The 72,089-nt window shown below is 38.1% G+C and overlaps 1 protein-coding gene and 1 long non-coding RNA gene across 3 annotated transcripts; one reads left to right on the top strand and one right to left on the bottom strand.

The window, feature by feature from the left end:
- Positions 1–26,963: 26,963 nt before the first annotated feature.
- HDAC2 (histone deacetylase 2) lies at positions 26,964–57,270 on the bottom strand. Of its 2 annotated transcripts, none has more exons than XM_032338781.1 (14): positions 56,912–57,270; positions 47,323–47,435; positions 46,091–46,208; positions 43,945–44,019; positions 43,194–43,332; positions 41,025–41,166; positions 37,798–37,890; positions 37,607–37,715; positions 33,378–33,518; positions 33,049–33,157; positions 32,314–32,444; positions 31,093–31,248; positions 28,492–28,549; positions 26,964–27,851 (listed from the first exon to the last, which is right to left on the bottom strand). In XM_032338781.1, exons 1-14 carry the CDS (start codon positions 56,961–56,963, stop codon positions 27,821–27,823), a joined length of 1,467 nt encoding a protein of 488 aa, XP_032194672.1. In that variant the 5' UTR covers positions 56,964–57,270; the 3' UTR covers positions 26,964–27,820. The 2 variants fall into 2 exon arrangements, with proteins under 2 accessions (XP_032194672.1, XP_032194673.1); XM_032338782.1 differs by lacking the exon at positions 56,912–57,270 and adding an exon at positions 55,814–56,344.
- A 51-nt stretch (positions 57,271–57,321) lies between these two features.
- LOC116588089 lies at positions 57,322–71,612 on the top strand. Its single transcript, XR_004284774.1, has 4 exons — positions 57,322–57,704; positions 61,379–61,446; positions 70,608–71,324; positions 71,435–71,612. It is a non-coding gene; the product is annotated as an uncharacterized LOC116588089 (long non-coding RNA).
- Positions 71,613–72,089: the final 477 nt, after the last annotated feature.

Raw genomic sequence — 72,089 nt, 5'->3', positions numbered from 1 at the left:
CTGGAGTCAGAACGGGCGTTCGTTCAGGTTGGCTGACACCTAGAGCGTGGGTGAATGATTACTCTCCCATTTTCCACATGACCTATTTGACACTCTGAGATGGTAATTAAGAATCCTGCCAAGACAAAAGTGGGCCCCCCGTGATTGCATCGCTGCCTGCTGTTCACCTCGACCTTTCTTACTGAGGGGAAATGACAGCCGGATCAAGGCAAGTGGCAGGAGGTGCTGATGCAGAAATAAGTGATCACGGCCCACCTCTGAACATGCCTCCATCTTTGAAGCTAAGAATGGCCAGAGTTATTTGTTTCCAGCAAAAGGAGACACCAGAGGTGGTTTGGTAGCCACTTATGATGAAAATAAAGAGTTAGCTTTGGGAGTTCAAAGAGGGGTGGCTCTTCCCCTCAAAGGCTGTCCAGCCTCAGGTGGGGACCATAAGTTCTAACTCAACCACCTCACTCGGACACAGTGGCCCACACGGCCGCGTCTGGTAGCCAGCTAAGACCTGAAGTGAGCAGGAGAGCTAAAAACTGAGTGTAGTCAAAATTACCCTTGAAACTCCCTTAAGTTATCCATAAAATGGTCCATGTAAATGAAGATCTGTACGTTCACCCAGTACCACGAATCCTAGAAAACCTGACATGTAAAAACGACTCAGCTAGACTATGAAGAACACAGAATTAGTGTCTGTATGCAGATGTGTGGGTACTGGATCCCTTCTGCCTTTAAGATAGCTGTCAAATCCCAGTGAATGGGGCAATCAGGGGGAAATTCCAAATATTCCTGCTTGCCTGTGTGGCTTATTTCATTCTGTATTAACACAACTTCTCTTCAACTTCGTAAATTACTGTACTCATTGTTCTGAGCTCCTTCAGTTTAGAGCAGAGGCATGCTGCTGTTGTAATGATCAAACCAGAGGTCACAGAGGAGTGTTACTTGCACGTCGCTAACTATCAGATCCTAGGTGCTCAATAATGTCTGCTGGATTTAAGTCTGAATTTTTTTCCCCCTTAGGTCCATATTCACATATTCATTGTGAAGTTGGAGAAAAGAATTTGGCCACCTTCTTCCTGTCTTCCTGGTTGGCATTTCACGGATGGTTCTCTCGCCTATCGGTCAACTCCATCAATGAAGGCATTCGTTGTCCATCTTCCTGAGTACAGTTGGACCTCCTTGGGTTTCTAAAGTCAGCTTCAAGTGATCCAAACAGGTGATGGACTTCAGTTACAGCTCCCTTTCTTTGAATTTACAGGACGATTATTTAGTGTTATTGTTTAATGTTGATAATGTTAATAAGCATTATCAGACGCTGTAAGAGAAAGGGCAGGGAGTTTCACTCTCTAGTCAAGCCTTTGCCCTGTCTTTTCTAAAGTAACTACAAATACCATGGCACATCAGAATTCTATCCAACAAACTTTCTATGTCTCGAGCGCTTCCAGAAGCACAACAGGGGACAAAGAAATGAAGAATAGATGGTTCTCTGACCCTAAAGAGAATATTTCTTTCTTTTTCTCCTTTTCAAACATAAAAGCAGTTATTTTGGGGGCGCCTGAGTGGCTCAGGTGGTTAAGCGTCTGCCTTTGGCTCACGTCATGATCCCAGGGTCCTGGGATCCCTTCTTCTGCCTCTGCCTCTCTGTCTCTCTGTCTCTCATGAATAAATAAATAAAACCTTTTTTTAAAGGAAGCACTTATTTTTGGTAATATGCACTCACCACAGTCTGCTTCTCTCTGCTCCTTAAATTAAATTAATAATTAATCATAAAATTAAGTATTGCTTATTAAATTAATTAACATTTCTATAACAATTCTTCAGAATTTAATGACTAGATTAAAAATATTTTTTCAGTATTTTAGCTTCATGATTGTTAATATTATTAATAAAAGGTAATATAATTTAATTTATCCAATATTCTAATTTATCTGTTCCAATTAAGAACATCTGGCAACTTACTAATAAGGAAATCAGATTATAGTCATATTTATGTAAACACTTCTATCATCTCAGTACATTGTTATCATTATTTCGGGGTGGAAATAAGAATCTATTTTTATTGAATATAAAAATATTTTTAAAAATTTTTTCTCTTTATACAAATCAGAAAAAGAATGATAAAGTATGTACTTTTACAATTTTCTCCAGTCAGATAGGTGTTTAATCATATGGTTGTAATTTGTGATTCTCAGGCTATTTAGAGATTTTGATATCTATTATGTATTTATCAACCATTTGATTTCTTCTTTTTTTAAAGAGCCTGTTCAGTTCTTCTGGCCATTTTGCTTTTTGATTTGTACTAGTATTTAACATTCCAGATACCAGGCTTTTTGTTGTTGTTCTTTGTATTCTAAATACTTTCTCCATTCTGTTTCTGTCTGTTAGTTTTTAAATAGACATTATTTTTTTTTTTTTAATTTAGTGTCTGAAGAAAGTATTTAGCTTTTGTTTCAAAAGGTATCTTTGCTGGGTATAGAATTCGAGGTAGACAGTTTTTCTTTCCATGTTTTAAAGATGTTGCTTCATTCTCTCCTGGCTTGCATTGTTTCTAGCGAGATGTCTACTGTCATTCTCATCTTTGTTTCCCTGTAAATAATGTGCCTTCTTTCTGTAGCTGTTTTAAGATTTTTACCTTTTTTTTTTAAGATTTTATTTATTTATTTGACACAGAGAGAGAGAGAGAGATCACAAGCAGGCAGAGAGAGAGGGAGAAGCAGGCTCCCTGCTGAGCAGAGAGCCTGATGTGGGTGAGGCTCAATCCCAGAACCGTGAGATCACTACCCGAGCCAAAGGCAGAGGCTTAACCCTCTGAGCCACCCAGGCTCCCCAAGATTTTTATCTTTATCACTGGTTGTAATCAATCTGTTTTTTTTTTTTTTTTTTTAAGATTTTATTTATTTATTTGACACAGAGAGAGAGAGAGAGATCACAAGCAGGCAGAGAGAGAGGGAGAAGCAGGCTCCCTGCTGAGCAGAGAGCCCGATGCGGGACTCGATCCCAGGACCCTGAGATCATGACCTGAGCCGAAGGCAGCGGCTTAACCCACTGAGCCACCCAGGCGCCCCAATCAATCTGTTTATTATATTCCTTGGTGAATTCCTTTTCCTCATGTTTCTTTCCCTAGAGATTTATTGAACTTCTTGGATATGTGGGCTTATGGTTTTTCACAAATTAAATTCATTATAGTCACTATTTTATTAATTATTGTTTCTACTCTCACTCTGCTCCTTCAGAGACTATCATTATGGGTCTATTAGACCACTTAACACAGTCCTACAGTACAGTAAAATTCTCATTTTTTTCCATTCTTCCTCTATATTTCATTTTGAATAGCTTCTATTGCTTGTCTCATTTACTAATGTTTTCATCCGCGTGTTTAATCTGATCTTACTCCCACCCAGTATTTTTTCAACTAAGACATTATATTTTTTTTCATCTCTAGAAGTTCTACTTGCATCTTTTTCATATCTTTGATGTCCTCACAAAACATGTCCAATCCTGTTTCTACCACTGTAGACATGTGGAACATGGTTATAATAATGGTTTTAATCTCTTGTCTATACATCTAGTTTTCTTATCTGTATAGTTTATGGGTGTGTCTCCATGATTAATTTTTATTTTCATTTTGTGTCTTACTATTTTAATTTTATTTTCTTGCTTGCCAGACATTATGAACTGTACCTCGTTAGAGACTAGATTTTTGTGTTCCAATAAACAATCTTAAGCTTTGCTCTGAGACGTAGTTTATGGAAAAAACTTGACCTTTTCAAGGTTTGTTTTCAACTTTGTTAGATGACACCAAGCAGCTAGTAGTCTGGGGTTGATTTTGGCCGTTACTGTGGTGATGCCCTTCTGAGGACTTTACCTGATGCTGCGTGAATTACGTGGTTTTCTAGTCTGGCTGAAAGAAACACAAACTACTTCTGCCCCTGTCTCAGCTCCAAGCATTATTCTCTCTACTTCTATTGGACAGTTCTTTCTCTGATCTCAGGTATTTTCTCACAAGCATATGCTGATCTGTACGTAGCTGAAAACTTGGTGCAGCTCTCTGAGGCTTTCTCTTTGTACACATATAAGTGTATATATATGCTCTGTTCTCTGAACTCTAGTCACCTGACATCCTGTTACTGCCAGCTCCATCTTTTCAACTCAGGGAGATGGCTGAACTCCACTTGTGTTTGCCCTTTCCTGAGATGTGGCTTAAAAACTCCCTCTAGGAAGTAAGTAGGGGCAATTATGGTTATATTAATTTGCTTGCTGCCTTAACAAAATGCCACAGATTGGGTGGCTTCAACAGCTGAAATTTATTTTCTCATAATTCAGGAGGCTAGAAGTCCAAATCGAGGTGCTGATAGGTTTTTCTTTAGGCATCTCTTCTTGGCTTACAGATAGTTGCCTTCTTGTTGTGTCCTCACAAAGTCTTTTTTCTTTATTGTGTGTATGCACAACCCTGGTGTCTCTTGGTAAGTCCCAATTTTATCTTCTTATAAGGACAAGTCATATTAAATTAGGGCCTATGCTACTTGCTTCATTTTAATCTAATACCCCCTTTAAATAAAGGCCCTAACTTCAAATACAGTCATATTCAGAGAGTCCTAGAGATTTGGACTTCAACATATGAATTTGTGGGGGTGGAGGACACAATTTAGCCAGAGCAACGTTTGCTTTCTGTCTCTCATGGATCGCTCTACTGTCTGATATCTGGAAACTATTATTTCATATGTTTCACCCAATATTTAAGTTTTTTTCAGGAGAGAGCTTAAATCTGGTACCTGCTACATTGTCTTGGCTAGAAAAAAATTCTGAAACTATTAATTTTATTTATTTTTTTATTTCTTAAGAAACTATTAATTTTTTTAGAGATTTTATTTATTTGGGAGGGAGAAGCAGACTCCCTCCTGAGCAGGGAGCCCAATCAGAACTCAATCTCAGGACACTGGGATCATGACCTGAGCTGAAGGCAGACTCTTAACTGACTGAGCCACCCAGGTGCCACAAGAAACTATTAATTTTAAAGTAGTAAAATTTGTTAATTTGTTTCTTGCTTACTCCAACTTGTGAAGATAACTCTTCATGTCATTTTCTAAAAGGTTTATGTCATGACCTCCCCTCTTTAAGTTTTTAAGTCTCTAAATCTACCTGGAATTCATTTTTGTTTATGGTGTGAACTTAGAGTCCAATTGCATTTTCCCCCCATGAGGATATCTAATTGTGCCAGCCTTATTTACTATAAAAGCCCATTCTATATTCCCCCTTGCTATGAAGTACATTGTCATAATAAATCATGTGCTAATATATGTGAGAACTTGTTTCGGAGCCCTCTTTTCTGGTTCATTGGTATAATTTTTATTCCTGTACCAATCCTATATGCTCCTAATTACAACAAGTAAAAGTCTGATACTATTAATTGTTGATGAGGATGCACAGGAAAAGAAATACTCATAAATGCTATTGAGAATAGGATCAGTACAATCACTGTTTTCGTTTCCTAGAGATGCTGTATCAAATTATCACATTGGAGTGGTTTAAAATAACATTATTTTCTCATTGTTCTCAAGGCTAGAAGTCCAAGATCAAGGTGCAACAGGGCCAGGCTCCTCCTGAAGGCTCTAGAGAGGAATCCTTCTATGTCTTTTCTAGTTTCTTGTGGTTGCCAGCAATGTAGCTGCGTCTCTCCAACTTCTGCCTGTCGACTTTGCTGACTTCCCTCTGGGTGTGTCTGCTTGTCTCTACATCACTTTCTCCTTGTAAGGACACTAAACAATGGCTTTAGCATCCACCCTCATCCACTATGACCTTGTCTTCACTTGGTCACATCTGTAAAGACCCAATTTTGAAATAAGGTTACATTCACAAGTACCAGGAATTAGCACTTCAACATATCTCTTTGGGGGACATAATTCACCCACAAAAATTACTTTAAAAATATGACATTTATTGGGACCTGGGTGGCTCGGTCGTTGAGCATCTGCCTTCGGCTCAGGTCATGATCCCAGCATCCTGGGATCAAGCCCTACACTGGGCTCCCTGCTCATCAGGAAGCCTACTCCTCCCTCTTCCACTCTCTCTGCTTGAGTTCCCTCTCTCTCTGTGTCTCTGTCAAATAAATAAATAAAAACTTTTAAAAAAGTAATATTTATTAATATAGTTGAATACATACATAAGCTATGACTAGCAGCAGTTCCATTCCTAAATACACATCCTAAAGACACAATCACTATGTGCACCAGACTATACGAATATATTTAGTAATGTCACTTACACGTTACATAAAGGTGATAAGGATAAGCACATTGTGGCATATTTGTGTAGTGGAGTACTGTGATACAATGAAAATGTACTGAATGAATGAATGACTTGAATGAACTTGAATGAATCTTATAAGCATACTGTTAGGTAAAAAATACTAGTCACAAAAGAATACCTATCTTGTAATCCTACTAAAATGAGCAATTCGTGCCTATATTTCAGGTCATGAGCTTCTACATGTAAGCTAAAGAAACTCATGCAAGAATTTTGACAAGAAGGTGTAAGTATAAATTCTCTATTAATTCAAGCTATTTTGAGGAGAAGAAAGTTTTTGATTTTCCAAAGAGCCTGACAGGCTGGTTCATCCAAAGTAGAGTAGAAGTCAGTGAACTTTGTAAAAAAAAAAAACACAGATAGTAGAAGCAGCCATAGAAACTACTAAGAGAATGAGCATGGCTTATTCCAATGTAACGTTACTGACAATGTAAACGTTACTGACAAGAGGCAGTGGGCTGCCTTTGGTCCACAGACTGTAATTAGCTGCCGCCTGATCAAAAGCACAAATCAAGTTATGTTCCCAACAACTCACGACACCCTTTTTGCTACTGCTCAAAAACCTTTATTTTATGTGTTTATTCTTTTTGCCAAATTAAGTCCAATCTCCTTCCCTTCCATTCACAACGTTGCAGGATCTGGGGCCCCAGCCTATGTCTCCAATCTCATCTTTCTCCTCTGCTCCTCAGTCACACAATTTCAATTTGAACAAGTTGGGGTCTTAGGTACTCCCTTAACAGTCCCCCATGCTCCTGTTCCACGCGGACACTGTTCCCATCACACGGACTATTCCCATAAAAACAATACCATGTCTACACTCGGCTCCTCCTTCCAGAGTCAGCTCACATATGCCACAACTTTTTAAGTCATTGAGCCAATTTTCCCTTCTCAATTTCCATAAGGCTTATTTCTCTCATACCTGCTGTGAGGCTCTTTTGTCCCTCTCCTTAAAATTCACCTATTTTAAGTACAGGGTTAATGAATTTTTTTAAGATTTTATTTATTTATTTGACAGACAGAGATCACAAGTAGGCAGAGAGACAGGCAGAGAGAGCTCCCCCCGCTGAGCAAAGAGCCCGATGTGGGGCTCGATCCCAGGACCCTGAGATCATGACCTGAGCCAAAGGCAGCAGCTTAACCTACTGAGCCACCCAGGTGCCCTCATAGTTGATGAATTTTGACAGATGCATACAACTGTATAATCACCATCACAGTCAAGATAGAAAACATTTCTATTATTCCCCCCAATTTTTTTTTTTTGTGCCCCTTGGAAGTCAACCCGATCCTCCAAACTCTGGCCAAAGGCAGGCTCTGGTCTTCTTGTGGTTATAGTTTTGCCTGTATTAGAATTTCATCTAAGTGGAATCATAGAGTATGTCTTTTTATATGGCTTTCAATTAGGATCAAGTTTCTGAGGTTCATCCATGCTGTTTGTATCAGCATTTTGTTCCCTTTTAAAAAGCTGTATCACAAAATGTGCTAGAAGACAGACATCTGAATGGCTTCTGCTTTTAAGTCCTATGAATAGTGCTGCTGCGAACATTTGCATACAATTGTGTGTGTGGACCTGTGTGTTCGCTTTTCTTTGGTAAATATCTAGGAGTGGGATTGCTGGGTCGTATGAAAATGCCAGACTGTTTCCCGCCATCGCCGCGTGAGGGTTCCTGTTGCTCACATGCTACTAGCTGTTGGTCATCTTTAATGTTAGCCACACCAGTGGGTGTGGTGGTATGTCACTGCAGTCTTCATTTGCATGTCCCTTGTGACGTGCAAAAAAGTGGGCTACTTTTCATCGTGTCTGTTAGCCATCTGTAGAGCTTCCTTCCTGAAATGCCTATGTGCTTGGCCCATCTTTAAAGTTGGGTTGTTCATCTTATTCAGTTGTAAGAGTTCTTTACTTTTATTTATTTTATTTATTTAGTTTTTTTTTTTTTTAAGATTTTATTTATTTATTTGACAGAGAGAAATCACAAGTAGATGGAGAGGCAGGCAGAGAGAGAGAGAGAGGGAAGCAGGCTCCCTGCTGAGCAGAGAGCCCGATGCGGGACTCGATCCCAGGACCCTGAGATCATGACCCGAGCTGAAGGCAGCGGCTTAACCCACTGAGCCACCCAGGCGCCCTATTTAGTTTTTTTTTTTTTTTTTAAAGAAAACCAATGAAGCAGCATTGGACTTCTTAATTTAATTTAATTTTTTATTTATTTGACAGAGAGAGACAAAGTGAGAGAGGAAACACAAGCAGGGGGAGTGGGAGAGGGAGAAGCAGGCTTCCCGCCCAAGCAGGGAGCCCAGTGCGGCGCTCGATCCCAGGACCCCAGAACATGACCTGAACCCAAGGCAGACACTTAACAACTGGGCCACCCAGGAACCCTGTAAGGGTTCTTTATAAATTCTGGGTAGAAGTCCTTTGTCAGATATGCTTTGCAGATATTTTCTCCTACTCTGTGGCTTGCCTTTTTGATGCCTTAGCTGTTTTTTCTCCATGAAAAAAAATTAAATGTAATGAAGTCCATCCTCCCTGTTATTAGCAAACTCCATAAGGGTAAGGATCTCGAGTGCGTAGCACATCACAGGTACCTGTAAATGTAGGATAAGAAGACTGGCAACTAATTATGTGGTGGGCACTATGTTTGGTGTTTTTATGTTTCTTTGCATTTAATTGCCATGCAACTGCAGGTGGACATTCTTCTCCTCATTTTGATGCTGAGGAAATGAAGGCACAAAGAGGTTTAGTAAGTTCATCAGTTAAATGACTTGAAAGTGAAGGGGCTAGAATTCAAACCTGGGTCTGTCTGATGTTACAGTCCATGTCCTTAGACACATTATGATGCCTCCCTTCGTTGGATGACTAGGCCAATGAGTGGGGGAATGTTGCCTTATTTGTTCTTAAAGATTAAGTGCGTGTGTTCATGTGTATTAGTGATTGCCTTTCTATGCACGAAAATCTCTGCAGTAATACAAAGGAATGAAAAGAATGGTTAGCCATGATCCTAAGGGAAAGCTGGGCAACCAAAGTAGGAGAGAGAGTTCATGTGTTTGTATCTTTTATTTCTGAACCGGGTGAACGTATTATGTACTACATCAAAGTATTAAGTAAAAAGAAAAATGAAGCCCCCTATTTAGGACAATGGTATATATTAGAAATCAGTAGAAAAATAGTTTACCCACTTATGAAGGAAATGGTTATTAACGGTTCTTCAAAAGAGAGAGAAAAAGGAATCATCTGGGTCTCCAGAGGATTCCTCTTACAACATTTTAAAATTCAAAACCTTTGCATGTGACTATAGACACGTGAGTAAATCTAGGCCAGGGGCGAGAGGCCATGACTTTAGAATTCCTTCTTCATTTACTATATTAATTCTAATGTCCAGTAGCCAAGCCCATCGGCTCGTGCATTTTTGGCCCTCGACAGGGGAAGAGTCGATTACTACTGAAAGCTTTGGGTTACGAACATAGAATTTGTACCTGTGGTTGATTGCTGCCCGGATGCACAGAGGGACAAATGATAATGAATTTTGAAAGACTCCTCTGCAGTTAATGAAAACACAAGGTATAACAGACCTTACTGGCCCTAATGAGAAGGTCTGAGATCGCTTTAATTACTGGGCCAGGCAATGCCTACCCGAGATGCTCCGTCAGTTTCACAACTTGTAGGAACCAGCGAGGATTTGGTTGAGTGTGGACACGGCCTCGGTAAGACATGTTGAAGCTATTCATCATTCTGAAGTTTTGTTACAGCTGTGACAGACACCGTACACTCCCTCATGACCGGTGAGCGATCTCGCTGAGCTCCTAAGAAGGCAGCTTCCTGTGAGAGCAGGTGAAACAGGGGCAGGGTGTCTCGTCTCTTCTCCTTCCGGCTTCCTGGCGGCCTGGATCACAGCACGCATCATCGGGGGAGCAAAGGTAAGACTCTTAATCCAGAAGGCTGGATGCGAAGGTGGATGAGGCCACAGGCGGCACCAGGCACATTTGTAGAGTGAGCCAGGTCGAGATGAGCTAGGGAGGAAAGGGAGATTTAGGAGTAGGCGTAGGAAAAACAGTGGTGGGCATATTTATGTATAAGGGTCATTATACATAAGTCATTATTAATGATTCTGAGAAGCAGACAGAGAGAAAGATAGGGCACTACAAGCACCCCCGCACTGCCAGGCCTTAACCCTAATCCTAAATCTAAGCCTAAGCCTAAGCCTAACCCTAACCTATGCCATAGAGAGAGAGAGCAGACTCTGCACATACAGTACACTTTGTCATAGGAAACTCTGTGTAAAAGTCCCGAAGCGATTCCTTAAAAGTCCTCTCTCATCATGAGTTTAGAAAGATCTGGACATGGAAATGTGGCAGTGGCCGTAATGGGTGTAATAAAGCTCATTGGCAGGCCTGGGTTTGAACTCCCTGCAGTGGTGGTCCTCTTCAAATAAGAAGCCCTGAATAGCCTTGTCCCTCCTTAAGTGTTTATAGAATTATCTTATTATAAAGTAATAATAGCTTGCACCAGTGCTAAAAAGAACAGTGAAAGATAAGGGCCCACAAGCAGAGTGGGGCAGTAATTAAGAGTCCAGGATCTGGGAAAAGAAATCTCAGCTCTGTCACTTTCTACCCTTAAAGAGATGGAAGCCAAGTTATCACTTTGCACCCCAATCATCTCATCTCAAAAATAGACTGATAATGGTAAGAATAGTATTTACCTTGGGGCACCTGGGTGGCTCAGTGGGTTAAAGCCTCTGCCTTCGGCTCAGGTCATGATCCCAGGGTCCTGGGATCGAGCCCCGCATCGGGCTCTCTGCTCTGCGGGGAGCCTGCTTCCTCCCTCTCTCTCTGCCTGCCTTTCTGTCTACTTGTGATCTCTGTCTGCCAAATAAATAAATAAAATCTTAAAAAAAAAAGAATAGTATTTGCCTTGATAATGTTGTTGGGGAGAGAAACAAGTAAGCATATAGTGTGTTTAGCATGATCCTGGGAAATAGGAAGCTTCCAATAAACTCTAGCTGTCGTCGTGATTACCATCGTTATTATTAATATTATTATGACTCTAGTTTATCTTCCACTTCCCATATTTAGTCTCTTAACAAATCACACAGCACAAAATCTGATGGCCAGCTTGGCTCAGATTTTTGTGATCTTGAATGAAAATACATATGCCTGTTGGTCCCCAGTCGCGTTCTTCTGCATCTCGGAACTTGGACCAGGTGTATATCCGGAGGTAAAGAAGGATATGGCCAATACACTTGTCATTTACATTATCTGACAGTGTGAGTATTTGTTTCCTAGGAGCCTGATATTGAAAACACATATATGGCTAAAAGCATCAAATAAGAGTTGATATAGTTAGACTAATCTGTGCTTTCTAAATTTACTGATGGAGGTGAAGAAAATAAGTTGGCATGGATTTTATACAATTTCTGGATCACACTAACCTAAATGCAAACAGTGCATTCAGATAAAAATATTGTTTCCTCCCATGAGGTTCCCAGTTTTGCAGACAAAAATGCCTCTGTGAAGTACATTACTTGAGACTGTGAGTGGTCTTGCATGCTGGAGGAGAAATTACACAAGAACGTCACCACTACATTTTCCAGAAATAAAGATTCTCTGGCATCGAGTCAAAACCGACATGGGGTCCCCGGAAGGACAGAACAGATGGCACCGGTGAAGCCAGCCTCGGGAGAGTGGACAGTAGAGGGTGTCCTTGCATGGTCAATGTGGACTTCCTGTTTGTGGTCTGGCCCACTGAGATGGGGGTGACAGAAGGCAGGAAAGAAACCAGACCCACAGTTGGCAGATCGGCCAAAGCTCCGGGGAGAAAATAACCACCTCAGAAACTTCACAGAAAATATTTGCCCCGGAGGCTCTTCCTTAGAATGATGCTGAGGGTTGTTAAATGTATCCTGATGTTGGGAAAATGAGAATTTTACTTTTTCTTATACAGAAAGAAACACCAAGAAGAAAAGCATTGCCCTTAAGAACAATTTATTCATTATAAAAGTAGAAACCTCTTTCTTGCCAAGACTTATATTGAAGTTCCTTCATCATCCCATATGCAACCTTGTGGATTAAAGGTTGGATTGATTTTTTTTAAGTTCTTAGGATCACCTGTACACATCCTTGTGTGCTCCCTCTGTTCAACAGGAAGACATTTGAAACCACATGTGTGTCTGCTCCCTTTCTGTAGTGTGTAGGCTAGTGTCAACACACTTTGTAGGCAACTCAGTAGACACTGAAGGAATTAGCGTTTCAAAATGAAACCCTCATCTCCACTGTTACCATTATCCTTACTTAGTTCAATTCACCAACCTTTATACTGAGTCCAAATACATTATCATCTTTACACTTTGTTAGAGCCATCTATGCAAAACTGGCAGAAAAACCTACAGTAAACTAGAGTTAGTAATCATCTCCACATGTATTTTATTTTTTTAACCCCAAATCTCACAGCATTTTAGAAAGAAACATTACTGCATTTTTTTAATGGAAAAAATAAAGTAATCATAAAAATGAATGCAATCTAAATCATAGCCAATAAAAAGTTAGTAAATTATGGTAATTGATAAAATGGTATACTAGGTAGTCATTAAAATTATGGTATAGCTCTACATTAACAGAACACTTTCCTTGGAAAATTTTTTATTTAAAAAAATAAAAGACATTTAAAATATATAAAATACGATATCTTTATCGTAAGAATATGTTTTGGTGTGTGTGTGTTTGTCGATAGGAAAGTAATTAAAAGGTATTTAATGTTTGTTTTCTACCATGCATGGGGAAAGGGGACAGACACATTACAACTGATTCTTGTTTTTGTATTTTATATATTACCACATTTTCTTATATATTTCTTATATATTACCACATGTTTTTATAACAAGGGAGAATTATCATTTTACACACAGAAAAAAAGGTATAGCCAATTTAAAAGAATATGTAGCAATAAAGTTAAAGAATTTTTTTTATTATTCAAAACCTCATCACCAACAATTGTTTAAAATTTTTTTCATGCTAGCTGTAATGTTTTAGTAACAAAGCACGACAAAATTGACTGCCTTAAAATGCTATGATACCTAATGAATCTCTTTGACATTTAAGGATTCCCTAATTTGGCTGAGTTTGGTTAACGTTATGGGCTGAATTGCATCCCCTCAAAATTCGTATGTTGAAGTTCTAACCCCTAGTACCTCAGAATATGACTGCATTTAGAGAAAGGCTCTTGAAAGAAGTAATTAAGTTAAAATTGGGTCATTATGGTGGGCCTAATCCAGTGTGATTGGTGTCCTTACAAGAAGAGGAAATTTGGACACAGACATGCCTATGGAGAGAATGCTATGTGAACATGAAGATAACCAACCTACAAGCCAAGAAGCCTCAGAAGAAGCCAAATCTGTCAACCCATCTTGATCTCAGACTTCTAGACTCCAGAAACTGTGAAAAAATAAATGTCTCTTGTTTAAGCCCCGTCGTCCGTGGCATTGAGTTAGGCAGCTTTGGCAAACTAATAGAGCTGACAGGAGTCAGTCTCCAGCTGTAGGTTGGCTGGGAGCGCTTGCCCTAGGGCGAGTTTGGCTAGGTTGCTTTAACAGGGGCAGCTCATCTCCACATGTCCAAATTCCTTTTTCAAGCACCTGGTTAGCCCTGGGCTCATCTTTTTCATGGATGGCAGGAACCCAAGGGGGTAAGTGGAAATACGTAAAATTTCCTAAGGCTTCATTCTGGAGCTAACACACTATCACTTCCGCCTTATTCTATTGGCCAAGGCAATTCACGTGACTCAGCCAAAGGTAGAGATCAAACACAATGTAAATTAGAGTCCCTAAGAAGTATGTCTACTGTGGGAGAGCATTGCAAAGTAGCACCACACAAAGTATGGATATGCCAACAAGAAAGGGGGGTGGAGGGAATTGGGGCAAATAGTGTAATCTATCATGTTTTAGATGTTCACATATGTTTATATGATCTGAAATTGCCTACTCTATCTATATATTTCCAATGTCATTTAATGTTTACTCTTATTCCACATTTTTAACGGGATTAATAATTTTCAATTTCATTGGCTGTATAATACACCACATTAAACCCACTCTTTTCATTAATCAGGACTACACAGGTACAGAATCAATTGTAGAGTAGGTTAGTGAGGAACTAGAATAAAAGCAAATTTTCAATTTGCTTTTAACCATCAGTCTATGAAATTAACACATAAATTAACCACCATACAAGTTTAATTCAAATGGGAAGTTCATAATAACACAGTATAATGTTTTGTACATAGTGAGCATTCAATATATATTTGTTGAGTAGATTCTTTGTAAATTTATTTTGAATGTGAGAACTGTTGCTAAAACAACACATTAAAAAATGTGAGAAATCTCATTTGTTAAACAAAGGAAAACAAAAAAACATACAAAATACTAATGACAGTATTAACTGCATAATATTAAAATTTGGTATCCACCATCAACCTTCTGCTTAGAAATACATGGAAGCATTTTACGGAACTGCTAAAACTTTTTATTCACTTCAGTGGAAGACTGACTAAAATTTAGCAATCTTGATAGCAATTATTTTTAACTGTGATATTATTTTGCCCTCCAAAAACAGTCCTACATTTATGCAAAAGAATGCAAGAAATTATCGAGAATTTTGTTTTCTGAAGACTAATAAGCCTCATTTTTCTAAAAGGATCAAAGAATGACAAAACTTCACTGAAGTTTCCTTTCTAAGAGAAAGTAAGTCTTGGTTCCAAGTTCATTTTCCAAATCAGGAAGCAGATTTTTTTTAGGAAAATATTGAACCTGAGAGGTAGAAAAAAACTTTTTTCCACTGTTTAATTATTTTTATAATTTGGTTTTAAAACATTACCACTATATATATTCCTAAAAAAGATTTTAGTGTCTTATGTAATCAGTAATGCAGTCACTGGAAAAGCATGTGGAAATTGCTGAGCTAAATAGCAGACATATACTTATTACATTTGGTACATGCCCGTGCTCTAGGGATAACTAAATGTGTGTCTGTACTACTCCTTTGTCTCCTCTTAGAAACCCCTCTAGAGCTCTGTTATGAATTATATTGTTTAAATATGTCCACACTCAGTTTCAGGAGAGTTATTCCCAAGTCACTTTCAAACTGAACACATGTTGCATCTGTTTTCTGTTTGGGAACACTGAATGCTTGGCACTTTAATTGGGATATTTTCCTTTGGAATGAAATAATTTCAAATATTTGCTTAATCAAAACATCAGTTTCCTTTTCCAGTTTCCACCATGGATTGTTGGTAGGTTTCCCAGATTCAGTCTCCTCTGCGTTGGAGAAGGACCCACCTCTCCTTGTGTGTAGGGGACAACAGAGGGAGGAAATCAGGCGAGAGCTGGGCCCTTAGCTCATCCGTTCTCCATACTCTGCCCCTCTCCAGATAACTCTTGAAGTTAGAACTATCTCACCTTTTTTCGATAATTTATAACCTTCTTTTTTTCCTTGACACTTTTAAGGGCAGCAGAAAAAGTTTTCGCACAGGTGAATTCTGTGACGTCACTGAACACTCACAGCTCCCTCCCCTGCCAAGTTCTTGGGGCCCTTGATCTTTGGGATACAAGTGTGTGAGAGAAATTAGCCCGGAAGCAGGGACAGGACAGGGCTGGGAGGATCAAAAGAGACTGGAGGGAAGGAAGACACACTGTTGCTGTTGTCCATGGGGAAAAGGAGAAAGGTCACTGAAGTGGAACTGAAACGTGCTTGTGGGTAAAGCTGGTGCTTCAAGGACTTGAAGCAAAACTCAGTCCCTTAGGAGCCCCTGGACCCAATCTCTCTACACCTCCGTTTCTCCACTTAGAAAACAGATGTGAAATTAGCATTTGTAATTGTTTTAAGAACTTAATTATAAAGCTCTTTAAATGCTTAGTATTTTTTAAATTAACATATAATGTATTATTTGTTTCAGAGGTACAGGTCTATGATTCATCAGTCTTATGTAATACACAGTGCTCACCATATTAAATGCCTAGTATTTTTTTTTAAGATTTTATTTATTTATTTGACAGAAAGAGAGAGAGAGATTGCAAGTAGGCAGAGAGGCAGAGAGAGAGGCAGGGGGCGGGGGAAGCAGGCTCCCCACTGAGCAGAGAGCCCAATGCAGGGCTCGGTCCCAGGACCCCGAGATCATGACTTGAGCTGAAGGCAGAGGCTTTAACCCACTGAAGCACCCAGGTGCCCCAAAATGCTCATATTTAATAGAAGCTCAATGTTAGTATATGATTTTAAATGGACACATTTGAAAAAGACTGTGAAGGGAGAAACAAATGAATGTTAGTGGATTGAATACAGGAAATGAAGAAGAAAGATTTACATGAGAAGCTATCAAGCCCACTGACACATATTTCTCTACTTTATTGACCACAGGACACTTTTTTTTCCCCCACAAGGAATCTCAGAGGGCACTGACTGGTAAAAGACCTGTGAACATGATACCTGTTCAGAGATCACCAAGCACAACTTCGCCTTCCATACTCTGTGCAGGAGCTCCTGAAAATAAATTTGTCGACATTTAAAGGCTTCCCCAAACTGTTGGAGCGTGGGGCATTTTTCTTGTTTTATCAAGTGCCAAGATGCCATGGAACTAGAGTGTGCAGAACCGACTAAGAGAGACACGCGCTTAAATGTGGATCCTGGGCTTTGTTACGGATTTTCAACTTGTCTAAATGAAATTCAGATCAGCTAACTGGAGGGCACCCCTGGAGTCTGGTCTGCAGCCTCCCCAAAGCGCAGGTCCCTTTGTTCTGTGGCAAGCCTTCACCACGCTGGCTCAACAACAGGTTCGGGCTTTCGTACATGTTCTTTTGTTATTTCTTAAGATTCTAGTTGAAGGGGTGCCTGGGTGGCTCAGTGGGTTAAGCCTCTGCCTTCAGCTCAAGTCATGATCTCAGGGTCCTGGGATCAAACCCCGCATCAGGCTCCCCCCTGACCCCTGCCTCCTTGTGATCTTTCTCTCTGTCAAATAAATAAATAAAATCTTTAAAAAAAAAAAAAAGGTTCTACTGAAAACAAAACAAAGTGAATCTCAAAGTTTGCTTCTCTGTGGGGATTTTTTTTACCTCTAGCTTTCCCCCCATTATCTGAAAGCTAGAAAATGTTAACAATATTTCAGTGATAGAAAGTGAAATTAATCACATTTTGTGGTCAGTGAGTTGTTTTAAGAAACTATTTTATCAAACTAATATATATTTTCATTGTAGATAAGTTCAAAAATAGAAATAAACAGAAGAAATTAAAAATCACATTATGGACATTGGGGAGGGTATGTGCTATGGTGAGTGCTGTGAAGTGTGTAAACCTGGCGATTCACAGACCTGTACCCCTGAGGCTAATAATACATTATATGTTAATAAAAAAATAAAAAAAAATTTTTAAAAATCACATTAATCCCATCATACAAAAACAACCACTGTTAATATTTTGACTTTTGTCCTCTGTACCTGTGTATTTATCACTTGAACAAAAATGTAGTGACATTATGTATTTGTTATGTAACCTGCTTCCCCACTCACTAATTAATATCTCTAAACATATTTCCATGTCAAGAATACAGGTTTAGATCATCATTTTGATGAGATAATAAGTATTCCAGTGAATTAATAAACTATAGTTTCTTACAGAAATTTACAAGAATGACTATTTAGGTTGTATTATAAACCACTCCAATGAACATCTTGGAAGTAATTTTATCATGTTTGCCAACAGTTTTTTAAAATCAGGCTTAAAACCACATGAAAATTTACAGTTTCACACGTTCTTCATATTTACAAGCACCATCCTCTCTCGGAGAGCATGACACAAGAAGATTCGTTAGTCTTCGTGCTTCTGATCAAAGAAGGAAAAGGGACGAGGCTTTTCCTTCTCCTCAGCTGTGTTTTCCCTGTATATTTAAGGCACCCGGGAGCCAGTATCTCTGGGGACCATGATACAGAACAGTCAAAATGTTGTCATCAAAACCTTGCAACTTGCTTTCAAAGTCTCTTCATATCTGGGGCACCTCGGTGGCTCAGGTCACCATCTCAGGGTCCTGGGATCGAGCCCCATATTGGGCTTTCCGCTCAGCAGGGAGTCTGCTTCCCCCCTCTCTCTCTGCCTACTTGTGATCTCTCTCTCTGTCAAATAAATAAATAAAATCTTAAAAAAAAAAAAAAGACCTTCATATCTCCATTCACTAACTCTTGTCTTCAAATCCCACGTATAGTTTTGTTATTTATTTTTGTACCTGGAAAGTGTTTGGAGACAAGGTTATTTTAGCCTATGACAAGAAGTGCGAGTTTCCAAATCAGGATATATTTAATTTTTAAAAGTATATTCTAGCAACAATGAATCTCTACATTGGTATACTATTGAAAAACTAAGTGAATCCAGAAATCACAGATTAACCTTAATTGCCAAATTTTGTTCTGATCTATAGGATAGAATTTAAGTATTAATAATAAGTAATGTGAAAATGGGGCACGTGGGCCCCTCAGTCAGTTAAGCATCTACCTTCAGCTCAGGTCATGATCTCAGGGTCCTGGGATTGAGCCTTGAGCTGGGGAGTTGGCTACTTCTTCTCCCTCTGCTCTTCCTAACCCCCACGCCCACCCTGCTCCTGCTCTAGGTCTCTCTCTCTCAAATAAATAAATAAAATCTTAAAAAAAAAAAAAGAAGAATTGACCTGTTCTGAATATTTTATATAAATGCAGTCATAAAACAGGTGACTTTTTGTCTCTGGCTTCTTTAACATAGTGTAATGTTTTCAAGGTTTGTCTGTGCTGTAGTATGTATCAGTATTTCATTCTTTTTATGTCTGAGTAAGGTGTCATATTTACATAAGAGAAGCTGGTCTATAGTTTTTTCCTTGGGGCATCTTCATCTGGCTTTGGTATCAGGAAAAGATTGGCCTCATCAAATGATTTAGGAAGTGTTCTTTCCTCACCTACAATTTTGGAAGAGTTTGAGGATTGGCGTTAACCCTTTAAATAATGGATAGAATTCACCAGGGACGCCATCTGGTCCTGGACTTTTCTTTGTTGGAAGGTTTTATTAAAGAACTTCAATTGTTCTAGGTCTATTGAGACTTTTCTGTTTCTTTTTGAGTCATTTGGCAATTTGTGTATTTCTAAGAATTTCTCCATTTCATCTAGCTTCTCTAATTGCTGGCCCACAATTCTTCATGTCGTCTCTTATATCGCTTTATTTCTGTAAGGTTGGTAGTAATATCTCCACTTCCACTGCTGATGTTAGTTATTTGCATGTCCTTTCTTTTTCTTAGCTTAGGTAAAAGTCTGTCCGTTTTATTAATCTCTCCAAATAATTCCCAAATTTGATGAATATATGAATCTACAAACCCGTGAAGCTCAATGAACTCCAGAATTATGACTTCATGGGGCACCTGGCTGGCTCAGTCAGTGAAGTACAGGACACCTGATCTCAGTGTTGTGGGTTCAAGACCCACACTGAGTGTAGAGATTACTTAAAAATAAAATCTTAAAAAAATAATTATGAGTCCTCAAAGAGATTTGTACTCAGTAGGGTCTCAGTTTGGTATGAAGGCTTTCATTTTCTCAATATGTCACCTCACCTCCTGTGTTTCTGAGCCCAGAACCAATCTGGTTCAATTTCTGTGGAGGGCAAACCTCTGCTAATTGGGGTGGGGGAGGGGTGCCTGCCAGGCTTCTCAGGGCAGAGAAAGGTAATCTAGGGATCTAATCACTTCTCTTAAAGACATCAACCAATCTTCCCATTTTCACCTCTAATCCGCACTGCAGCGTTCATGATGCCTCCCATTCTAAGCCTTTTGGAAGTTCTGGCAGGGAACTGACTGCTTCCTGGCTTTCACCCTTGCAAGAGAAGGTTTCAGTTACTACTCTTCTGTAACTTTCCAAAAATGATCATTTCTCTTCTCTGCTATAGTATCCTCTTACATTCCCCTTCTGGATTTATTTTTGTTCCTTTTTGATATACTAGGAAAGCTTTGGGAAGGACCACAGATAGAGTCATATCTCGTTTAATCTTTATATCCATCTGAAATTGATATTATACCCATTTTATAGAGGAGGAAACTGAGGCTCAGAGAGTTTAGAAAACTTGTCCAAAGTCACAAAGATAGTAAACGATGGATCCCAGTTTCAGTGGGAACCTTTATACTACCTTATCTAGTTTCATCAAGCTTAAGTAGACACAATCTGCTCCAGTGTCATCTGATTCCAGCAAGTGTCTAAAACAAGTGTTGTTCTAGAGTTCCCAATGTTCTCTAAGTTAAGTTCAACAAGTTTATCCTCCTAGTGCTCATAACCCCAAGACTAGACAGTTTCATTATTTTAACCTTCACTCATACTCAAATACTGCTAGACACAGGAATCCTATTAGGCAATGGCCAGCAACGGTTCAAAAGGCAGCAAAGAGGAAACCAAGTGGGGGTGAGAGTGGCTGAAAGATGCTTGGTAGTCGTGCAGGGAAAAAATCCAAAAAACAAAAAAAGAAATGGATTTACTTCTAAGGAATGGAGGGCAAGGCCAAAGTGACTCGTTGGGCAACCTGAGTCCACAAATAACGGTTGATGATTTCCTACTCCACGGCACACAACAGCTAACACCAAAGAGTCCTCTGGAAAGAGGAACAGGCAGTTATCAGCGTATTTGCCTCTCAGCTCCAAACATACGGATGCACTGCAGTGTGAGAATTCAATCTTTTTAGATATTTCTCTTCTGCCACTTGGCGCAATACTAAACTCTGTCAGTAGAGGGCGCCAGAGGGTGCCGTGGCTTTTCTGGTTCTGATGCGCTCTTAGCGGGTCTTTGCAGGTGCAGGGCTTCTCCAGCACCTCACGGCCAGAGCCTGGGCAACTCTTCTAGCTCTTGGCTCCTGAATCACCAGTCAGCTCTCTAGCACTTGGCCCCCGTAGTGTATGATCAGCAGCACCCAGCAGCTAGTCGTTTCACCTGTATCTAGCTAGGCAGCTCGAGCAGTTTTATGGCTGAGTGCCCTCCACAAGACAACTTTCTATGAGTAGTTTTCGCTCCCACTTACAGGGAGGATTTCTGGCAAGCGTCGGAGGGCGGATTTCCGGGAAGCCCCACTACGCAGTACCCCAGTGACTTCTCTGCCATCCGGTGAGCCATCAATGTACCCTCTTCAGAGTCTTGAGTAGGGGAGGTGGCTCTTCTATGGGTTCTCTCAGTGGTAGGGGTAGTGGCTGCTCCTTACATCTGCTAGTCCTGTATTTTTTTTTAAACGTTCTCTTCTTTTTTTTTTTTTTTTTACTAGGCAATCCCTCCTTACTTTAATCATGTTATAATTAATGGGAGAAGGATGGTAGAATGGGCATTCAGAAAGCCCAATGCCTTACCATTTACTTAAAGATTTATGTTAATTTGATTTTCAAACAGATCTTAAAAGGGTATTCACCACTGACGTGAATAGCACAAAAATCACACCTAAGTCTATTGCATGTCAATATTAAACTATACAAACAAATGTGCCTGGACATATCACCTTCCTCTTTTACTTCACCAGAAAGAAGTTTTATTTGCATTGGATGGATAGGGAGGAGAGGAGCTAATAATGGTTTGGACTATGGATTGTAGAGAAAGCCTTTTCCAGGAAAAATACTGTATTTCCACTTGAGGCAAGTCCTATGGTGATCTGAGGAGTTAGCAGTTAGAGGTTAGAAGAGGCTGACTCCGGAAATACTCGGAGAACGCTCCCATTCTTGCATCTAGAGGGCTGCTGGCCACCACTGGAGCACACAGCAGTATCTGTGAGCGTCTCAACCTCTCTTGCAACCTAGTCAAAGGCAAGAAAGTTTGAATTTTCCTGCTATCCTGCAGAATGGGATTTTTGAAGTCTTTCCTACCTAAAACACAGCATAAGTACAGTTTAAAAAGGCAAAGGGATAAATTCTTGTCTCTTTAAATCATTCAGTTTATTGTTTACCAGGCCATCGTGACATTTCGCTGGTATCTGTTAAGCCCAAGGAATTCTGACGTTTCCTCTTTTAACTTGAGAATGCCTATCTATACTTGCCTATACATCAGCCAATAATAAGTATAGACCACCCGATTGGAGGTGTATAAGTATAGACCACCTGATTGGAGGTCACCCTTGAAATGTTGATTTCCACCAGAATTTGTTAATGATCCTAATCATAACTCTGTAAAGTACCAAAGATCAAAGACGTTAGGTACACAGTTTAGAGCAGAAGTTGTAGAACAAGAATCCAGTGCCCCGTCCCCTGCGTATTTCCTTCACTGTACTAGGCTACATTTCCTACAAATAAATTTCAATTCTCCTTTTCTATTGTGTATATTAAATGATTAAACCCCCATGAAAAATAGAAAATTCTTCTTCTTCTAATATTCATTTCTGTCCTCGTTTTTACGAGAGAAGTCATGATTTACTACCAAATACATTCTTTTGTGTGTTATGGACAGAAAGTTCAGGAATTAGTGTTATAATTGTTTTACTTAAAGAAAAGTCCAAATGACTACACCAAATTGTAGCTTAATTCAAATAATATTGACTCCAATACTGCATACAAAAGTCTGTTAATATGTGTTACTTTGCTTGTTAAATGGACCAAGTGATTACAGGAGAAAATGCACAAAGAGAAGAGCGTTTGAACAATGGAAATGTGCCATCTTGTGGTGAGGTGAGGAAATGCAGCAATTGTCCCGCAGTTTTAAATACTGTGACTCTCCAGAGCATCATCTCTTCACATCAACATTGCTACTCATGTGAAGAGCCAATAACAACGTAAGTCCTATTTTTGTCTATAACCCATTCACAGCAATTGTGCTTGACATATTATCCTTAAGTAAATTGCAGGGGCATTAAAATCTTCCTAATTTTGCCAAATCTTACTATCTTTCTTGCTAAAATCAGTTCTCAAAAGATTCTCTATTTACCATGACCTAGGAGGTTTAAAAAGCATCAGACTGCACCAAAAGGCTCAAAGGCAACCCATGTGATGTTTAAAGACTACCTGAAGGGCAGCTGGGTGGCTCGGTTGGTTGGGTGTCTGCCTTTCAGCTCAGTCCTGGGATGGAGTCCTGCATCTGGCTCCCTGCTCAGCTAGGAGACTGCTTCTCCTTCTCTCTCTCTGCCCCCCCCCCCCCAATCTCTCTGAAATAAATAAAATCTTTTTAAAATAAATGAATAAATAAATAAATACCTGAAGATCTAACACTCTCCTGAATCTTTTCGGCCCCATCTATCACTCTTTACCTGACATGGTAACAATAGCAGCTAACATTTATTGATTCCCGTATTTCTTTAATCTTTACATCCAACATGGGGCTCGAACTCATGACCTGAAACCAAATCACATGCTCTATGGACTGAGCTAGCCAGGCTTTCTTAACAGCAGCAGACAACACTTGTTGAACATTAAGTATGTATCAACTCAATCCTTGCAATAACCCTATGACATAAGAATGCCTATCATCCTCCTCATTTAAATTAATTAGGAATGGAGGCACAGAGAGGTTAGTCAACTCAATGTTATGGTGAAGAAAAAGAGATCGTACACTTTGAAATGCACTACTCGTGATAGCACACAAATCAAAGTTTTTATCTGAAACCTTGAAAACCTATGTCATTTATATCACCATATAAGTTAAGAAATGTTATGAATCCCAGAGAACAGAGAAGCTTCAGGAAGATTTTTACTGAAGGCACTGGAACCAGAAGTTGCAGATAAATTACTTCAATGCAAGAACTTCAAAAACTCTCCTCTATTGACAGAATGCTAGTGGCTTTAGTAGAAGGACAAAGATTAATTATATTATAGTACTTATTAGTACTTAAACAGTACCAATGCTGACTTGGAACAGGCACTCACCTATGTCATGAGGAAATGTGAAAAATTAAGAACAAAGCAACATCGTCATTAAATTAAAGGACCGTTTTTGTCTTGTTTTTCCCTGAGTTGAAGTCTTGGTTTTCAAAGTGCATATTTTAAAAAAGAAATGCTAGTGATAGTTGATAGCTACTCCACCCTGATCAGGAACATGATTCTCCCAGATGGTTTATATAACCTCATCTTGGGCTCAATGCCTTAGGCTCGATGGCTTTTAGCCACATGGCACACCTTCCTTCTTCAAAGAAATTAAACTAAGATGGTCCTTACTGTCCCCGCAACTGAACTGTATGAATCTGCAAGTCATTACAAAAGATGATTTGAGACAGGAAAAGGAAGCTGTAAGGTTGTGTAAAAATTTCTATCCTTTTGCCTAGAAAGTACCTGCTTGTGTTTTTTAATCATTTTTGTGTAATGTTCACTTGGTGCAACGTTCAAATCGTCATGGAAGCAGCCAATGCTCTGGGGCTCCATTTCAGATCATCTTTGCTAGATATTACCATCAATTTTATCTTTTTCTTTTTACACTCAAAAAAGATAGTATGGCACGTATTCCACCTCCTCCTTCTTTCTTCTAATGGTCGATTTTTGAGATCTTTCCATAGTAGTGTGTACTTCTTATACTTGCTATGGCTGTATTCTTTTGTAACTTATCCCTCAACTCCTCCTCTACATTTAAGTCCTTTAAATCTTTTTATTTCAAACAATGTTGCATAATGACTTCTGAAAGTCAGTTGCACCAGTGTATTTCTCGAAATGGAATTTTGAATCAGATTTTTAATTTTTTAAAAAAATGTATGCATGAGCAAGAGCAGGGGGAAAGGCAGAGCACAGGGCTCCGTCTCACAACCCTGAGATCATGACCTGAGCCAAAACCTAGAGTCAGTCACTTAACTGACTGTGCCACCCAGGGCACTCCAGATTTACTTGTAATTTTGATAAAGGATGTTAAATTAAGTCATTCTAGCTTATAGTGACTCTCTCTCTACTACAGTGTATGAGAATTTCCTCATCCTCTCGCCAACATTTTTCAAATTTACAATAGGTTCAAAAAAAAGAAAAGGTCAAAAAATTTCCTTCATAGATTTTAATTTGCATTTCTTAAGTGGTTTAAGCTCTTTCTGTATTTAAAGATTTTATTTGAGACAGAGATCACAAGTAGGCAGAGGAGGAAGCAGGCTCCCTGCTGAGCAGAGCCAGACACGTGGCTCAATCCCAGGACCCTGGGATCATGACCTGAGCTGGAAGCAGAGGCTTACGGCACTGCGCCACCCAGGCGCCCCAGGATCTTTCTGTATATAATAACTGTTTATTTTTTCTTTCCCAGTACTCACATCCTTCATGCACTTTTCCCGTCTTTCTCTACTAGTTTCAGATATTAGCCTTTTCAACGGTGGCCAAGTTGTAATTCTGCACACTGCCACCTGCCATGTCATTTCGCTCAACTTGAGTTATTTTGTTAGCCTCAATTTTTTTGTCAAATGTATTGCTTCTCCCGTAGTTTGGAGTCAGATTTTCTCTACTCCAATTCCTCTTTTAAGTCTCTTAAACAGTTTCTAGTACTTAGGGTCTCATTTTCTTTCCAATTTCTATTTTTCTAGTGGAAGGTAGGAAACTTTTCCCATTGGACTAACCATCATCCCAACACTCCTTTAGGAATAACCCCCTTTTCTTCTCTCCCCAATCTGAAGTATTTATCCATTAATTTCCAAATGTACAGATATTTACCTAGTTATTCTGACTTTTCTCATTAAACACCAGAACTTCTCCACACTTTCATTTCTAGAAATTGTTACTGCTATTGTAAACAGAGCCTTTGGTCTTTCCACAGTTGTTTGGAGGTTGTACCAAGTCACTTTGGCTGAATGTGCATGTTTCACAATTCTCTTAAAGCTTCAGTTATATATAATGCTGTTTGTAAATAGGAAAACAAAAAGGTAAACATGCCCAAGGAGGTTCATTACAGGAAACAGATGTTTGATGTGTCTTTACAATAGAACAGTAATACACAGCAGCTAAAATGAACTACCATTTGCTCAATGGTGTAGATCACAATATAAGAACCAAGTTACAGAAGTGTATGTATGTGATACTTTCTGTGTTTCAGGAACACTAAACACATTACCTTAGTCCCTTAATAAAGGACTGAGTTAATACCTAATGTCATCAAGGCTCAGATGCTGGATTTGCAGCAAGAGTAAAAGCATGGATAAAATATCCACGAACTTCAGAGAAAGTTACTTCTGCAAAGTGGGAAAGGGGAGTTAAGTGGCAAAGTGTATCAAGATGTTTCATACTGGTATATATTTAAAGGAAAAAAAAAAACAACACTTGAAGATATTATGGCAAAAGTGAAGAAAAGTGTTAAATCTGAATTGGTCCATGGCTGTCCATTACCTAAACTGGGTGCTTCTGTGAATGTCTAAAGTATTTCTCAACACAGGGGCTTACAGAGAAACATATTCCAACATCGTCTTCTAGAATTTTATGATTTTTATTTCAAAACAATCACTTTAGGTCTGGCAAAAAGGTAATTTCACTCATTTTGACGAGTTCCTAAAACGTTATTTTTTCTGTTGCATATCGTAGAGTAAGTATAAATTACCCACTTGTCTGCTCCCTACCCCAAGGATGCAGGCTGTGGCTGCAGGCGTTCTTTCATTACCTTCAGTTGGATATCCAAGGCATTAAAATGAACAAATACTCAATAAACGGAAAAATAAACTGCTTATTTCCTTGGTTTGGAAACTTGTGTGCAATAGTGGAACCTGAATGCTATGCAAAATGCAGTAAAAGGACCAGGTTTTGTCTAAATAGGTTTTATTTTAGACAGAGTTAATACGAATACAGGAAAATTCTGGTCAAACACAACCATACAATTCCTTTTCTACTTCGTACATAGTGAGGATGGCAACGAAGTCACATATTGCTCAGTATGGAAGACCGTTTCCCTCTCCGATTAGGATTTCTTCTTTCAATTCAGAATTTTCATTTCCAGTTTTTGGGAATCTTTGGTTCAGCTCAAATATAATTCCTGATTTCAATCGCATAGCTAATATTATTAATTTAGAGATAAATTACTATAAAGAGGTGCCAATCTTCACTGGTGACTGGCCAAACTATAAAAACCAAGACAGCAGAACTTCTATTGCATTAAGAAATAAGTACTGTAAAATACTTTTTCCTGAACAGTAAATGGATAACCTTGAAGTTGTAATCAGTTATCTTTCACTCCTAATGTATTCTAATTGTACAGAAAGTCATGGTATTAGCCCCCCAAAAAGGATTTCATGTTGTAATAAACAGACAAAAGACAATCCAAGTACAATTTTTTAATAAAGATAATTACAAAAGATGGAAAAAATCAGCTCAGAAAGGCCAATTACTTCTTTAATAGATCAGTTTTTGACATAATAACTCACATCAATTTTAAATACTATCACATAAAGCATGGTGGAGAAAAGAAATTTTGCTTCATAATTAGAAAACTCACAATAAAACTTGCCAAGAAAAACAAAAACAAAAACAAAGCCATTTTGAAAATAAATACAGTCCATGCCAAAGTAGTATAAAATGAAGCCGGAAGTCTTCAAAAAGAAAAAATTTTTCTTCCCAATATTTTCTCTTTTATGGTTTCTGAAATTGGTGAGACACTCAAATTCAAGGGTTGCTGAGCTGTTCTGATTTGGCTCTGTTAAAAGAGGCAACATAGAATATTAGGGTTCTATAGGGTCATGCCCAGAAACACATGATAATGCCTTGTTTTTGGGGTACTGACTCCCTTAATCTTTCCAGTGATTTTTAGAATCGATTCCAAGTTATCCTATAAAGGCTGGCACAAAATTATACGTGGTCAAGTATTTCTATGCTTTATGATTATAAAAAACTCAATTATGATTTTGCTAAACATAACTGCATTATGAATTGTGTTATGCTAGCCCCATGTTTAAATTTATCTACCTCCCAACACTAAAAAAATTCATATATGGAAATTAAAAGAACCATGAAAAGATCACATGAAGTTACTAGCAAAAGGTCTCAAATACTTTACGTACAGGAGTACAAACTAATTTATGTTGAGTTATACAGTATTATTATAGTCTTTATCGTTTTTTAAGGCAAACTACGTAAGTAATAGATGAACAAATAAACTGGATGGTTAAGATGGCATATATTACCTTACCCACAAATATGGACGAAAATTTAGAGCGCCACATACAACTTACTGATGCTCTCAAGCAAGTTCAGTCCAGCACTTCCCAAAATATACACCCAAAGTAAATGTATTATTTTTATAGTATATAAAAATCACTATAAGGAATATAATTTACCCTTTGGTATCTGTTTTTTCACCACTACTGTCCTTAGATTTATCTTCTTCCTTAACATCTAAAAACAAAAATTGGGAAGAGTTTAAAGCCTATTTTAAAATACAAAATATATACATTTTAAAAATATACTTTCCTTACAATATAAAAAGCTGTCATATATAAACAGTATTCATGAATTCAGTAACTACAGAAGCTTTGCTAGGTTCAAGGGTCAATGTAACAACCGAGGTCCTGCCCTTTTGAAATTCTGTTTCACTCAGACTGCAGTATTACAGCTGGGCTTGTGTTGTGGGGAAGTTCAGCCTACAGACATAGGCACAGCACGGAGGGAGGCTGGGAAAGGCTATTACGGAGAGAGACATCTGAGAGGTGTCCTAAAAATGAAGAGCTTTTGGGTGGGAAAAGGGATTAAGCATCCTGAACAGAAAAGGAAAACTTAAAAGGACTTTGAGGCAAGACTGAATTTTTTTTAAAGATTTTATTTACTTATTCATGAGAGAGAAAGAGAGAGGGAGAGAGGCAGGGGAGATCCTGGAATCATGACCTAAGCCAAAGGCAGACGCTCAACAGAGACTGGACCAGCCAGGCACCCCAAGACAGAACTAACAGATTAGGAGGAAGAGCTGAAAGCCACTGGGAATGCCGTGCCGTGAGGAGACAGGAGAAGTAGGGAAGATGAGCTCAGAGGCACAGTAGAGGCTAAATCCCACTGCTTCCACCATTCACTTCTAACCCTCACTTATGTCCTGAAACTTTTAATTCTAATAAAAATCAATAAAATAGTAATATGAACACTACAAACTCAAGACTATTAAAACAAATTAGCCCACGTGTGCTGAATTTCTTCAAAGCAGCATATGAACCAAAGTTCTAAAGCAATGACCTGACAATAAAGATACTTGATTATAAAACACTGTTATTACACATGCTACACAGACATTTCAGGGGACTGCTCTGACAATACAAACGTGTGTGACAATAAGGATACTATGACTTTTTTTGGACTACTGCCTTAACTTGGGATATGTAAACTTAGTAATTCAAAGTACCAAAATGGAACTGAGAAATGGAGGAAGAAAAAAGAAACAGCCCCAATAGGTTTTGATTTACAGATTTTAAAAGTTTTCTGTAGTAATATTTCTTTATGTAAGACAAGGCAATTTAAAACAAATGGAAGACCTTATAAGAAGCACCCCATCATAAAACAAATTTTTAAAAATTATCATTATCAGCAGTAAAAGTTACTAAGAGATTAATCCACTACAAGGTCATTAAGCCAAATCAAAAGAAGCGCTAGAAGCGCAATGAAGACAAGAAGCACCCTAGTGAAGGTGCTTTCCCATTTGAGGGGAAAAAAGCACAAAAAAGCTAAAAATTTTTAAAATGAGAAGAAACTTCACAAATGACAACAGTATGTACTGATGGTGAAAGATTGAAAAATACTAGAAAAACAATACAGCTAAAGCTAAGCCCTCCTTACCTCAAACGTAAGTGGAATTTCTGGATGTCAGTCGGTACGTTAAGAGCAGACTGGAGCCATCATTGTGATACATTCAAAGTTAGAGTTTTAAAAGTTAGAGAATGGTAGGTAGCCTACAGAGGAGTGAATCACGAGTAAAAGAACCGAACTGCAAGTGTCAGATGTGCTGGGGAATCTAACCTCTCTAGTAAAAAAAAAAAAGAACATGACAGCCAGCTTACTCATGAAACTTCAGTGTTGACAGATATAAGGAAAAGAATGCTGGCCTATCAGTTTTCCACATGCAACAGGGTCAAAATTAACAGTCAACTAAAACTCAAGTTTATCACCATTACTTGTATACAGGTATCAGGTATCTGGTATCCATTCCGTCAAGGAACGCACCAATATTAAGAACATATTTAAGTTACTGTGTTCCCTAACCACGAGCCGCTCAACCTAGCATGGAAGTACATAAGATCCTATTTTGAGGCATTATAATATATGTTAAATAAAATGACCAAGGTATGTGTAAGTACTCTGGGAACTGAGATAAGAGATTCTGGTAGTAAATTTACTGCCTAAGGCATCATTTCGTCAAAAGATAAGCTACCAACATTTTTAAGTTATGGCATCAAAGTATTATACCCCCCCCCCAACCCAGCTTCCATCCTCCTGTCTTTCCTCAGAGTTTTTATGTTTTCATCAAAACTTCTGAGCAAAGCCTACTCTCTCTCAGCTTTTTCACCATGTTGAAACTGGTCTAAGGATAACTCTTTTCTTATGTCTTATTCCTGTCAAATAAACGTTAGGTAGTTACAAACTATCTTAGAATTTCTGCTCTGCTCAGACTACAAATGGATGTGTAACCACTTTGTCTTTACCCAATCTGTACCACAGTGTGACGTCTGCTGTTCTATGCCTGTGTCAGCAAGAGCCAGTAAGTTTTCTATACTGTAAGAGCAAATGTGACTAGTAACATTAACAGAGCAGGTAAGGTAAGCCCCTTTACCACATGGAAAAAAGTCATAATCACCCTTTAATACTTGCACAACTGACTCCAGGATTTCATTAAAAAATTGCAGTGAAGCTCATTTTAAAAACTTACAATTAAAATACTTTTACAGAAAAATAAATCTGACCTGCTTTTTTGTCCTCTGTTTCTTTCTTGTCTTCTTCAATTCGAGCTTTCTTTGCTCCCTTCTTATGATCAGCCACATTTCTACGGCCTCCTTCTCCTTCGTCCTCAGAGTCTGAGAACTCTTCATCACAAGCTATTCGTTTGTCGGACGCTCTAACTGATTATATAGAAATGTTAATGAAAGTTGACAAGGCAGTCAGTCACAGGTTCTGTAATTGCTGGAACACATTCATATACAAATGTACCAACCAATTTCCACATCTAAAAGTACAGGGTAACAGATGCTTAATAATCCTAAGATTAGAACTGAATGCATGGTTTGTTCAATAAACGAAAATTTAGATTTGATCTAGGAAGAAGTAATTCAAAGAAACAGGAAAAGCACTTGGGGAGCTCACCAAAAAAAATTTGGAGGGAAAAACTATGTTTTACTAATAGGAGGGGGGGGGATACTATCTTTATATAAAGAATGACCATTTATTTCAGAGCTAAAAGGAGATGTAGACAGTAACATTAAAAATATCATTAATACCAAGTATGTTAGAAGGTCTACACCACAACATATACCATATTATGCTACAACTCTAGCAACCAATATTAAGTGGAATGAGAGACAAGAGAATCAAACAGAAGGTGCTTAATGTTACTGAACTCATTCTCATTGGATAAATGGCATAATTTTCCAATTCATTCCCGAATACCAGTGCAGGGTCTAATGCGGGGCTCGATCTCATGACCCGGTAATCATGACCTGAGCCATTATCAAGAGTCAGACGCTTAACCAACTGAGGAACCTAGGTGCTCCTTGATTGTATATATAGAGTCACATGAACTAAAAACACTGACACTCAAATGAGGCTTTAAGATACAAGAGGGGTGCCTGGGTGGCTCAGTGGGTTAAGTGTCCGTCTCTGGATCAGGTCATGATACCAGGGTCCTGGGACTGAACCCCGCATTAGGCTCCCTGCTCTGTGAGGAGTCTGCTTCTCCCTCTTCCTCTGCCTACAGCTCCCCCTGCTTGTGCTCTCTCTCTTAACAAAAAAACAAAACAAAAAAAAGTCAAATTATGTAAGATTAAAAATGGGAAAAAAGGACAACAATAATAGTGTCCTCATGGAACACGACCCATAGTGAAGTTCTTGGACCAACAAAACCTTAATTTGTAGTGCCATTTTTAACAAATCAGAAGAATGTAACAGTACACATCAAGGCATTATCTTACTAGAAATTCTCTTGTCTGGATCCTCTCCATCTTCATCTCCACTGTCTTCATGAACAGCATCTTCTGGAATAGCTTGCATCTGGACGCCAGGTGCATGAGGTAACATGCGTAAATTTTCAAATAAACGCTGTCTAAATTACATATGCAAATTTGTTAGACAAAATTCATTTTTCAAGTTTCTCTTAAACGTAAGAGGAAACATTAAGCAAAAATTTCATCGTTTATCTGACTTAACCTTTGAGTTAAAATAATAACATAAAGGCAAGATACTTCACAGACTATCATTAACTCACCTAATACTCAAAATTTTCAACATAGGTACTATTTCATCCCTCATTTCAATGATGAGAAAATATAAGCCTAACGGCAAATTAACCTACAAATATCACAGACCTAGTTGTGTCACAGAGAGAGGACACAAACTTGGTGTGTACAATAGCCCTCTAAACACTTTGCTCTTGGAGATAAAGTTTACCAAATGTTTTGAAAAGGAAAATTTCACTTTCAAGTAAGGCAAGAAAGTATACAATTTACAGTGCCCTTTGAAATTTAAAAATCCATTTTAAAAGAAAATGGAAGTATTTTTGAGCTATGAAGCACATACATTTTCATTATCTCAGAAAAAAATAACCAGTGATCTTACGGTTTCAAATGCTTTTGAAAAAGACAAAGGAAATATCTGATATGTAAAAATAAAAATAAAAAGTTTATCAAATCAATTCAATGATCTCTTACTTTATCTTTTCCATATATTCTGGAGTGTTCTGGTTTGTCATGTTTGAAGGACTAATATGCAGTTTGAAGTCCGGGCCAAAATACTCAAAGTAATCATTATATGGCAATTCTATTAAAAACAATGAAATAAAGCAACATATTAAAAGCTCAATTTCACACAAACCCACGCACAAAATCCAGATTCAAGCTGTGAAACAGTCCCTAAGAAAACTTTCAAGAGTGACAGCTCTCCTACTTACATAGTTTGGAATCTACTCTAATCATTCACCTGTCCATTTGTATACACTGACAGTTTCGTACCATACAGACAGCACAATATGACTACTTACCATTCGGAATCTCACAATCAAGGGCAACTGCAGTCTCGTAAGTCCAACACCGAGCAACATTACGAATTGTGTATCCACCTCCCCCAAGCATCAGTAATGGTAAATTAAAAGTTTTCACAACTTCTACACATTTAGCATGACCTGAGACGAAAAAAGGATTTGGGTAACAACAAATCTAAATATTCTGACAGTTTGACAAGTAAGTTTTAAAAAGATAATGGATGCAAACAACAAGTTTTACTCAACCAAAATGGCTTTTCTAAGTATTTAAAGAGTATGTAAAAATTTCAAGAAATTTCTAGTCTATTATTTTTATTTAAATATCTTTCACACAATGATATATAGAACGCAGTAAGATATAAGTGGCTATTTTAACAAGTGTCCCTAACAGAAAAGTGAATTATACAACTAAATTGAAATAAAAAATATGAACAGAACACCTATTTTTATTAACATAGGAAGACATTATGTGGTATGAAGATTCTATGTTGATGTGACATTACATGGGGGAAAAAAAGGTTACAATGAAACATGAACAATCATAGGGTGCCTGGGCGGCTGAATTGTCAAGTGTCTGCCTTCGGCTCACGTCATGATCCCAGGGTCCTGGGATCGAGCTCAGCATCAGCTCCCTGTTCATCGGGAAGCCTGGTTCTCCCTCTCCCACTCCTCCTGCTTGTGTTCCCTCTCTCTGTCTCTCTCTCTCTGTCAAGTAAATAAATAAAATTTTTAAAGAACCATGAACAGGGTGCCTGGATGGCTCAGTGGGTTAAACCTCTGCCTTCGGCTCGAGTCATGGTCTCAGGATCCTGGGATCGAGTCCCGCATCATTGGGCTCTCTGCTCAGCAGGGAGCCTGCTTCCCTTCCTCTCTCTCTGCCTGCCTCTCTGCCTGCTTGTGATCTCTCTCTGTCAAATAAATAAAATCCTTACCAAAAAAACCCCATGAACAATCTAAATTTTACCACTTTTCCATATAAACATAATGCAGACAAATCATGAAAAGCTATACAACAAAGTTTAACTGTAAGTTATCTTCAGGTAGCAGTACTATGAATAATTTTCTTAACTTATTTAAGATTATAAAATTACTCTCTATTGCTATTAAAAAATACTTCAACAAATATCTATGTGTAGAAATTTAAATGGAAAGTAAACCTAATATAAAAACAAAATACTTTCTTTGGATAAATGTAATTGTTTAATAATTAGTTTTAAGTTAGTCACCAGTATTAATGATGTATCTATCATTCAGGCATACAAATCAATCTTTAAAGAAAAACACCCTTCAATTATAGAAGAAATCCATGCTTCCTGAAGAGTATTTGGAAAAAATCAAAAAAGTACAAAGATGAAACTGTTTAAAACTCCATTATCCAAAGACAATTTTTTTAAAGTATTTCATTGCAATTCCTTCTGATTTAGTAAGATTTAATGATTTTTTTCATGTAATTGTGTATTTGTGAGCATTTCCATTGAGAATTCAACGGTTGCAATATAAAATTCATAACCCAATTTCTATTACTGCTACTAGAAAAACACGAGCTTTTTATAATAGATTAAAAAAACCACTTTAGTATTTTTATTTTTATTTTAAGATTTTTTAAAAAATTTATTTGACAGGAAGAGAGACTCAAGCAGGGAGAGTTGGAAAGGGAGGAGAAGCAGGCTTCCTGCCGAGTGGAGAGCCCGATGTGGGGCTCAATCTCAGGGCCCTGGGATCATGACCTGAGCCAAAGGCTCAGATGCTTAACGACTGAGCTACCCAGGTGCCCCACACTTTCGTATTTTTAAAGACAAAATAAAAAGTTAACTCATAGACTTCTGAGTAAAGACGGCTAGCTGGCTAAACAAAAACACTTTTCCTTCTTCTTAAAACCTGATAAAAATGACTAACGGTATTTTTTTTTTTTTAAAGATTTTATTTATTTATTTGACAGACAGAGATCACAAGTAGGCAGAGAGGCAGGTAGAAAGAGAGAGGAAGAAGCAGGCTCTCCGCGGAGCGGACAGCCTGATGCGGGGCTCGATCCCAGGACCCTGGGATCATGACCTGAGCCGAAGGCAGAGGCTTTAACCCACTGAGCTACCCAGGCGCCCCGACTAACGGTATGTTTTAAGGGATAAAACCAAAACCTATAAAAAATGAAGAATGGCAGAGAACACACAGTAACAACATAAAGTAAGGTAGAAAAGAAATGGACAAGAGGTTAACGGACTTCAAAAGACCTGAGAAATCTAAATTGAAGCTGGCAATGGAGAAAACTTAGAATCAAGCTTAAGATTTGGGATTGGTGAAAATATCCTTAGCGCTTTATATAACTGAAATTCTAACAGCAGAAATGTAAATTACTGTAAAAGTAAAACACTACAGTTTATGATTATGAATGTTAAAACTTTTAAGTATGAAAACAACGCATTTTTGAAGTACTAGGACATGAAAACGGACTGTTAATACCCTTTTTGTACATTAGGAAGATCATATCCATTTTGAAGTGAACAGATGGTTAACAACACATTAAGTTCAACAATATGAAACTGCTATTTGACCACTATTGACCTACCAAGAAAGGGGGCAATCAAGTTAGTATGGTTCAGCCTAATAAAAGTAGAACAGATTGCACCATTAATTCTAAAGCTAACTGGTATAGAAGCAATCATAACATTAAATAAAATACTTTAATATCTAGATTTAGGTATTTAATTCCACTTAAGCCTAGTCATTTTTAAAAAGTTCTATTTGAGAATTCTTCACATCTTAAGAGGCAATTCAATGCAAGAACATTCCTTTGTCAACTGAAGATTCAGAAGAAAAATAACTACAAAATCATGTATAATATTCATCATTACTGATCCCCATAGAATAAATTTTAAGAACTTATTAAATAAAATTTAGGATTTATTCTTACACCCTAGAAGTTCATTACATGATGGTGAACTTTCACTTTGGTCTGAACTTAAGTCTCATGTTAATTTCAACAATGGATCAAATTTAAGTTTTGGTGCTATCCTCCTAATCCCCCACACATCTTTTCTCAGAAAGCTACCTGAGAATGTGCTCTAACAAAATAAGACAAAAATTTAGAGGAAGACAGAGGAAAGAGCAATTGGGGAGGGGAAGCATATAAAAGAGAAACGAAGAGCGCTTTCCCCACCAAGTCTATAGGAGATCCTTGTTCAAACAGTAACACCTCAGAAGGTTATTCTTCAAAAAGGTAAAAATGATGGAATACTTGATGCAACTGAACATTTGAAGCTATGTAGATACTGGTGATTTAATAATGAGTAAAGAGAAAACTAGAAATGAGACAAGAAAAACAACTTATACAATAAAAGATCTGATAAGCTGAAAAGTGCTTTAATGTTGATGACACTGTAAACACTGAATGCCACACCAAAATTCTAGTATAATTACCAGATTTAAGCTATAAAAATGAAGATACTGGAAGGGTGTATATAAGTACTGGGGACAAAGTGGTGAAAAAGAGCTAAATCCCTCTTCTTCCATGATAGGAACTGAACATACAATGCGAAAACTGAAAGTAACAAAGTTTGAGACACCTGGTTGGCTCAGTTGAAAAAGCATGCAACTTTTTTTTTTTCAAGATTTTATTTATTTATTTGAGAGAGAACATGAACTGGGGGAGGGGAGAGAATCTCAAGCAGACTCCGTGCTGAGTATAGAGCCCAGCGCAGGGCTCTACCTCAGGACTGAGCAGGGCTCTATCCCAGGGCTGAGATCATGACCTGAGCTGAAATCGAGAGTCGCATGCTCAGCCTCCTGAGCCAGACAGACGCCCTGAGAAACATGCAACTCTTGATCTCGGGGTTTTGAGTTTGAGCCCTATATGTTGGGAGCAGAGATTAAAAATAAAATAAAAACAAAAACAAAAATAAAACAAAGTTAGTTTGCAAGCTATTTGGAGAAAGATAAACACCAAAATGAGCAACAAAAAACAATGAAAATGGCTGCCTTGGCTGGGATTGCAGAAGCTTTATAAAGCTATTCACGTATGAATTCAACAACAAAATAAAAAACCTAATTAACTGAAACAGCATTCCAAATGCATATATATACATCCGACAAAAACCAATGAAAAATACAGAATGTGTGATTCTGTGTTAATATAGTAGAGGTAAAAAATTATAATTAACTGTAATGGGAAGTGCTCAGAGAGAAAAAAAAAAAGAAAACATGTTCCTGGGACTATCACCCATTAAACCACTTACCTTTCACTGTCAGATTGAAGCAACCAAGCCTATCACCAGAGAGTGAGTCTGCACCACACTGTAGCACCACAGCACTAGGCTGATACATCTCCATCACCTTTGAGATAATCTATGTACAAGACAACAAATGTTAATACCTGTAAAATTACTTCACAAAACTCCATTTTGATTTTAAAAATAAAAATACTTACAGGCTTAAATATCTGCCCATAGGACTCATCATCTATACCATCTCTCATTGGAAAATTGACAGCATAGTATTTGCCTTTTCCTGCACCAATATCCTAAAATACACAATTAAACAGCTCTTAGAGACTATTTCATAGTAAAAATGCCTGAATGCTTATTAAGGAATTTTTTACAAGATTAAAAAACTAGGTAACAATATCCAATTCTGAATTCTTCTTTTAATTTAAATATAGGAGCAAGTGTAAATTCCATTATTAATGGATTGTTTTATTAAGCTGAACAGAACCAATTCCAATTAATCTGTAACAGCTATTTTGGGGAGAAAGAAATTTAACAATTAAAGGCAGTATTACACATGACCAAGAAATAAATCATGAACAGAATATGTAAGACAACGTTATGAGTAAAACTGCAGAAAATAAATACTCTGAGCAAAAGAATCATGCAGGGTAATTGTCTCTATAATGCAGAATCCTTCTTGTGGCTCATGCTCTGGTGTAAGTTTATTTATGATGAAAGAAAAGCTCCAACTTCCCTCAAGTTTTGACAACTGCAGTCTAAAGCACCAAAATCTGCTCTTTAATTGGGCTTGAAATAAATTTTGTTTCTACTTGTTGAATTAAAACCACTCTAGGCATTAACACTTCCCAAAGCAACAAAAGAAACTGAGAGCTGGGTTCAGCAAGATATACACTTAAAAAATATATATACACCCACACACTATATATACTATTTGTATTATTTATTATGCATGTGCAGATGGATGTGTGTAAATGTACCTGAGTGCACACACACATAATTCCTAGAAGAAATGGTATAGCACAAAAACTGAGACAAAATAGTACTTTTAACTGTAACACCAAAGAACTGGTGGTAATAATGTGTTTTACATTATGTCTCAGTAAACATGGAATCTTTAGGACTACTACTGCTTTTACGTCTCCCCTTAACTCTCATATAACGATCTGAGTTTGATTCATTTTAAAAAAGCAGTTTATCCTTCAATATTGGAGTTTCCATGATCCAACTTCCAATGAAGAAAAAGTGGAATTAACTTCTCTCCCCCAACAATTTTTCCTGAAGTAATCTAAATGCTTATATATACCTAAATAAAAAAACATTCAGATGTGGGTAAACTAAAGCACGGTGAATCCCTAAAATCCTGCTCTAAAAACTAAATGTGGAATATACTTTGACATTAAGATTTCAGAATACAGAAAGCTGATCAGCACCTCTCAACTCCAGCCAAAAGCTGGCCCCTCAGCTGTTGCTTGTTGCACTCAGATTTATCCCTTCTAGTTCTTACTCTTAACTGCTACTTTTATCATACGCTTTTTTCCCTTAGACTCTTGCTCTAATAAAGCCAAGCAGTTTTAACAATGACCTAAACTCGAAGTAGCTTTCTTTTCTAATTTCGAATGAACTGGCAGGCAGAAAAGGGAATGTTTAGGGGCGCCTGGGTGGCTCAGTGGGTTAAGTCTCTGCCTTCAGCTCAGGTCGTGATCCCAGGGTCCTGGGATCAAGCCCCGCATCAGGCTCTCTGCTCTGAGGGGAGCCTGCTTCCTCCCCTCTCTCTCTGCCTGCCTCACTGCCTACTTGTGATCTCTGTCAAATAAGTAAGTAAAATCTAAAAAAAAAAAAAAAAAAAAAAAAAAAGGAATGTTTATTAAGTTAACATCAAAGATACACAAAAGTTTTATGAAATTCCAAATATAACTCCATGCATAATGACTGACGTTGATTTCCTTACAAAATTTTGGGGACACCTTTATAATAACCAAAGGGAAATTACTATGATGACATTTCACACAGTAAGTATAAAATCTTTAGTGAGTAAAAGAGAAATTCAACGTCATTCTGAAATCTTTAAAAAACACCTATTCTCCAATACTTTCTAACAACTTCAATCAATCCTAAGAATATTGTCAGAAATGAAAACAGAGGCCACGTTTTACTAATTCTGACATTAATTAGGATTATACTGAAAAGAGACCTTCTTTAAGCTTAAAACTAGGAAGAGCCTTCGCTGAATTTCCACCGAATACAATGGCTGTAGACCAAGGAATTCTACCGGTTTAGAGTAGTGGTTCTCAAACGTTAGTGTGCAGAATCAATTTCAGAGGCCTGACAGGATATTCCCAGTGAAACTGCTAGTTTGAAAGTCATACACTAAGAATCACTGTATGTAAAGTTAAGACCAAGAGGCAAAGGCACTGAAGGAGCTAACAGGCATGGAACCAAAAATATATATTTGCAATTTTAAAAGCCACATAATTTAAACTCAAATAAAACAACTGACCTTCCATCCATTTATAAGTAAAAAAAAGATTTCACCATCACAACTCTTATTGAAAGAGCACCATCTTGTGGTCAAATAAAAAAAACTCACATATAATAAGGCCACTTTTTCCATTTGGTTGTCCTACAGCTCGAACTACATAGCACAGATACAAAAAAGAACCTTAACAAAATAACTTAGAATACTGAATGCCATGATAAGAGAAATTCCAGGCTGAATTTAAGACGACTATTTAAATTTATGATTAAATTTCAACATGTAAGTAGTTTGGTTTAAGAAAAACCAGCAAAGCAAAAAGCTTCAGAACTTTGTACAAACAAGATTTGACCAGTGGTTTTCACATTCATAAGATTAAAAAAAGCACTAAACTGAAGAAGATAACAGAAGTATAAAAGAAATAAATGCACTTAATGTAACAGGCAGGCAGGATAAGTTACGGTATTCTCTCTCTCTCCAAATGATATAGACTACAAATTTCAGAAGCCTAAGGAAAAAGAGATTAAAATTAGGCCTATTAAATGAAGACTCATCACAGAAGGAGGGCAAGAACCTAAATAAAGAGTTATTTTCTTCCCCCAATTTTTACCATCAACAGCAATGCTGGCTACTATCAAGTAGGTCTTAAAGATGCAAATAAACATCAAGAAAACTTCTTCGTACTTCAGGGATGTTCAAAAATAATTACTCAACCAAAGAAATTATTTATGGCTGAGCAAGAGAAAGTTCTCTCAGTTCTCACTAAATTTTTGCTTATAGTCAACAAACGTGAATTCTAACAAATGTTACACAGCATATAAAATGACTCCATTCTGCATACAAGTTTCAAATGAATGACTGAAGAACAGTATTAGTTTAGATATGATTATTAGCTTCCTCCATTCTCCTAATTTTTATATCACAATACTTATTCAGACAGAAATTCAGTCTTACCCTTAAGTCTCCTGTTCCGGGAAAGTATTCCCCATATTTATGGAATGATACCGTCATTACACGATCTGTTGTATAAAAAGCTTCTTCAACACCATCACCATGATGGATATCAATGTCAATATATAAGACTCTCTGATGATACCTGAAAACAATGCCATCAGTTAAGTTTCTAAAAGTTTTTAAAAGATGAAAGAACCACCATGGGTTCAGAAAACCCATTTTTGAGCTCTTGCATTTCAAAACGTTTATCCCCTTTCTTTATTTCCAGCCTAAGAGATCATTCAAATATCTAAAGTTAGAAGTTTGGCCCTTAGCTCTTTAAGTCCTTCCTTCAGCCCCACTCTAGGTAAGAAAATGTATTTACTCTCCCTGTGAAATCTGTCCAATTCTCCAAGTTTTAAAAACATACTACATGTTTCTATATATTAACAACTAAAGATTATACTGTACTTAGAGAATTATTACTTTAAAACATGTCTCTAGTAAATTTTCAGTGTTACAAAACAATGGTTGGTGATCTATTTTACAGCCCAAATCTGACCAACAAAGTCTTTTTAGTAAAGCCTTAAGCTAAGAATAGTTTTTACACTTTTAAACCACTGAAAAGTAAAATTAAAACAAGAATATTTCATATGTGACAAGGGAATGCAAATTCCAGTGTCCATAAAGTGTTACTGAAACATGGCCATGTTTATTTGTTTACAAATTATCCATGGCTTCTTTTGTGCTCTCAACTGCAAGGTAGAGTAGTTGTGACAGAAACCACATCTGGTACTCTCATCATTTCCTAGTATTGCCTGGAGCACTACAAATTGTTGTGATACCGTTATAGCTCAAATGTGTTTTAGGAATCCTGTATATCACTAGACTGTGACATTTTTTTTTACCAGTACATACCCATGTCAAAGCAGAGAAAATGAAATGAACTCTGAATGTCATACTTTCATGGCATGGTGAACTGAGGATTATTTTGTTACTAAATTAAATGGCAGAGCTTTGTGTGTTTTTTATATAATAATACCACCACTACGTTAAAAGAAAATAATATAATCTGACATTATCAAACTAAGCACTCATTAGAATATTCTCAACTCACAGGAAAGCAACATTCAGCAAAGTTATGGGGAAAAAAGACTGTCTCATTATAGTAGATTTTCTTCTCAAAATAATTTAAAAAGCTCAAAAATAATTTAAAAAGCTTTAGTCAACCAAGTGGTTTGTTTTTAAGTGGCTTATCAACAGTCAATTAAATTGTTAAAGGAATCTGTCTATACAAATTAAATTAAAACCTGTTTAAGGCTATAAGCATGTGAGCAAAACCACTGCCCATAGATGAAGACACAAGAACCAAAATCAACAGGGAATTAAAAACCATTTCAAGTGGTTTCCTTGACTCTGAATGAGTTAACTGAAACATTTTAGTTCTTTATCTGAGGAGTGAATACCAAATTTTAAATGACTGAAAAAGCAGCCTCTATAAACCGTGTTCATGGAATTACTACAGGCAAGAACATTTTGATACTGAGAAAAAACTAATTCACTATAATCTGAAGTGGCATCTGCTAAGACATGTTACAACTGATCGTGGTTAAAAAAAAAACAAAGAAAAACAAAAAAAAAAAACCCTGTAAATTTCCGAATTTTTAAGTCCCTCTACGGAGATCTCTCAAACTGCAGTCAAGGATAACTTTACCTCTAATTCCTTTAGTTATTTAGAGACAATTATATCTATTAGTAGAGAACAAAGCCTCATTCCATGTGGAAACTAGGCAATTAGCTAGACTCATTCCATGAACAAATTTCCTTTAACACAAGGTTTCAAATTTTTGCCTTCAAAAGTTAACTTATAAAATGTTAGGACATAAACTTTCAGGGTCCTGTCATCTTTCATTAGTTGAAACTGTAACTCAAAATCTAAATCTCCAAACTATTTTTGGTCTTTTTTAAAAGGATATTAATGGGAGTTTTAAACATGTATATGCATTTCTCTTTATTAATCCAAGGAATGGGAAAATGTCCTGTATTTCTACAATGGTTTGTAATGAAGAAGGCTCATCTCTGAACTATTTTAACCTACAATGTTGCCTTGATATTTTTTAGAAGTTACAGATTTCTATGGTTTTAATTAAAACTTTTTCATAAGAAAAATATCAACATAAATTAACTTACTTTAGTAATTCAAGGATGGCAAGTACAATATCATTAACGTAACAGAATCCGGATGCTTCTGACTTCTTCGCATGATGTAACCCTCCAGCCCAGTTAACAGCCATATCAGTTTGCTGTCGATTTAACTTCACGGCCCCAGCTAAAAGACAAGACAGGGTAGACTCGAAGTTTAAAATAAAAAGTTAATATAACTAGACAAAAGCCCTATAGGAAAGAGAATGCCATGTACGAGTAAAAGAGTTTAAAATTACAAAAAGATAAGGCTCATCATCTGGACACCGACAACAGTTTTTTTCTTAAATGTATTCCTATAGCTGTGTTCTGATTTCAGTAAGAGAGTATATATAGAAACTAGTAGCTAGAAGAGATATCGAGAGAAATCTCTACGTGAAAATACAACAGAAATAAGAAACAAAAAGTTCAAGTCATTATGATCATAAAGCATGGGGTTTATTTATTTTTAAAGAAAGAAGGTAACTACTTTTATTTATTATTTTTTTTTAAAAAGTGCGCTCCACGCCCAGCGTGAGGTTTGACCTCACAACTCCCAGATCAAGTCACGTTCTCTACCAGCTGAGCCTGTGACGTGCCCCAAACGTGGATTTTTAAAGACAACTGTACTACTATAAACACACAGGCTACTTTTTGTTTCCAAAATCCACTGCCACTAGAAAGCTCTGCTTTAAACAAATAACCCAAAAGTTATATACCAAATTTAAATCAACTTTTAGAACTGAATTAGGACACTTACCAACTGAACCACCAGTTGAGAGCTGACAAAACTCAAAGAGTCCATCAAATACTGGACAATCCTCTCCAACATTAACTGTGAAAGACGGATTTCAGTTAGAATCCACTCTATCAATTACAGGTTTCCTTCCAAAAACTACTTCTTACGAACACTTTTTACATTTGATACAACCACTGAACACACATCATAGAAGAAATCTAAATTTTGGTATTTAAAAATAATTTGTCATTTTACCCAAGGTAATTAAAGTGTTACGTATGAAACACCACCACCAAATCTTACCAGGATTATTTGTAAAACATCTTTGCTCTATTACTAAAAAAATTAATAGCCATCAAAATATAAAAGGCATTTATTTAATTAAAACATACACTTACATTTTAGGCATTTCTCCTTAAATATACAATAAATTAATCAGGATTCTAAAAAATTTAAGCAAGTTTAATCCCTTTATGATTTACTTTCTCAAAAATCTTTAAGTGCACAGAACATCCATTAACTTTGAAATGTATTTTAATGAGTACTAAAAAAAATAAAGCAGCTGATTGCCTACCCAATCTTAAAGGACGGTAAGAATTAACTAGGTTCGTTAACAGCCAAGACATAGAAGGAAGGGGTATATAAAGCACAATGAAACAATACATACAGATCCCTGACACATGGCAATATATTTAGTTCCTTAGTACTGACAGGATAAAAGGGACTTATTATATACATGACCCATTCTCAGCCTCTTCCCACCCCCAATTATAACCTTTTTAAAAATAAGGGTAATTATTTTACATAGCATTTTATACTCATAATTTATTAGCATATAACAAATGCATTTGAGTTTCTTACTGCTCAGATATAATCATAATCTTAATATAGTTATGTAGTAAATCAATCCTGTTAATTCATTTGCCCAATCTACCTATAACTTTTAATTTAAGCCTGATTCTCCATCAAAAAACCAGGGACAAATAATATGCTCTATTTACATTATAGCATTTTACTGAGTAAATGAAATAATCTATAGTAGAAATGCATACAAAGTTCTATAAATGTTAACAATGTCTAGCAACTACACTTTAGTATTATTAAAATTGTTCTTTTTAAAAAAATCATCACTGAAGACTATAGAAGTTTACTCTACAGAACAGAAACATGATGAGAATGAACTTTAGTATCCAGCTTTCAAAAAACTCTGTTCCAAACATTTTAGGATGACACTTTGCATTCCACTTTCAAGCCAACCACTGCTAATAATAAAATACTTTTTATCTATATAAAAGAGAATACTATATAGAAGAAAATCAAAAGCTTCACTCACAAAGGGAAGGAACAGATTATATATTACAATCCACATTAACTAAAGCACACAAACAAATAGAAGATGAGAAATATATATACAGGCTAAGGCCAATCGAAGTATAATTACTTTAAAAAAAAAAAAAAAAAAAAGCAGGTGAGTAAGGTCTCCCCACCAATATCCATTATCCCAAAGTTAAAAAGGGACAAAAACAAAGAATAGAGGAACATCCAAATAGCTTTGTGGCAGTTTGGCAGACCAATAGGCTTCAGGTAGATTTTGTTTTTTAAAGATTTTATTTCTTTATTTATTTGAGGGAAAGAGAAAATCTCAAGTTGACTCTGTGCTGAGTACAGAGCCTGATGCAGGGCTCTATCTCAAGACCCTGAGGATCATGACCTGAGGTGAAATCAAGAGTCAGACGCTTAACCAACTGAGCAGCACAAGCACCCCCCTTTTTCTGTTATTTAAAATAGCTCTGAGGGGCACACCTAGGTATAGGTAGCTCAGTTGGTTAAGCGTCTGCCTTCAGCTCAGGTCATGATCTCAGGGTCCTGGGATCGAACCCTGCATCAAGGCTTCCTGCTCAACAGGAACTGCCTGCTGCTCCCTTTGCTTGTACTCTCTCTTATATGTCAAATAAATAAATAAAATCTTTAAAAAAATTTTTTTAAAAGATAAAGTAGCTTTAATATTTTTACACTGACTTTTCAAACCAACAACTAATTTAAAAAAGTATTTTAGATCAGGCAGAATACCTAGATACCTAGATTTGGATAACTCTAATTATATGCTTCTAAAAATACTCATTTATACTTATAAATACTAATATATACTTTTAACACAGAAACGTACATCTCTGCATCTGCTTACTATACTCAGACATGTTATCTGGTCTTATTGAACGTAGAAATTTGATGTACTCATCACTGTGGTATTTTGTCATTTCTTCAGCAGTGGCTTTATGGGGCCTCTGTGAAGAAAAACATATGTCAGAATTGTGGAACTATAACTGGTTATATCAGAGTTACCAACACAAAGTACACGATTTCCCCTAACAGTCCTCTCAAAAGAACTAGGTCTGCCAGAACAAAATAAATTCCAAAGCTAATCCAAATTTATACAAGTGTTTTAGAAAACAGTAATCAATTCCAAAGCTAATTCCTACTCCTTTAAAAGCATTACACAGGTCTGACTCCAACTATCTATTACTCCTACTATTTTAGTAGAAACTGGTCAACACTTACAAAGTTCAATCTGTGTTCAGAAACTACTTTCACTTTTCCCATCATAAACCTGTTCTATGTCCAGTGAGAATAAAATTCATTCTCAATTATAAGTCTTTGTCCACAGTCACTCTTCCTTTCCTTTGTCTATTCTAATTATTCTTGTTCCCAAGAGTTCAATTTCATTTATGACATACTTCTCCCAGATTTGCAGGAAGATTTATCCAACTCCTCTTCTGTAAATGTTTATATTTGAAAGAAAGTAACTCATTGACACCCAGTATTGCTAACTGCTTCAAGTCCTTTCTCTTGTTGTGTTTTAAAAAACAAACAAAAAAACAAAACAGGGAAGGTTAAGGTCTCCCCACCAATATCCATTATCCACCCCAAAGTTAATATATAATTCCATCAGTGCAAAAACATTTAAGGCAGTTGTATCCTAAATGTTAGCTATACAGTGCATGATCACTAACACACTGTTCTATATGCCCATAAGTATTTGTAGAATTTTCTACATAGTTCTTTCTCGTAATCACTACCCAGGTCAACTCTTCAGCAGCACGGCCAGATCAACCACTACTTTAACAAAGATATTTTAGTATGCTAAACTGAGCTGGTTCTCTAGAATGTGAAAAGATGGGGTATGAGAAACTTTTAAAAAAATGGTTGAGGAAGAGGGACAGAGAGATCATAGCTCCCACACTCTGTTTCCTCTGAAGAGTAAAACAAAAAGAGGATTTTCTGTTTTCTTCTAGAAAACATCGTGTGCTACATGCCCTTCAAAAGGAATAACAAACAAGTTTCAAAGCAGATTAAGGAAAAAAAAAACACTGCTATGTATTTATCAAAAGATATACTCACATATATTTCCATTTTTCTATATAAGCCATAATTTAGCAGCAAGTTATGGGTCATGCGGATTCTATGAGGTTTCATGGGATGACCCTGTCCATAATAATAATTTCCAATATCACCTAAAATAGAAAAAATAAAAACTGAACAATACAGTTAAGAAATCTTCACAGCAATCTAAATTTATGTATACCCATCATTAGAAGGCCCTTACCATCTAAGATTTAAAACCTTAAATGATTTTAGAATTTTCAACCTCCAAACTGTATTAGAAAACCAAAATTACTATGTACACATTTACATGTAATAACTCCATTAATGTATGTTTATTTATAAATTAAAGCAAGCAAGCTTTTCTGATTTTCAGTTTACCAAAATTTCGTATGAACCCTAATAAAATACTCTATAGACACTTACAAAAGTAGTTTTAGTTACTTAAGTTGATAAATTTTTCCATATTTATGAGCAAATTCAGATGCCTAAAGTAAATTCTGAGTTTCACTGTTGCTATTTAAAAATTTTAGAGCAAATATTGTTTCTTGAACATTTACTGGCATCCCAGAAATTCTTTATAGTTGGAATTATGGGGGTTAAAACGTTCTACACATCCATCACGGTCTATAAGAGGAAATTTTTGGCAAATGAAACTTAGATCCTAAATAAAGTTTTGCTCTGGTAAGACACACTCATGACATTTAAGATAGTAAGGATAATCTGTCTCATTCTTCATGATTAAAAGTTGTAACTGCCAGCCTATCTTTCTGTGACATCTTATATACTAGTGTTTTAAACCAAATTTTCATCTATCGAATTTCAAGAAATCAATACTTTTAGGTAAAGACCCTGTGTTTTTATAAAATAATATTAAGGAAACCCTTAAAAATATACTGTTTTTTAAACGTAACAAGTACTTTTTGCAACAACCTGTATTAAATTAGAAATCACCATTGTTATTAATTCTAGTCTTTAAAATAAGTAATTCCAAGATTTTATTAGGTCAACCCGATTTTAACGGCTTGATATTAATCATTTCAACATAAGTTGATATAAAAGCGAGGTATAAAGAATGTCATCTCCCGGGGTCTGGGGCGCATGGGTGGTTCAGTGGGTTAAAGCCTCTGCCTTCGGCTCAGGTCATGATCTCAGGATCCTGGGATCAAGCCCCACATCGGGCACTTGCTGGGCAGGGAACCTGCTCCCCCCCCGCCCCAGCCTGCCTCTCTGCCTACTTGTGATCTCTCTCTGTCTCTGTCAAATAAGTAAATAAATTAAAAAAAAAAAAAAAAAAAAAAAAAAAAGAATGTCATCTGCCCACCATCAGGATAAGAAAAAAATCTTTCAAAATCCTGCCTAATTACACACTTTTTTTTTTGTTTAATAGAAACTGAGAACTCAAAAACTGTTTCTCTCTCTTCCATATATTTGATAATAATCCAGGATAAACATTCCTATTGCATAACCTACCTATTTTTACCATCACTGCTTAAGTTTGTTGGTTTACCACTAATTTACTTAATTCTTCATTTCCAACACAAATTCTCCTCTGAAAACAATACATACAGTCATTTTAAGGGAAAGCCACCTTTCTCAAAACAAGAGACAATGACAAGACTAGGACAATGCAGACAAGTAGCTAAGCAGGGCTAAGGGAAGGGGCAACATTCCTCCGCATTTAGGACAGTCCAGAGGCTATGGGTGAAACAAGCGACCTGTAAGAGCTTCGGCTGCAAAGCTCCTCTCTACATGGCTGGCACTACACATAGTTCCTTGAAAGCAGCTGGGTTTCAAATTCTTAAGGTATGGAAAGCCCACTAGAATTACAAGGCATCATGTACCCAAGTTAATGCCAGGGAGATATTTCTAAGTTACCATCACTACCAGAAGAAATCCCAAGAGTTGGAATAAAGAAACTGTCTTCACAGAACTTCCAAATACCTCTGTGTAAGATAGGGAATGTCTCTATCTATTACATTTTAAGACCAAATTTCTAGTTATAGACATACTGAGAATCCAGTGGGAAGCCACAAATAATAAAATATGAAAGATGATAACCTACAGAAGGGAGACTACAGTTGGAATTTCTCTGCAAGACTGTTAAAAAAAAAAAAAAGAACGACAACCGCAGTAGTTAACATTTACTGAGTGTTCACTAGAAGATTCTATTCCAAGCACTTTACATGTATTATCTATTTATCTTCTCAGTTAACCCTATGATGTAGGTATTATTACTATTGTTCCTGTAGTGAAGAAAGGTGAGGTATAGCTGAGTCAGGGAACACTGCCGAAGTAACCTAACTCGCAAGCCAGAAGAGCTAGATTCAAACACACGCAGCACAATGAAGATAATCGTAAGCAGTAGATACTAGGAAAGCAATGGCATTTTCAGTCACTAAAAAGAAAGGGAAAGCCTGGCAAGAAAAGGATGCAATATGTAATACAAATATTTTAATCAAGGTTTAGGATCCTTGTTATTTTAGAGAAAATGAATATAAGAAAATTACCTATTCAATTCATGAAAGTAACTCACATTTTTTTAAAACCAACTGAGTCTTCAAATTTTGTATGAAAATATATAGTTTTCAACAAGTATCTCTGCCATAATTAAGGGTCCCAGGCCCATCAAAAATATGTGCATTTCCTAAATGACACATGTCCAAGCCAAAGATAAGTGCTATTTCATTTATCAAGAATTCCCTCAAAATTTAAGGGGGTTATAAAAGAAACCTCTCCCAACATTTTCTGGCTTAATCCCATATCTCAAAATTCTCTACAAGCTGCTTTGTAGCTATCCACTTCTTATTAAATATAAAATTTCTTTTCTTAGTGTAAGAACTTACACATTCCATTCATGATTTAAATGGTTAGTAACATAAGTTGGGCATTTTAAATGTTATCTTGATTTTTATCAAAATACACAAGAATGCATTACCAAGGAAGCAAATACATCCCGAAAAATTTGCACAAGGTGGTTCCTTGAATATAACAAACTTTAACTCTCAATGTGAAGAAGTTACCATAGAGAATTAGGTACCTGCAAAATTTTAGAAATTGCTCACTCTTCAAAAGAAGCTATCAGAATGAAATGGCTACTAAGGTCTATACTCTCTTATCCAAAGTACTTGGGACTAGATGTAGTTTATTTAGGTTTTTTTCCCCAGGTTTTATAAATGTAGTATGTTACATCTGTGGCATCCTGGGGTCTGCACAGGGTTCTATAATCAAACATTAATGTTTTTGCAGCAAAAGTGTGTGAATATTCACAGTCAGCAGAATAAAGACTATAAATATTAATTCAGATTAAGCTTTTGATTCCAAATGAGTTAGATTTTTCTTGCCATTTTCAGATAATTCTGAATTTTAAGATTGTAAAATGTGACTTTCCCCTGAAAAGATAAGCGGGCTACAAAAATTATCCAGGGGGGAAAAAAAACAAAACAAACAACAATAAAAAAAAAAAAGGAAGCAATAAAAAGCTATAGTATTATTTTTACCTTCCACACACTACTTACTTAGTCCACTACTAGCTTAAACATTGGCCACTGGCTTCCATAACGCCACTGTCCTGGACTGTATTCCTACTGCATAGCCACTCTGCACCAACCTTTAAATATCAGAAGTTTCTCACGTTCATTCATTCATTTAACAAATTAAGAGACTGTTGTGCGCCACACACTATTAGGTGCTGGATTAGTCAGTGAACAAGCGTGATGCCCTAAAAATCCTCTTCTCTGCAATAAGCCACCTAACTCTTCAATCCATAAACTTAGAAGAGTTGTTCACCCTTTATACTGTACCACCATCAACCACCTCCAGCTCCATTTCTAATCCATCAGCAAGTTCTATCTGTTGTACTCCCCAAACCTCGCCTCAGTGTGCTAATTTCTGTTAGCCACAACCCCACTGTATTCTATGCGGACCAATAAGCGTTCAGTTCTTGCTTTCCGTCTTCCATTCATCACTCTTCACCATCCTTTCTCCACCGGAGTCTATTTCAAAATCCTTCAGTTGTTTTCTACTCCCTGAACCAAGTTCAAATCTCTTACTACAAAGTCTTTGTGATCCGGCCCTTTCCTTAGCCTAGCATCCCATGGTTCCTCCATGTCTTCCTTTTTGTTTAATGGGCCAAATCCTAACTACGTGGCCTTTGTAGGTGCAGTATCTTACAGGACAACTCTTTTAAGGCTGGCCCATTCTCTTCCTTCAGGCCTTCCTTGTCTTGAACATACTACAAGGCCCCCCACTCTTCTATCTAGCATACAGTTGATTTCCTTCTTAGGACTTAAATAATCTTTTGTCTAGCTGGCACATAGTAGGGACTTTAAGCCCTACTTACTTTCCTCAAAGATAAACCCGAAGTTGATTTCATGACCAAGTATAAACTAACTTATTGAATTAGAGAGGAATAAGTCTTATTAGCCAGTACAAACATCCTTATACTTCTGACTTTTTAAAAAAATATTTTCTTTATTTGAGAGATAGCAAGCGAAAGCACAAGCAGGGGTGAGGGAGAGGGAAAAGCAGGCTCTCTGCTGAGCAGGGAGCCCAATGTGGGACTTGATCCCAGGACCCTGAGCCACAAGGCAGACACTTGAAGGCAGACAAAAATCAACGGAGTCACCCAGGTGCCCCTTTATACTTTAACTTCTGAATCTGATCTCATCTGTCTTTCAATGCTATTATCATTCCCTAAGAGGTTACCAGTTCCATCTATTTCCTTAAGCAATTGTCAACTGAAGCATTTACAAGTTTTTGTTAGGAAAAAGAAATAATTACTTAATACTTCTTTTTTGTATCAGTGGAATGAGTTCCACTCTTGTGTCACCAAAAAAAGAAAGAAGAAAAATCTTTAGATGCAAGATACTGACCTCTTCTTGGATATTAAAACTAGTCAGTATGGTAGAGGATAAGGAGTGGACTGAGGTCAAACAGGGATACTAGTCTATTTTCATCTATAAAACAGACAAAATGCCACTGATCCTAACCTGTCTGTAACTCAGAGTGCTTGTAAGCAGCAGAGTGTTATATAAAAGTGCTCGATCCATAAAGATAAGGTATAAATCATTTATTTACCAATAATTCAAAAAATCTTTAATTTTTAGTTAGATGGTAGAGATACAGATGTAAGCAAAACAGACTCTGTCCTCCAACTTATATGCTAGTGAAGAGGACAAAATTTTCGTGTTAGAAATAGGGTAAAAGTACAAGTGGTAAGGAGAAAAGCAATCATCAGCATTAAGGTAACAGGAAAAAAGTCTGATTAGGTGAAATCTGAAGGAAACGAGTAGTGAAGTATAGCTAGGGAAGAGGATCCAAATATAAGAAAAGCTGTTTTATTTGAGGATTACACCCTACTATGTTTAAACAATAATGTGTGATTAAGACTACTGGCACAAAGGACTCCGTGCTCAGTGCGGAGTCTGCTTGTCCCTCTCCCTCTGCTCCTTCCGCCTCGCTTGCTCGCACTCTCTCTCTCAAATAAATAAAATCTTAAAAATTCTGGTATTTATAAACTGCTGCTGTAAGTCATTCAGCACTCTGCTTTGCTGATTACCTATTTTGGAAGAAATGATAACCTATTTTATGGATGATATTTACACTATAGCTAAGAACACAAGCAATTTTATTAAAGGCTATCTACCAAAAGACTGGCACCGCTGTTACAAATAAAGGTCTAGGAAAATCTGTCAATTAGTTGGCTGCCAAATAAATTCTTATAATCTCCTAAACTACGGGTATACCGGGAGGCATGAACTTGGTAAATTTTATATTCTTTGGATAGTGTTGAGAGTTTTTCACTGCACCACTGGTTTCCAAACATTTTGATGCACCCTATTGAAAGAGGAAAAAACAAAAGCACAGAGCAGTATCTGTACAATTATATAAATTATGTTTATATACAACCCTATTATGTTGTATACATTATAAAATAGGCACTAAATGTGATTGGCCTAAAGCTTAATTCAAAATAAATTACACTTAACATTTCTAGATAAAATATTATAAATTATTTCTTAATAAAGATTTTATTTATGTGTGAGAGAGCACACGAGAGAAGGAGCAAGGGAAGGGCCAGAGGGAGAGGGATAATCTCCAGCAGACTCTTTGTGCTAATAAGCACAGAGCAAGACGCAGGGCTCCATCAAGGCCCTGAGGATCACGACCTGAGCTGAATTCAGGAGTCTGACACTTAAGGGACTACTCCACCCAGGCGCCCCCTAGATAAAATACAATTTTGAGTACTGTAATATGGGACTAACACAGTTGGTTTGCTACTTACATTTAAGTACAGAATTCAAAACATACAGTCAGAAGGTATCTCAGCCACTAGGCATATCATTTTACAGAGTACCAATAATCATGCAATATATAAAAGATGACCAAGATTTAGAACTAAATTTTTGAAAACTTTGTGGGGGTATGGGTTAAATATCTACAGTAAGAAAAGTGAACTTCTCTTACTTTCCTCAAAGATTTAAGCATACTTCCTCATCCATCAAAGCCTGAAGGTTCAGCTGGAACCAGCATTCCAGTCATCTGAAAAGTTTAATACTGAACACTGTTAAAGCACGCAGAGAAGAATACATGTCTTTAGACGGTCCTTTCATTTGCTAAATATTCTGTGTTGCCAGGAGTGTGCCAATGGTCCCACTAAGCCTAAAGGTAGAACTCCTATGGTTATAGAACCCACTATTTCATTCCTGTATTTATCTTTCTTTTTCCTACTTTATCAAGCTAAAACAAAATAATTTAGTAAGCCAGCAGGTTTTTATTTTACTTTTTAAAAAGATTTTATTTATTTATTTGACAGAAAGTACAGCAGAGGAAGAGGCAGGCAGAGGGAAAAGCAGGCTCCCTGCTGAGCAGGGAGCCAGATGTGGGTGGGACTCGATCCCAGGACCCTGGGATCATGTACTGAGGGGAAGGCAGCCACTTAACCAACTGAGTCACCCAGGCGCCCTAGGCTAACAGATTTTTAGTTCTAACCCAATCCACAGTTTACCTTCAAATCTCTGAATTCTTTGGTGCAGAAACTGCTTTACTTACATCTACTCCTCCCCACCCCCGCCAAAAAGAAAAAAAATACCACTACCTTTTTAAGATGACAAAATAGGGTTTTTAAGTAATGAAAATGTAAGCTTTTAGAATTGTTCAAAGTTTAGTATATATACTATCACATACTAATAACTGGCAATAATGATACCCAACCCATTTAATAATTTCTACAAAACAGTTTTTTTAGCCCCCCGAAACCCAAAGAATAGTCCAAATGAAAGCAACTAAAAATTCCATTCTGAAAATGAGGCATGAGCCTTAGACAAAAGGCATATAACCTAATGAAAGATTTCCAATGAAAGATTTAGTGCTGGCCATCAATAAAGCATCTGAATGGTCTAGAATAAAGTATTAAGTGACAATCACTGGACCTGGATATTTCCACTCTACCTATCAAGTACATTTCCTGCCCTAGGCATTCCATTCCCTCAGCAAAGACTCATCATAAAGAGGCCCAGAAACAAACAGCTATTCATAAAACTGCTACATAAGTGTACCCCTGGGTTCTACAATTCAAGTCTGGTAACAAGAAGTTACAAGCAGCTTACTTCATCAGAGCCTATCACTATCAATAGCAACCAACAGCTGTAGGAAGAGCCCTGGCACCAACCTCCCCAACTTTTTAAACCTTTCTCTTTTACCCCAACCCGACAAGAACAAGTCTCTAAACATTAGGAACAGCATCTTTTTAAAAAATTAACTCAAACATACAGTTATTTACTTTTCAATTTGGTCAGGGAATGCAGGGATTGGATTTTACCATTGTCTCAAAATATGCATGAGAACTTAAAAGAATGACTTTACCAAATATAATTCATATTAAATTAAAATGTACTCTTTAGTCCTCCAGGACGGCATAATTGCGATTTGTATTACACATATATGTAGTGCTCTCAAAAGATATTTTTAAACATATAGCTGTTAACTATTTAGTACCGCCATTAAATACCAAACAATTCAGATTTCTTCTGTATGAATTTAAGTTCTTCCACAAATGACACAGGTGCTCATTTTATAGTCAGGCATTAAAAGATTCATCTTTGTTAAGTGAAGTAATATGGTATGGCCATTTTCAAATTAAAATCAGACTTACTCTGACCTAGACCTCTAAGGTCTCTCTACCTAAGGTTTTGTAATATAGAGATAATACACCATATGCAGGAAACATCTTTCAAGATGCGTATTGCTTCAAACAGACCAAATAGGACCTGCAGGTCACTGAGCCTAGGTTCTTAGAAAAATATTCGAAATCCTTCTCTCGAGAGTAACCCAGTAAAAACTATTTACCAAATTAATGTCTTTGAGAAATCTGCAAAAACAGGTTACTACTGCATTTCCACAGGAAACAGGATTCAAGAGATTTAATGTTCCTGCTCAACTTTCAAATCAGAGAACCCCTAGAATTACATTCTCTTTCATAATTTCTGCACCGCAAGCTCGAGCTTACCTGATTATTCAGTACTGCTGCATTACTCCTTGAAGTTTCCCTACACCAAAACTCCCAACACCTAGGAACAGCTTTCACAAACAAGATGCCCATGCTCCCCTAAACCTCCAAAGTAGGGTCTATTTCCTGATCGAACAAAGAGCCACAAAGAAGTGGGTGGTAACCGCCTCTCACAGAGGCAAGCCAGAACCCATCCAGTCTGCTCTGCAACACAAGCAGTCACGGCTCCACGTTTCCCTAACACCGTCCCATTTCCCGCGAAGACAAACTACCTCAAACTCGAAAACCCCATTTTTTTTTTTTTTTTTTTATCGAGGAAGTGAAGCCTTTTCATTTGAATCCTGAGAAAGTGGCGCTCAAAGAACCCGGCGAACAAAGGAGAGTGATGGAGCCCAGGCGAAACGGCAGAGTCCGTGTGTCCCAAGGCGGACGGAGGCCCCGACCCTCGGTAACTACTCGCCAGGACCGATCCGGTCGAGGGGTCCCGGCTGAAGCGGGAGGCGGAGAAAGGAGCCGAGGCCGCCGGCCAGCCCGAGACCGAGAGGAAGGGAGGGGCGGGGCGGGAGCGAGCGGTGACGGGGCGGGGGAGGGGGAAGAGGGGGCTGGGGGCGGGGCGCCCGCGGCCGCGGGGCTTTGTGTGAAGTCCGGGCCGGGGTAGATATTTTGATTCGGGGGGGGGGGAGGGGTCGGAGCCGAAGCCGGGGACCCCGCACCTCCGCCCCCGCAAGTGGCAAGCGAAGAGAGCCGGCAGGCCATCCCCTTGGCCGCCTTCACGAAGACGGGGTAGGCCGGCACCGTCCCACAGGCGGCCGCCCGCGGGGCGGCGGACCGTACTGCAGGAGTAGAGCGGCAGGACAGAAAAGGGGGCGTCCACCTGGCTCCCGCCGCCGAACCCGCGGGGGCCGCTCGCCGCGGAGGGGCTCCCCCGGACGGCGTCGGGTCGGGAATGGGTTAAGATGCGGCCAGACGCCGGTCCCTCCTCCTTCCCACCCCTCAGCACCGGCGCCCACTCGCGTCGGCGGCCGCGGAGCCCGGCGCGGCTTCGGGCCTGGATCCCCAGCCCTGCCCACCCAGCCTCCTGCTGGCCGGGCCGCTCACCATCATAGTAGTAGCAGACTTTCTTCTTGCCGCCTCCCTGACTGTACGCCATGGGCTCCCCGGCCACCGCCGCCTCCCGGCTCCGGCTCCTCCTCCTGCTGCTGCTGCTGCTGCGGCCGCCGCGGCTCGGCGGGGAGAGAAAAGGGCTGGAGCGAAGGTGGGGGTGGCAGTCCCGCAGGGAAGGGCTGGCCGGAGGGAGGAGAGGAGGGGACGCCGGGAGGACTCGGTACCGCCCGGCCGAGGGGCCGAGAGCTCGGAGCGGGGGGTGGCAGCGGCGCCAACTCGCGACACTGGGGAGGGGGAGGGGGCAGCCAAACCACCTCCGGAGGCCGAGGGGAGGTGGGACGTGTCCACTGTGGCCTTTACAGGGGACAAAGGGGCCCGACTAGAAAAAGAAGTCTCTTCAGTCTTGAGATAAGAGGCTTTCTGTCGATTATCCCTTGCATAGGGCGACGCCAATTGCAGTCGTGAAACGAAAAAAACGGTTAGTCTGTTGCTCCGCAAGTAGATAGAAGGAGCGCAGAGCCGAGTGAACGCTTCCCCCCTCTCGATCTTCGCGCGGTGGTTGCGCCTATCCGGAGCCTGCGCAGTGGCGTCTTCCCAACCGTAGCCTTGGCCGCCTAGACCCCCTCCGCGTCGTCCCACGCCGCTCCCCTCCCCCACTGTCGCGAAGCTCCCGCCCGAGCGGACCACGTGCCGCAAACCGGGCGGGGAGAGACCACTACTGCACCCCTTCCGGCCTCTTCGAACGCGCTAGCGTGCAGCCCACGGTCCCTGGGCCGGGTCGCTTCAGGTTTCTCGTTTGTTCTTTCTTTCTTTTTTTGTTTTTTTTTTTTTTTTTTTGCTGGTAATTGCTCCGAGATTCTGACCTGTTAAGGGGACGTATTACAGATAAGGAGTTGTAGAGTGTCCTGCCTGGGTTTGAATATTTATAGAACGCATTTGCATTGGGGCGTAAAGCGCCGTTCTGAGCATTTGCGCTTACAGTATTTTCATTGATATCTATATATGGTAGATATCTGTTAATTCATTTAAGACTCCCCCAAACTCTGGGATGTGTTATTTCTATTACTTCTTTATAAATGGGGGCAGATTAAGGAACCTGGTCCTCTCAACTGTTGAGAATCTGGGGTTTCAATTCATTCAGTCTTTCCCCCAAATCCGCACACCCTTTCTCCATTACACTACTGCTGCTGGCTGGACACTGGAAGATTGGAGCAGAAAGCTAAAAGAAGGCACTTTCAAAACTCATGGAAGTTAAAAATACCTGTGTCTCATCAAGTCAACAATATTTATCAAGCACCTATTCCAAGCCAACCACATTGCATGTGAAGGGTGGGGGTACTGACAGCTTGCAATATAGTACTCTTACCCCAACTATACCTTTTATAATTTTTCCTAAATAGCCAAATACACACTCTTCCATACCCATCCAAAAAAAAAAAAAAAAGGGTGGGGGGAGTCGTCTTGAAGCAGGAAGCAGGAGCCATTGGAGCCACTACCAAAAATATCTTTATTTTGCTATTTGACTTCAAAATCCCCAAGGTATTTATAGTTAAAGCAGCAATTTTCTTGGCTCTCACCCCAAGAAGGTTAGGTCTGAAGTAACCTCTTCCCCCGCCTCCTGCCAGATCTTTTTAATAAGCACCCCATGTAACTGATAATGGTTGGTACCAGAGCAGTAGTGTGAAAAACACTGGCTTAAAGTTAATTAGGAAGTATTGACTTTCACAGTTTACTCTATAAAGTCCCAAATCAACTTGATAGATTCTGAAAAGAAGCTAATATTCTCAGAACCAACACAGTGAAGTCTGAAATGAGACTTTATTTACTTCAGGAAAATTTCCCATCCTTTGGGTACCACTCTGCCCCCAGGTCTATTTCTTTGTCCTTCACGTTGTCTGTCCTTGGGACTCGTTCCGCTCTAGCTCAACACCATGTTAAGGTTGCTCACAACTCCTCTGAACTTCTCATTACAATAGTTTAGCAAGAGGAGGGACTATGTCTGTCTTGGATATAATTGTATCTCTATGCCTATGACATGGGACAAGTCCCTTAAACTTTTTTTGGTCTAAATTGCCTTATATGTAAAATGAGGCAGTATTATTTGAAGAATATTTTCTCATATAAATATTGAGTGGCTCAAAATATGGAATTGTTTTTAAACAATGAAAAACCATGTAAATATACAGAATTATTATGATTATTGTTACAGTATTAGTAATAATTATTGTTTGCATCCACAGTAGCTAACCTTGAACATGTGAGAAGGGCCTGGGCATATTTTGATTGTTGAGGAACTTGTCATTTATTATTTAATAATTTTACTTATTTTTTAAAAATTATTTATTTATTTTTTTGCCAGAGACAGAAAGTACAAGCAGGGGGAGGGGCAGAGGGAGAGGGAAAAGTAGGCTCCCGGCTGAGCAGGGAACCCAAAGCAGGACTCTGTCCCAGGTCCCTGGGATCCTGACCTGAGCCGAAGGCAGCAGTTGCTTAATGACTGAGCCATCCAGGCGCCCTTATTTAATAATTTTAAACTATTAGAAGCAATTATTTTACCCTTAGAAACTGACATTGGGGAAGGATATCTTACTGGTGATAGGAGCAGGCCAAGAGAATTATGTGCCTAAACATCTATAATGAACTTTAGATTATTAGAGCTAACATACAGTTATTGAAATCGAATGACAAGTTCTAATTTCATTTACCATATTCAAACTCGTCTCTATCAACCCTTTTTACCATTAGATAAAAGAGTTTTAGACAGTATACAGGGGAAGGTAACAAGTTGAGAACATGTAAATTCACAGAATGCATAATTGAGGATTGTCTTTATTCTCAAACGATTTTCCTTCTCCGTCTATATGAGTTTATAATCTCGAAGATGTTTAGTGCTTTGGGATTATTCAGTGAAAGGATCTGTTAAACATAAATGGGTTATTTAGACTGTATAGAACCGACGGAGTATTTAGAAACTATTTAGAAACCGATTGCCTCAGCTTATGCTAAAAATGAAACCCTGATACTAACTGTAGCAGATACTCTAATTTTTAGTTACTGTAAAGGAATTGTTCATAGCAGCTTATTTCTACTCTAAGGAAATTTAGGTTTCTTGGTGTTAAATTCTATGTAGCAATTCCATAAGGTAATACAGAAGGTGGAGAAGTATAATAACTAACACTAGGGTATTGTCACAAGCTAAACCAGCCTCAAGCTGAATTCTGATTTCCTCAGAAGTGTGATTCCTATTTTTACGCAGTACTATAAGCCATAAATCAGTCATCTGAACAGTAGCACCGAACAAAGATTACAGTGTTATTTGAACTGTGCATTTGTGTAATAAAATTTAAAACTTCCAAATTTTATTAAAAACACATTTTTGGGGGGCGCCTGGGTGGCTAGTGGGTTAAGCCCTCTGCCTTCGGCTCAGGTTGTGATCTTGGGTTTCTGGGATCAAGCCCCGCATTGGGCTCTCTAGTCAGCAGGGAGACTGCTTCCTCCCTCTCTCTTCCCGACTGTCTGCCTGCTTGTGATATCTCTCTCTGTGTCAAATAAATAAATAAAATATTTCAAAAAAAACATATTTTTGGTTTTTCTGTTTTTTAAGATTTATTTATTTGAGAGAGAATGTGTGTGCCCATGATGGGTTGGGGGGAGGAGGGAGGAGGTAGTGGGTAGGGGCAGAGGGAGAGGGAATTTTAAGCAGACTCTTCTGACCTGAGCCAAAATCAAGAGTGAGACCCTTAATTGACTGAGCCACCCAGGAGCGCTAAAAACATATTTTTTGAATCACAGCGTATTTGCTGAATTATTCAGTTGCATTGAACTTTTCAAGTAACCCCTGTTAGCCTGTTAACCGAGCAATGCTTTGTTCCTGTCCCTTAAAACAAAGTATTACTTTGATCCACTTAAACAAATTTTCTAGTAAAATTCTAGACCATTCTGTGTCTGGGAAAGATCTACATGCTGGTATCTCCCAGTCACCCTGCATGTGTATCTTAATTCTTCATTTTTCCTATGTCAAAATTTTTAACTTTCCTTCAAATGTGATAATTACTTCTTTCAACTGAGCACCAGCATTCTATAAATGGAGGGGGAGTATGCTTGTTGGGACCAGCAGGTGGAAAGCCAAATGATGAAGATAGTGAAGCAGGAGGATAGGGACCTATGTCCTGCAGACCTCATTTATACCTGTACTAGACCTGTACTGTCCACCTCTGGACTTCTGGTTACCTGCAGGGGGAAAAAGAACCCAATTCAAAACAAACATTTGGTTAAACCTTTGTAGTCAAGATTTTGTTAAATGTAGTTGAGTACAATCCTACCTCATGTGAAATAGGAATTAGAGGTTAGTGGCTTCTGGTAATTTCCACTAAGAAATTACAGATCTCTGTTGAGAGCTAGCTTTCTGTGGGTTTTTGAATGTTTTGAGTGGAGGTACTAAATATCCTTCTTTCCAAACAGTCTATTCAAAGTGTTTGTATAGAGGACAGCTTTGGAAGATAGAGAAAATGGCTTCTTCTGGAGGAAAGGTAGGGATTGCTTACTACCCATTATAAAAGATTCAATTTCTCTGAATTCAGGATTCATCTCTTATAATGCAATGCACGACAAGTGTAGGAACTGAGGCTTGGCAGCCCCCCAAAGATAATACTTATACTCTGGTCACTGCTATGGTTGTGAAGAATAAATTATCTTTGTCTTTAGCACAGGAGTCTTGTGCCTTATACTAGCATCTATGAAACTGTGGTTGGCTAGCTTGTTAGCTTGCAAATAGGGTAAAATCTCATTTCTTTAGTTTTTGGTGATGAGGTTAGGATGCTGAGAATGACATAACTTTCTAAAAATGGAAAGATAAGAGCTTTGTCAACCAATGGAAGTTGAGGGAAGTCCATGGGAACCAGTGGCAAACATCTGACCATGTTGCATAATCAACTGGGAATTAAATGGCCCTACAGTGTATTGCCTTGCAATGAGGAGGAAACAAGGGATTTCAGGCTGAATACCAGGAAATAGGGTTGCTGCTGCTGCTGTTGTTTTTAAAGATTTGTTTATTTTAAGTGGGGAGAGAGGCAGTGGGAGAGGGAGAGAGAATCTCAAGCAGACTCCGGAGATGTGGGGCTCAATCTTACAACCCTGAAATCATGACCTGAGATAAAACCAGGAGTCAGATGCTTAACTGACTGCACGACCCAGGAACACCAACCAGGAAGTAGGTTTATAGACAGATGGCTGGACAGTATCCTTCTTGTGTAACTTTCCTCCTGGTGGGGGGTACTTCTTCACCATGTCAGAGACACTGTCAACCTGACCTGTCCTTTGAGACGTAGGGTGATCTCGCTAGGGATGCCCAACAACTGTAATCAACACTTTCTTTCTGGGGATAACCTATTCACTCCCAGGACTGTACTTATGGTATGGAAGCCAGGCATTAATTTTACTGCTTCCAAGATCACAGTAACTTGCACCCTCGCTGTAGTCATAAGAGATTTTCAAGTATTTAGGGACGCACCAATAGATTGCATAGGCTCCAGAAGACAGTGGAGATCTCTCTAAAACAGAGTCACCCTTAGTTACCAGAGGAGTAATGGACTCATTTATGTGCACTCTGTTATCCTGATGATGTGAGTCAGTCGGTTAGAAAAGATGGTAAGAAATCTGTCCCTGAGTGATCAGTGATGCCACCTGAGCCTTAGAAGGCAGGTCTGTCTCAACTCACTGGCCAGAGTTGTTCTAGATACTAGAATTGCTCTAGAAGACAGATTTTGGACCATCCTCAATACCATCAGCTGAACTTGGATTAATGCCTCAGAGCAGATAGGAAGGTCAAATCAGAGCCATAAGGAGAAAGCCAGTGGCCTTCTAAGGTAGATGCTAATGGCATATGAGATTCCAGGAACCTAGGGACATGATTGAGATCAATATGACAGATTAGTCTCATCCTGCCACTTGGCTATTGGTGACAGGACCTTAATTAAATGCTGTATGAGACAGATTGAATGAGGCCTCTGCCAGTCAGATTAATCAGAGTGGTCAACAGGGTTGTAAATTCATGTGAAAATGTCAGTTCTGTGAAGAACTCGTGGGGCGGATTGTTAGAAGAGGCTGGCCCCGCACGTTCTTGGCAAGTGTCCCACACGTTCTTGCTGAATATGCTAGATGGCCAGGCTTCTCTGTCTCCTGAGACTAGGCAGTTTGGAAAGCTAGTTGCTTTCCAAATGGATGCCTAACTAGGATGGTGACCATATCCTATCTAATGTGTCAGTACTAACGACTCACTCTCAGGGTAGGAGAGACTGGCTTCTGGTTGCCTGCTAAGAAATCTGGGCCCTTAGTTGTGGGTTTCTCTTCTGCTGTACAACCCACTGTATGTGCACGTTGTCCTCTGGGTCCGTTATGTGTTCTTTCTGGGACTTAGGGGGGCAAAAGCAACAGACACCAGTTGATGTTGCAGCTCATGCAAGTTGATGCTCATGCAGCTTACTGTGCTGTGGGAAGTGAAGTACTTTGGGTCCGATCCAGGAATCTCCTGAGGTAGCCAGAGTCCGTGAAACTAACGAGTTAACTTAATTAGCTTGCAAGACGGGATAAAATCTCCATGGCTTCAGAGTTTGTGACCAATATGAAGTGTTGTTAGCACTGAGAAATGTTTCCTTACACTGTGAACCCACAGATATATCCAGCTTAGGGTGAGTTCTAGATTCTTCTTTGCCATCTTGAGGGAGAAATGTGAAAATTCCTAGAAAACTGCATATTAGCTCCAGATGGGTTTAATTGGGAAACTGCCTCCGATTGGTAGTTAGCAGAGAAAAACTGATACACTTTTATCCCATTTGTGCTAATGTGAATACAAGGAAGTTGAGGTATTAAACAAAAGCACTTAATTAGAACCACAAATTATTGAAACTTCAGTATCTTTTTTCCTATGAACCTGGACAGGGAATGCTAACAACCTAGAACAGATATTATGTAGGAGCAGTGAAGGTTAGATAATGCCAACTGACTTTCTCTCCACCTTCTCTTGCTCTTTTCTAACTGACCTTTTTTTTTTCTTTTTTTCTAGTTCCATTGAGCTAGAGTGGACCCATGACCTTTTTCATCCAAATTTTACATTGCTGTGCCCCAAGAGATTACCACACTTCCCTTAACATCGCAGTGACCTCCACCTGAGTGGGCATAATGGCAGAGACTGCATTGTTTAGTGCTTTCCTTTTCTCTACAGTGAAGTCTCGTTTTCTGAAGCATTAAACTATCCCTATAGATTCTGGTCTTAGTTGACCTAGTGGGAGATTTGCTTCATAGGATGTTCACAGCTGATGGCCTGGTACCAAATTTTGCCACCTTGCTTTACAAGAATAAGTTGATACTAGATTTATAGTTTTTCTGTTGGTATAATATATATTTACATTTGTTGGTATATTAATATGTTAAAAAAATTCATCAGACAAAGCTTTAAAAACAGGATGTTAAGGCTTGGATTTTGGTGTTTGGGTTTTTTTTTTTTCTTCTTTTCCCTCCATCAGTTGCTTTATAATTTGCTCTTATTGCATTTCATTTGTGATGGTATGTTAATTAGCCAAACACATTTTCATTTTTCTTAAGCTTAAGCAACTAGTATTTATATGAGGTTTGGCTCAAGAAAAGATTTTGCTTAAAAATAAGACAAATAATATCTAAATTCACATAGCATTTTCCTAACCCTTCTTCCCTAACTCTCTTTTATTCTCCGCCATGCCACGTGCAATTTATATCTTAGCATCTGTATTTTTTTCTTATTCATGCTTATCTCTCTTTACAAAATTATAAGGTACTTCAGGGCATGTATATTAGTTTACTAGGGCCGCCATAACAAGATACCATGGACTGGATGGCTTAAACAATAGAAATTTATTTTCTCACAGTTTTGGAGACTAGAAGTCCAAGATTAAGATGTTGGTAGGTTTGGTTTCTTTGAAGCCTCTCTCTCTGGCTTGCAGATGGCTCTCTTCTTGCTGTGTCCTCACATGATCATCCTTTTGTTTTGTCCATGTCCCAACGTCCTATTCTTTTGTAAGGACACCAGTCATATTGGATTAGGACCAACCCTAACAACCCCATTTTAACTCAGTCACCTCTCTAAAGAAAAGCCCTAGCTCCAAATACAGTTGCATTTAGAATTTCTGGGAGTTAGGCTTCAGAATTTTGAGGGAACACAAGTCAGTGCACAACAGGAGGGAATCTTGTCTTATATGAATGCAGATTTTGGATAACTGATGTAAATGCACACACCATTATGTTCTAAAATGAATCCAGGCTTTGTAGTGCATCAGAATACCCCCACTTATGCTGTAACTACTCTATAAAATATATCAAAACAATTTACTTTGAAATTTCCTAGAAAAGGGATTACAAGGGTCAGGGCTCTTGGTTGCCACTTCTGATTACAATAAACAAAAAGAAATGTACAATAAACAAAAAGAAATACAATAAACGGGTATAGGTGGTTCACAAAGTTGGTGGGAAAGCCAGAGGACAGGCCTGAAAAATTGACAGGAATCAACCAGTGAGACAGACGATGAAACATAGCTAAATATCTTCATGAGAGGGGTCTGGTTACGTTGTTGCTTCCTCAGTGGGTATTGGAAACTGTCGTTGCTACCATCACCAAGCTCAAGACCTTGGAGTCAGCTGCCACGGTCATGCCAGGGTCATGCATTTTCTCTGCCTTCTCTGTGTGTTTACTTCAATACAAAAGTCGTGAGGAGGAGCATCCAGTAAATGGTTCTTATGTTATATGCTCTAGCCGTCAGGAATCAATGGGAGCCAAGTGTGTTGTTTCAGTAGAAGATGAGAATTTGGCTTCCATAATGCATGAGTGGCAGACTGCCCAAACATAAGAAGGTCAAAATGCTGGTCACCCCAAAAGTGTCCATCTCAGATGTTAGCCTTTTTATATAAGTAACTCTGATGGTTTTCTCTTATCCTGAAGGTCTTCCTTTTTTTTTCATAAAATAACTTGGAAAACTTAATTTTTCTTATATTCAATGAGAAACTAAGCCATTTGTTTAGGAACTAAAGAAAAATTACTGTTTATCTCAGGCATCAGATCTAACTTTTGTCATTGTGATGGTTAATTTTGTGTGTCACTTTGGCTGGACTTAGTGCTTAGAGATGTGGCCAGACAATATTCTGGATGTTTCTGAATGCTGGTTAGTTTTACATGTCAACTTAATTGGGCCACAGGGTGCCCAGATATTTGGTTAAACATTATTCTGGGTCTTTCTGTGAGGGTGTTTCTAGATGGTATTAGCATTTGGATCAGTCAGCTGAGGAAAGCAGATTGCCCTCCATAATGTGGGTGGGCCTCATCCAATCAGTTGAGGTTTCTAAATGGCAGTAAAGACTGACTTCCTCCTGAGCAAGGGAAATTCTGCCAGCAGATGGCCTTCAGTCTTGCGCTGCAATATTGACTCCTCCTGGGTCTCTAGGTTGATGGCCTTTGGACTTGAAATACAGCATCAACTCTTCCCTAGGTCTCCAGCCTGCTAACCCACCCTGCAGATTTTGGGCATGCCAGCCTCCATGACTGCAGGAGATAATTTCTCAAAATAAGTCTCTGTTTATAGATACACACATCTTATTCATTCTGTTTCTCTGAAGAACCCTGACTGATAAAATCATAAAGATAGAATGAATCCTATGTCACTGAAGAATAAGCTGTGTTACATGACTGAAATCTGGCCGACCACAACTCTCTTATGTTGATGCTTTCTTTAAGCAATTAGGACACTAATAGAAACCAAAGAAGAAAATAACTGAATAGATAATTCAGTTTTTGTATTTTGCTGAATTTCCCTCTACACTGTATTTCCAAAAACTTATAATAGGCAATAAAGATTTTTGCTACTGCCAATGGAAAAATTATTCAGCATCTTTATAATAAAGATTTATCAGAATTTAGCTTAGCTTATTTTGTTCTATTAAACACATTTTCCCCACTAAATTATTTCCTTAATTACTTACTGCTTTCCGTTACATTACTTGCAAACACTTATTGGCTAGGTAGAATGGAAGCTGGGTTAATTATTTACCTTGCTTTTATTTCCTCATTTAATTATTCTACTAAAATTTTAAGATAATAAGAAATAACTTAAAATTGTAGATTCCCCAAAAGTTAATTTGCAAATTGAACTTTGGCATATTAAAATTGTATATTAAATAATTAAAAAGTAACCATGATGGCATTTTCTGATTATAATAGTGCTTGCCCTAGGAGCTTAGTTGGCACGTAGCAAAATTCTAGTAAATTTTTCTTTCCCTCTTTGTTCCTTCCTCCTTACTTTCTTTTTCTTTCTGAATTATCTATTCTTTCAAGGCTGATTTGCTAATATCATGGTTATAATCCTAGAATGATTTCTATAATGTGAATTTTTGTGCACTTTATGAATTTTGATCCTGAAAAATTTGGAAGTATTCTACTGGAAAAAAAATGTTAAAGCCATTTATGTAATATGATTATTCTATTTTTCAAGTCAAAGATGTTTAATGACAACTTCATAATTTTCTGATCAGTGTTCATGTTAGACAAAAGATCTGTGCTATTGATAATAAGCATAATATAAAGTCCCTGGGATGTATGACAATCCTTTCTTGTCAGCATAATTACAATTTATTCCTTTCTTCCTTCCTTCCATTCTCTTTCTTTCTCTCTCTCTTTTTCTTCCTTCCTTATTTTCTTCGTAAGATTTTATTTATTTGAGAGAGAGAGACAGAGAGAGCACAAGCAGGGGAAGAGGCTGAGGGAGAAGCAGGGTCCCCGCTGAGCTGGGAGCCCGAAGTGGACTCCATCCCAGGACCTGCAGATCATGACCTAAGCCAAAGTCAGGTGCTTAACCAACTGTGCCACGCAGGTGCCCCAGCACAGTTACAATTTCTTATTGACCAAATCACTTTGTCCAAATTAACCAGGTGAAGGAGTGAGGCCTGACACTGACCTGTTGTGAAACTGACTGCCTCCAGGCCCCATGCTCGTTTGAAAGGGATTAGCACTTGCAACTAAAGTTGATGCATAAAACTTTGAATTATATAGAATTTAAGCTTTGTTTTACATGTAGTTCTATAGAAAAATAAGAAAATATAAAGAGGCAAAAAAAAATCATCTATCATTCATCTCTTTCTGGCCTGAAATAGCCTTTTGTAACATTTTGTTGTATATACTGTCCTACTTTGTAAATGCACATAAAGCTATGTAAGCAGGAAGAAAATACATTATAAAACGAAGATAGTTTTATCAAATAAAACTGTTGATATCCTGTTTTATACATGTATACTGTTTTAAACTTACCTTTTCCTCTCAGTAATGCATTTGCATATAAATAAATGGCAAAGCTATTTCATGAATAAAGTAAGATTTGTTTAACCAAATCTCCATTAGATTTTTAAAAATCTCTGGCTCTTATAAAACTGTGCCTTCTTTAAATCTATTATAATGGATCTTTATACATTTGCTCAGTATTTACCTTAAAGAGCTTTTGATACATGGTTACCTATGTTTAGGTCCATTAGAATTACATTATAAAACTCTGCCTTTATCAAACATGGGGGTTTTTAGCTATCGTTTTTGTATGTACTACATTTTCCCCTTTTTCTCCTGGTTCTTTAAGTGAGCTATGCCTAGTAACCTACTACTCCGTCCCCCATCTAGAGCCGGGATCCTGGAAGGGCTGTAAGTCGCATGGCCTCCCTCCTCCCCTCCCAGAGATGTGCTTGTGATCCAAATTGGACCAGACTATTACCCCAGGCATTGCTGATAGAGCACATCGAGAGACTTACTCTATCTGCTCTTGGCCGTCTTCCCTGGCATTAAGGAGAAGGCTGTTTGTACAAAGAGTGAGAGAAATAAAGAGGAAAATAGAACAGTGATAGATGGTAGGAAGGAAGGTAGGACAGAGGGAAACAAGGGAGGGGGGGAGCGAAGGGGGGACAAGGAAGGAAATATTGAGCTTCTGTATCTAGCCATGCCCAAGAGTTTGAACCACCTCTTGGACTCCCCAGCTGTATAAGCCAATAAATTCCTTTTTTGTTTTGTGTCTTGCTTAAACTAGGTGATTTGGATCTTTTTCACTTTATAACCAAAACAGTCTTGACAATACATGAAGCATTATAAAAAAATAAAAGTTGTAAAGACTTACCAGTCTTATCAATAAATTATCATAATAGCTATATGCACATTTATTTTCTATCATGTGCTCCACTATTTTAAAACACAGAATTTCTGCTGTCAAGCTTACATGACTTAGCACTAGTCTCTATCCATTTAAACATCCGACTTTGTAGGAATACTGCCCTTTACAGAAACATGATGTTTTCAGAGACTAAAAATTTGGCTTACAAAACTAGAAAGTTTGAATGTTTTTACATTTTAAAAATGTTATTCTATAATATTTTTTAAATGCTTCTCAGTGCAAAGAAAATATTATTTCAATTATACAAATTCAGTTTACTCATAACTTTTCAAGAACACAACATTATGCCAAGGGACTATTACATAATTTGTTTTGCAGTTGCATTTTTCCCATTCATGAGAACTTATCCAATTGTATTTTCGTCATCTTCTCTTGGCACATGCTCTGGTTGCGACACAGTTGTGGGACAGGAACCGACAAAGCTAAGGACTGGCATCACCTTATGAACTCAGGATACAGACGCTGTGACATCTCTTTTCTCCCCACTTTGTCGTTTGAAAACTCACCTACTATATTTAATAGGAAATATAATGTCTCCTTAAGGTCTTTTCTCCCAAATTGTTCCCCAGCTGTGGGAGGTAACTGAGTTCAGAGGTTAATCCTGGCGAACAGAGATGGCGCTCAAGTCTGCAGTAGCTCTTCACTGCCACACGGTGTCACAAAAGGAAGAGCTTGCACACACTCATCACTTTGCTCTGGGAGTCCCGTGCTGGTCCAGATTCCTGTCCAGCATCCATGACATCCTCCGTAGTTTATCCCCATTCCCTGCGATCACCCATTGTTTCCTAAAGCACAACCAGCTTGTAAGTGTTGTTGGGATTCAGAGAACCTTCTAGAAGCAAGTATTGCCTGTGCCCAAATGAGCCCCATCCCCTAAACATTTATGTCCTTTTCGTCTTTTTTTGGTGGGGTGGGGGGTTCCAGGAAGAGCTTTGTATTTTGACATCATTTTAAACTTCCAGTATAGTTGCAAGGATCTAATGAGAAACTTCTATATACCGTTCTTCCAAATTTGCCAATTATTCCCACATACATTTTCCTTTTTCTGAACCATTTAAGAGTAGGTCGGAAACATTCCCATCTATACTTCCTAAGGACTACGAATTCTCTTACACAACTAAAGTAGAAATATCAAAATTAGGAGGTAACAATAGTTATGTAATGCTATTATCTAATCCAACATCTATGTTAAAATTTCTATATCCCCATAATCTTATAGTTATTCTCTCATCCCTCCCTGCCCCAGTTTAAGATGCAATCCAGGATCATATCCTGTTAGTTAAAATGCCTGTTTCATTTCCTTTAATTCAAAACAGTTTTTGGTCTTGTTTTATCTTTCTTCATCTTGCAATTTTTGAGTACAGAACAGTTATTTTATAGAACATCTTTCTCTTTGTTTATCTGATGTCTCTTGTTATTAAATTTCTTTTTCTTTTTTCTTTCTTTCTTTCTTTTTTTTTTTTTTGCAGAAATACCATTGAAGTGATGTTGTGTCTTTGTCAAGTGCATTATGTCTGGAGACACATAATATCTATTTTCCTCATTAGAGGTCATGTTAACTGGTTTGTTAACTTGGTTAAGGTAATGTCCACTGGGTTTCTTCACTATATAGTTTTTATTTTTCCCCTTGTAAGTAAGTTATTTGTGAAGAGATAGTTTGAGATTCTCCTTGTGGCTGCTTGGTGTTTCTTATAGCATAGTGGCTGAGTTCTATGTATGAACATATCAAGAGAACAAAGTAAAAAAAAAAAAAGTTATGATCTTGCCTCAGAAGTCCCTTCTCTTCACTTCTATAGCAACTTGCATGGGACAACCACAAAAGTGCACCCCTATTCAAGGCCAGGGGATATAGAGCCCACTACACAATGGGTAGAATGTCAAGGTCACCTTTAAGACAAAAATAGATTGCAAGTCTTGGCAGCAATTTTTGGAAGATGCTGTGTGGCACACAAGACAGCACCATGCCTACTGACTCATAGCCCTTTCTCCAAGCAGTACCAGCCCTCCCACTGTGTGGTCAGTCCGTTTAGGCCTCTGAGAACCCTGGCCTTAACCTCCAGTGGATTTGTTGGGGATCCAGTCATCTTGTGGACCCTTCGCTGCCACCCAGGGCGGTCATCCAGATGGAGGAGGTGGCACACTCCTCTGAGCCATGTTGGCAAAGAAGAGAACACAGACAGAGAATGGTTGGTATTTCATCTCCTTGCCTTTCAGTTCCCATTATACGCACTTTTATGCTCTGGTGCTGGGGTCTGTGTGTATCTAACAATTGACTTCTTGTACCTTCCTCCCCAAGCCCTTCTAAGTTCCATGCTGTGAGATTCCTAAAGCAGTGGAAGCTTTTGGAGGAAATTGGAAAAGTCTCCTCCTGTTCAAGGCATAGAACATAGATTAAAACTTATCAAATTGTATACTTTGGGAGCGCCTGGGTGGCTCAGTCGGTCAAAGCCTCTGCTTCGGCTCACGTCATGATCCCAGAGTCCTGGGATCTAGCCTGAATCAAGCTCTCTGCTCAGCGGGGAGCCTGCTTCCCTTCCTCTCTCTCTGCCTGCCTCTCTGCCTACTTGTGATCTCTGTCTGTCAAATAAATAAACAAAATCTTTAAAAAAAAATTGTATACTTTCAATATATACAGTTTTGTGTTCATCGATTAATATCTCTAAGTGGAAAATAAAGAGTCCTATGTACTCTAATGTATATACCCATTACACATGTTTGTAATATGAATAGGTTTTAATTCACTGGTTAGGGGATAAAAATGGCCAAGAAAAGCATTGCTGTTAATTGATAATATAATTCGATGTTAATTGATAATATAATTTCATATTAAATAACCATAAAAGAGGGCCACCACCTAAATTTCCTTTTACTGAAAACCTTTTCTTCTTCTTCTTTTTTTTTGAGGGAAGATTGTGACTAACTCTACCCTCAATCGATGCTCATTGTTCTCT

Source organism: Mustela erminea, chromosome 4, assembly GCF_009829155.1.
Source record: "Mustela erminea isolate mMusErm1 chromosome 4, mMusErm1.Pri, whole genome shotgun sequence".
Lineage (NCBI taxonomy): Eukaryota > Metazoa > Chordata > Mammalia > Carnivora > Mustelidae > Mustela > Mustela erminea.
The sequence above is the reverse complement of the archived record's forward strand: the minus strand, read 5'-3'. Positions and strand labels throughout refer to the sequence as shown.

Excerpts from the sequence above, each read along its gene's own strand:
- HDAC2 (XM_032338781.1), bottom strand. The coding sequence starts at position 56,963 with ATGGCGTACAGTCAGGGAGGCGGCAAGAAGAAAGTCTGCTACTACTAT. Across the intron at positions 44,020-46,090 it reads TAGTAAGCAGATGCAGAGAT|TTAATGTTGGAGAGGATTGT; the intron begins GTACGTTTCTGT and ends CGTCTTTCACAG. Across the intron at positions 43,333-43,944 it reads CTCAACTGGTGGTTCAGTTG|CTGGGGCCGTGAAGTTAAAT; the intron begins GTAAGTGTCCTA and ends CTTGTCTTTTAG.